General features: G+C 40.5%; 1 long non-coding RNA gene and 1 pseudogene across 1 annotated transcript; one reads left to right on the plus strand and one right to left on the minus strand.

Annotated features, from left to right (window-relative positions):
- Positions 1 to 30,571: 30,571 nt before the first annotated feature.
- On the minus strand, positions 30,572 to 38,264 carry LOC140912055 (uncharacterized). Its single transcript, XR_012159212.1, has 3 exons — positions 38,196 to 38,264; positions 31,944 to 32,447; positions 30,572 to 30,936 (listed from the first exon to the last, which is right to left on the minus strand). It is a non-coding gene; the product is annotated as an uncharacterized LOC140912055 (long non-coding RNA).
- Positions 38,265 to 45,296: 7,032 nt separating this feature from the next.
- Positions 45,297 to 47,252, plus strand: LOC140912056 (uncharacterized; annotated as a pseudogene).
- The last annotated feature ends 24,837 nt before the right edge of the window (positions 47,253 to 72,089 follow it).

Consider the following 72,089-nt stretch of genomic DNA (forward strand, 5'->3'; position numbering starts at 1 on the left):
GAAGAATACGTCTAGTGTCTTGCTTATAACACTCCTGCTAATACATACCAAAATGATGAGGGTTTTTTTTGTTTGTTTGTTTTTGCAACAGTGTTACACTGTTGACTCATATTTAGTTTGTGGTACACTACATATCTCCTTCTGCAGTACTCCTTCCTAGGCAGTCATTTCTCATTTTGTATGTTCGCAGTTGATTGTTCCTTCCTAAGTGCAGTGCTTTGCATTTGTCCTCATTGAATTCATCCTATTTACTTTGGACTATTTCTCCAGTTTGTCCAGATCATTTTGAATTTTAATCCTACCTTCCAATGCATTTGCAACCCCTTCCAACATGATATAATCTGCAAACTTTAAGTGTACTCTCTATGCCATTATCTAAATCATTGATGAAGATATTGAACACTACCGAACCCAGAACTGATCCCTGTGAGACCCCACTTGATATGCCATTCTATCTTGACTGTGAACCACTGATCACTACTCTCTGGGAATGGTTTTTCAACCAACTATGCACCCATGTTTTAGTAGTCCCATCTAGGTTGTATTGCCCTAGTTTGTTTATGAGAAGGTCGTGTGAGACAGTATCAAAAGCCTTACTTAAGTCAAGATAGTGAAAGGCACAATTTATAGAAACCCCATTTTCTAAAGGGCTCGGTAGCATCCATTTAATAATTTAATTACTTTTTAGTGCAGATTACCTAGAAAATCAGTTTTTTCTTTGCATCTTCCTGCAGTTAAAGCATATGGGGGAATGCAGAAACATCCTTTGATATGACAGGTTTCAGAGTAGCAGCCGTGTTAGTCTGTATTCGCAAAAAGAAAAGGAGTACTTGCGGCACCTTAGAGACTAACAAATTTATCTGAGTATAAGATTTCGTGAGCTACAGCTCACTTCATCGGATTCGTTCAGTGGAAAATCTCCCCACTGTATTTTCCACTAAATGCATCTGATGAAGTGAGCTGTAGCTCACGAAAGCTTATGCTCAAATAAATTTGTTAGTCTCTAAGGTGCTGCAAGTACTCCTATCCTTTGCTATGTATTATATATGATGTAATCCTATATCTATTATACCCATATATGAGATTTTTTTGCTGCCTTTCTAACTGAGCAATAAGACCCAGGCACTGAATGCATTTTTATATCACTTGAGTATATTTACAAGACAGGCGGCTGAGGTCCAAGTGATTTCAGTCATCTGAGTGGTGAAATAATCGCCCAGGAAAAAAATTGCTCAGAGTCTCTGAATGCTATTGTGAAATAGAAATAATAAAAAAGAGAAAAAGTCATACCTATGTATTCAGCAGGAGTTATTGATTTGGATCTGACATCTCTGGCAGTAAATCAGAAAACTCCATTTGTATCTAACATGTTCTTTCTTTTCAGGAAGTTAGTTAATTCTCTATTGACAGTCTCAGGCAGAATGCCTTATTTCTATATTCCACTGGATAATGAAACTACAGTATGCAAATATAGCCCACAAGGATCCAGACAACTTCAACAAAGAAAGGAAGACATAAAGATTATTTGACTGTCACCAGAATTGAAGTAGGGAGATTCAGAAACGCTCTACTTTGACAAAATACATTTTGTTTAAAGTCTTTGTCCCCAGCTGAAGTTCCCTGTGACTAAGCCAAGAAGTTAAAAGTTCACTCTTACCCTGTAGGGAAGAAACAGCCAAGTGATACCATACATTCACTTCAGTGTGATTACAGATAAGGCTAATAGCTGGTCAATATTCTGAGCTGAAACCTCTTCTCTGGACTTAAAAGCATGGAGTGTGAATATTATGCGAATCCAATTATAGTAAAATGACTTTCCCAGTTACAAACTGAGCATACTGCAAATAGTGAATGTGGTAAAATACTTGTGAATGATAAAGGCATCAGACATATTAAAGCATGTGTGTAGCTATTTGAGATCACTTCCCAGTTCTTGGCATAGTCCCATGGAACTGTTAGCCAAGCTAGTAACCCAATAAAATAAGCATGTTCTAGTCAAGCTGATGTCTTAACAAGAGCAAACAGAGCTATTTTATTATTATTTTTTTATTATTTTATTATTAACTGATGTAACTGACAACTTTTGTTACTCAGGACTGTTAGTCTCAGTGAGTGGACTGTGCTGCACTTTTTTACAGTTGATAATTTTCTTGATTAAAAATCAGTCCACAGAACAGGAGATTCTTAGATAATCTTACTTTGTCCTGACCAGAGGCCAAGATTTAAACAACCAAACAAACTTAAGTGGAGGATCCTAAATTTACATGGCCAACAGGCTCAGCACATTTGAAAGGTGTCTAATTATGTATGTATGTATTTTTGAAAACCTTGGCCATTACTCCTGACTGAAGAAGGATTAAGTATACCTAGACCATCGCTAATAAGTGTTTGTATAAATTGTTCTCAGAAACTTCCAATGATAGGAATTTCAGTCTCCCTAAATAACTTGTTCCAGTGCTTAACTATCCTTATAGTTAGAAAGCTTTCTTAAATGTGAAACTTATTTTTCCCGCTATAGTTATTGACCCATAATGAATGAGTGTACCAAACTTCAAAACTGTAGCCAAATGGACACTTGAGAGGTTAAAATCAGATCACAAAGAATGATAACCTTTTGGTGACCTTTAGTTGTAAAGTCAAACGTCAAATTATTTTTTTCTTGTTCTCAGTGGACAACAATCAAGCCATATGACCTATTTCAAGACATTAGCACAACAGAGACATAGAAATTAATTATGTCAATCGGTCAGTCACTCACACATTTAAAAAGTATGAATTTAGACAGGATACTTATATGGAATCATAAATGTGCTAGGTTGCTTAACACATAAATAAAAGATGTGATCCCTACTGCAAATAACTATAACAAGAAGAAACAAATAATTGGGGTGAGGGAAGGGAAAGAGGAGAGTTATACCTGAAGAATATGAAAGAGAAGAGTGTGAAAAAGCTGTATTAATTATGAATGTCTGTCTATACACTGTTTGGTGGTTATTGTGTTGTTGGCTCAAGAGTAAATGAGGGTTAAATCAGTCTGTCTTAGCTTTGGTCTGTAGAAACCACAGTCAGTGGCTTTAGACAGCCCCTATTGCTGATACTTAAGTAGACATTGTATGTGTTATTTGCTTTTAAGTTGACTTCCACCTGTGTAGACAGGATTTGTGATGATTGGACCTACAAATTTACTCCAACTGGGAGTTGAACTTGACCTCACCGTTTACAGTTAATAAAATGTTACAATCACATATATCAAGAAATGTTGATGGGCAGGGCCAGATTTAGGGGCAAGCAATCCATCTGACCACCTGGAGTTCTGGGCTTGGGGGCACCAGGCTTGGGGTGCTGGTTTTTGTTATTAGCGACAAAAGGGAAAATAGAATGTTTGAAGTAAAATGTTTCCAGTATTCTGTGTGTGGATTCATTTTTCACTAACCTCCGAGAATTTTCTGAACCTTTGTAGAATCTCATGGAACCTTCCAGACTTTCTGAAAATTACATTTTCCTCAAACTTCTTAGAATGTTGTCAGTCATGCCATTGCGGGTATATAAGGGGTGACGCATCAGCAGTCAGTCAGTGAAATATAAGAACCAAGTGAAGTGAAGTGAGAGCCCAGCTGCAATAATGTGAACCTTGTTTTATTGTGTAATTGTGAGTGTACTTGTGTTCTAAGACTTGAAGAGAGTAAATAGAGACTAATAAAGGACATATTTAATGAGATGCCAGAGATATCTATCAATGCCCTATCTACTCAACAGTATACAAGAACTATTGTTACAGCGTTTGCCATGTTTAACACATAATATTTGATGACTTTTGAAGACTGCAGAACATAAACTTTTGCTCTCCCTAAGACAATCTGCTTTTCCTCCATAGAAAATAATAGATGCCCCTGAAGAAGCCTTCAGGAGCTCAGTATAGGAAGAGAAAAGCTTAGTTGCAATCTAGTTGAAGCAAGGGGCAAATCTGATGGCAAAGTATCTGAAACTGACCAACACAGACTGGGCTTTAAGCAGTAGCAATCATCCCGGGGCAGAAAAAATTGAGGAGCGAAGTGTAAATGATGGAAGTCCTATTACTAAGGAATTAGCAGATTTATCTAAATATAAAGAATGGAAATATGAAGAAAGTGATGGAGAATTGTTCAGTTTTCCTGGCGGCCTAAAGGAGAGTGATGATAAAGAAGAACGTGGCTCACATGAAAAGGAAAGAAGGCCTAGCACTTTGTATTATCTCAGTCTGACTCCACTAAGACTTCTGGAAATATTTAATTCACACTGGATGTGCTCTGAGGCTTGGCAAAGGCATCAGCATTGCCACGTGATAAGTCGTCTCTGAGCCTGATGAGTCTTTTGAAATAATTACCCGCGAGTCTTAAGGGTCCAGCCAACCTACAAGCAAGGGTCTACCAGGTGACCTCAAGGCAGGTCTATCAGCTCCTAATAAAAGCAGCCACTTCAGTCTGTTCAATATCACTAACTTGTTGGAGATGTTACCTAGTAGGTCTGACAGACTGGCCCTGCTCCAGATGCAGCCTGAGCTTTTGCCTGTTCCAGCTCATGCCTGAACCTGTTCCAGCTCAAGCCAAGGCCAGCCATTCAGCTATCCTGAGAGTTTGAGCAGACTTCTCCTATGGGCTTGAGATGACCTCCCTGGCATGTTCATCACTGAGGTGACAAAGCTGGTCCACAACCTTCACGGTCAACTTGTCCTGCTTCATCTGGAGAATGCCTCTCTTCACTCACAAATCCTGGCAGCTCCAGCACCTCTAGTACTGCCAGATACAGTCCCTCTGGAACATGGCCTCAAGATTCCACTGCTGGAAAGATTTGATGGGAACTGCCAGAAGTTCTGTGGTTTTCTTAATCAATGCTGCCTTTTGTTCTTGATGCATCTCATGATGTATATTGATGACCAGACCAAGGTGAGGCTTATCAGTTTTATTGACCAGTGAAGTCCCAGACTTGGCCTCTGTTTTAGAACAAGCAAGCCCAATTCTTACTAATATTGATAAATTAGTCCACATCTTTTCAGTAATATTCAGTTATCCTAACAGCATTCATACTGTTAATGCCATTGTGGAGTTCCTCAGGCAAGGCCATCAGACCATCTTGGCATATGCTGCTAATTTTCAGCATCTGGTTGCCAATATGGCATGGAACAAGGCAGCCCAGGTTGCAATTTCTGGCAGGGTCTGAACAATTATGTAAAATATGAATTGGTTTGGGTAGAAGCACCCACTATTCTGAACTTGTATCAAATTGTGCATCCAGATTGACAGTCTGTCTCAGAGACACCAAGAAAAGAGGAGGACATACCTGCAACCATAGCCTAGCCCTGCTCCATTTTGGTCATCTCTATGGGCTGTTCTAAAGCCAGATCCTATGGAGACGGATGCAACATGAAGGCACATCATGAATCAAGAAAAGGATCATCTGCAGCAGAATGGCCTTTGCCTACATTGTGGTAGACAAGGCCATTTGGCTACTGATTGTCCCCTTAAATCCAGGCCCTCTGCAAATCCAGGAAGGCATTTCAAGGCATTCTGGCTTAATGCAACCATGGAACTGAGTCCTACACACAACCCCCCACTTCTTCCAAGGTGTATCTTTGCAGCCGTGAACAGTCACCCTCCCCATATTCAGGTCTTGCTCCTCCTCTGCATCCCAATTGCATCTCAGGTGAGCTGCACCCAGCTTGTGGAGTCTGGTTCTTCTAGTAATTTTATGAATGTAGGGTCACCAAAGCTAACCAATTGCAACGTGGAAGAAGCTCACTCAAGACCTAGTGGAGTTGATTGATGGTAGCATGCTGTTCTAGGGACTAGTCTCCCTTGAAAACACACTGCTCCAGGTCAAACTAGAAGACCATGAGGAAACTCTGCCATTTAGTGTAATAAACTCGCTACGGTTCTCATTCATACAGTATTCCCTGGCTCTCAGTGCAAATATCTCTCGGAAGACACAAGGGAGATGATTTGAGTTGAGCTACTGCTGACAACTGTGGTTGGCTGACTCAGGTTCCCAGAAAATGAGAAGAGGCATGGTAAAGGTCACTGCTATCAGAGATCAGCAGCTTCAAGGGAGGCAACGGCTCGTTAATCCCTGCAAGATTTTGGTGATGTATTTGACAAAAGAAACACTGACATCTTATCCCCATGTAGACCCTGTGATTACACCACAGACCTCTAGCCAGGGGCCAAAATTCAATTCAGATGGATTTATTCTTTATTAGAAATAGAATTCCAGGTTTTAAGAGAATAACTTGACAAGAATTTGCAAAAAATTTCATTTGTCCATCCATATCTGCTGGAGCCCTGATTTTGTTCATTAAAGAGAAAGGTGGTTCCTTGTATCTTTTTGTAGACTGTCATTATGCGCTGAACAAAATCACTACAGAAAACAATAACCCTAGCCTTTGACAATGGGCTGTTAGACAGGGTCAGTTCTGCCAAGGCATTCACCAATTCAGTCTTACAATCTTGCTTGCAATAGGGAGGGAGACAAATGGAAAACCATATTTTGCACCTGTTATGGCCATTTTGAGTACACAGTTGTGCATTTCTGTCTCTCTCCACTGCTCCTGCCATGCCCCAGCACTTTGCCAGTGATATTCTTAGGGATGTTTTAGACCAGTGTGTGGTAATCTAGCTGGTTGACATCCTCAGCTTCTCAGAAAATCAACTCCTCAAGACCAGCACATCTGCCTAGTATTAAAACACCTCCAAGCAAATGTCCTGAATGAAAACCCAAAAAGAGTGAGTTTGACCACCATTTTGTCAAATTCTTAGTTATGTCATTTTCCCTGACAGGATAGATAAGTTACCGGGGTTTTCTCATCTTTTATTGGCAAAAAAAAAAGGAGTACTTGTGGCACCTTAGAGACTAACCAATTTATTTGAGCATAAGCTTTTGTGAGCTACAGCTCACTTCATCGGATGCATACTGTGAAAAGTATAGAAGATTTTTTTATACTCACAAAGCATGAAAAAATGGGTGTTTACCACTACAAAAGGTTTTCTCTCCCCCCACCCCACTCTCCTGCTGGTAACAGCTTATCTAAAGTGATCACTCTCCTTACAATGTGTATGATAATCAAGGTGGGCCATTTCCAGCACAAATCCAGGTTTTCTCCCCATCCCCCACACAGAACCACTCTCCTGTTGGTAATAGCTTATCTAAAGTGATCACTCTCCTTACAAAGTGTATGATAATCAAGGTGGGCCATTTCCAGCAAAAATCTGGGGTTTAACAAGAACGCCTGTGGGGTGGCGGGGTCAGAGAAAACAAGGGGAAATAGGTTACCTTGCATAATGACTTAGCCATTCCCAGTCTCTATTCAAGCCTAAGTTAATTGTATCCAATTTACAAATGAATTCCAATTCTTGTTAAAACCCTGGATTTGCGCTGGAAATGGCCCACCTTGATTATCATACACATTGTAAGGAGAGTGATCACTTTAGATAAGCTATTACCAGCAGGAGAGTGGGGTAGGGGGAGAGAAAACCTTTTGTAGTGGTAAACACCCATTTTTTCATGCTTTGTGTGTATAAAAAGATCTTCTATACTTTCCACAGTATACATCCGATGAAGTGAGCTGTAGCTCACGAAAGCTTATGCTCAAATAAATTGGTTAGTCTCTAAGGTGCCACAAGTACTCATTTTCTTTTTACGAATACAGACTAACACGGCTGTTACTCTGAAACCTGTCATCTTTTATTGGAAACTCTTCAAAAGTGGTGACCCCAATTACCCAGATTCTGCAGAAGAATACCAGAATCCCAGTCCACTTCTGATCAATATAAGGAAGCTTTTAAACAGTGCCCATCCTGGTACATCTGTGCTGGCAATACCCTTTTTTGTCAAAGCAGATGCCTCTGATTATATGATCAGAGCAGTTTTGTCCCCATGGCAAGGGCCCTAGGGTTTGTTCCATCCTAATGCATTTTATTCTTGGAAACTGATGTCCATGCAACAAAACTATGAAATCGGTGACAAAGAACTGCTAGCCATCAAGGCCACTTTTCAAAAATGTTGACATCAATGGGAAGGCATACTTTTCCCAGTCCAAGTGTATAAGGATCACAAGAATCTAGAGTCCTTCTCTTTCCCTCCCCATCCCCCACCGAGGTTTGACTTAACCCCGATTTATAGCCCAGTACCAGGAATGGTAAACCTCACACTTAGTCCCAAAGGAGTGAGTACCAGGACAAAGAAGATGGGACTCCAGGACCTGTCAGTCTTGAAACCCTGTCATTTCACTAACCTAGTGGTGAACAACTTGCTGTCTCTCAAGAAGTCCCTCCTACCCCTTGATCCATTTACAGCAAAACTTATGTCAGCTGGTACAGACTTAGCCCCATCTTGAAATTCTCACTCAAGAATGAGATCCTCCTGTTTAAAGATGGACTCTCTGTCCCTGACAGTCAACCAGACTTAGCCATACTCTAAGTGAGAGTTGGCCATTTCAGTCACTGGAAAACATTGAAGCTGGTCTCAAAATTTCAAGTAGTCAAAACAGAATTTGTTCATATAGAGACCTACATAAACTCCTGTGACCCGTGTGCTCAAACAAAGACTGCCCATATGAAACCCCTGGGCACTTGGATGACCAGAGTTGAGATGGAGTTGGTAGTGGAAAAAATGTCCATGGACTTTAACAGTGACCTTCTGAATTCCAAGGGCCACAAGAATGTACTAGTCATTGTCAACCTAATTACAAAAATGTTCCATTTGTGCCATGTCTTCAAATTCCCCCAGTGGAGGTAACAGAGGAGGAGGCAGAAAGGTCCAGGACAGTATAGGGGCAACAGACATGTTTCAGGCTGTCCCACTAATCACAACTAAGCGACTGAGGCACACTTCCAGACTCCGTCAAAGTTCAGCATCAAAGAACCACCCTTACCAGGAGCAAACTAAGAGGGTCCCAGCGGGGGCAGCAATGATCCTCCATGGGACCCAGAATCTGTGACAACATGGTACCAGAAGTTGGGTTTGTGTGCAGAAAAGGGAAGCTAGGAGAAAAATAAAACCTCCTCTTTTCTTTTCCTTCTACGTACACCAGAGAACTATGGAAGTGAATCAGCTCCTGCAATAGCTGGCAGACTCATGAGAGGGTAGCCACAGCTTCACGCTGGTCCCCAGCCCAGTGGGCAATCTGTCTCACCCCACTCCTCATCAGAGAAGCCAATGCAGCATATCGGGGACTGGATGACATGGCAGCCATATTAGACAGGCTAGGTCTAGATGAAGAGTCCTACCATCAATGTTTCTGCCATACACAACCTCAAGCAGTTGCCCAGAGGCAGAAGGACTGCTGCTGGTGATGGTTAAAACCAGAATCTCAAACAGAGCCCCAGGGAGCTGAACTCATAGTCCTAGAACAGTTCATACATATTCTTCCACCTGCTGATTGAGACCGGCTTTGCAGACACTATCTGGTAAACCTTGCTGAGGCTACCTGCCTCATAGAGGACTATTTTCAGAGTAGCAGCCGTGTTAGTCTGTATCCACAAAAAGAAAAGGAGTACTTGTGGCACCTTAGAGACTAACCATTTTATTTCAGCATAAGCTTTCGTGAGCTACAGCACACTTCATCGGATGCGTTCAGTGGAAAATACAGTGGGGAGATTTATATACACAGGGAACATGAAACAATGGGTGTTACCATACATACTGTAACAAGAGTGATCAGGTAAGGTGAGCTATTACCAGCAGGAGAGCCGGGGGGGGAGGAATCTTTTGAAGTGATCATCAAGGTGGGCCATTTCCAGCAGTAGACAAGAACGTCTGAGAAATAGTGGCCGGGGGGAGGGGTGGGAATAAACATGGGGAAATAGTTTTACTTTGTGTAATGATCCATCCACTCCCAGTCTCTATTCAAGCCTAAGTTAATTGTATCCAGTTTGCAAATTAATTCCAATTCAGCAGTCTCTCGTTGGAGTCTGTTTTTGAAGTTTTTTTGTTGAAGAATTGCAACTTTTAGGTCTGTAATCAAATGACCAAAGAGATTGAAGTGTTCTCCAACTAATTTTTGAATGTTATAATTCTTGATGTCTGATTTGTGTCCATTTATTCTTTTACGTAGAGACTGTCCAGTTTGGCCAATGTACATGGCAGAAGGGCATTGCTGGCACATGATGGCATATATCACTTTGGTAGATGTGCAGGTGAACGAGCCTCTGATAGTGTGGCTGATGTGATTAGGCCCTAGGATGGTGTCCCCTGAATAGATATATGGACACAGTTGGCAACGGGCTTTGTTGCAAAGATAGGTTCCTGGGTTAATGGTTCTGTTGTGTGGTGTGTGGTTGCTGGTTAGTATTTGCTTCAGGTTGGGGGGCTGTCTGTAAGCAAGGACTGGCCTGTCTCCCAAGATCTGTGAGAGTGATGGGTCATCCTTCAGGATAGGTTGTAGATCCTTGATGATGCGGTGGAGAGGTTTTAGTTGGGTGCTGAAGGTGATGGCTCGTGGCGTTCTGTTATTTTCTTTGTTGGCCCTGTCCTGTAGTAGGTGACTTCTAGGTACTCTTCTGGCTCTGTCAATCTGTTTCTTCACTTCAGCAGGTGGGTATTATAGTTGTAAGAACCCTTGATAGAGATCTTGTAGGTGTTTGTCTCTGTCTGAGGGATGGGAGCAAATGTGGTTGTATCGTAGAGCTTGGCTGTAGAGAATGGATCGTGTGGTGTGGTCTGGATGAAAGCTGGAGGCATGTAGGTAGGCATAGTGGTTAGTAGGTTTCTGGTATAGGGTGGTGTTTATACGACCATTGCTTATTAGCACCGTAGTGTCCAGGAAGTGGATCTCTTGTGTGGACTGGTCCAGGCTGAGGTTGATGGTGGGATGGAAATTGTTGAAATCATGGTGGAATTCCTCAAGGGCTTTTTTTCCATGGATCCAGATGATGACGATGTCATCAATGTAGCGCAAGTAGAGTAGGGGCATTAGGGGACGAGAGCTGAGGAAGCGTTGTTCTAAGTCAGCCATAAAAATGTTGGCATACTGTGGGGCCATGCGGGTGCCCATAGCAGTGCCGCTGATTTGAAGGTATACATTGTCCCCAAATGTGAAATAGTTATGAGTGAGGACAAAGTCACAAAGTTCAGCCACCAGGTTTGCTGTGACATTATCGGGGACAGTGTTCCTGACGGCTTGTAGTCCATCTTTGTGTGGAATGTTGGTGTAGAGGGCTTCTATATCCATAGTGGCTAGGATGGTGTTTTCAGGAAGATCACTGATGGATTGTAGTTTCCTCAGGAAGTCAGTGGTGTCTCGAAGATAGCTGGGAGTGCTGGTAGCATAGGGCCTGAGGAGGGAGTCTACATAGCCAGACAATCCTGCTGTCAGGGTGCCAATGCCTGAGATGATGGGGCATCCAGGATATCCAGGTTTATGGATGACTGGTCAAGCCATTTGTGGGCCCTCTATGGAAGCATTTAAGGGGCCTTCTATGCCACATATTTTCTAACAAACCTTAGAACTACACTTGCAGAATAAAGTATTACTCGATGTAAGTAGACCCATTAAAATCAGTGTGTCTACTTGGGACAGTAAGGCCCTAAGGAAAAATACATCAATCCATGTATGTCCCATCATCTTAACCCTTCCCTCCCCAACACAGTTAATTGTTACCCCTGTATTTCTTCCTTTTCCAAAACTTTGTTCAGCTTCCTCTTTGATTGATGAACAATATTTACTTCCGTTGCTAACTCCAGCACTTTTTTCCCATCACATTAATTCAAGGAATAAGAAGCATCAAGGCACATCAGGAATATTATTAATTGAAGGATCTTTCTGCCTAGCTCCTAAACCATTTTAGTAAAGGTATTCAGAGATCTGAATAAAATAGAGGGGGAGCAGGGAAGGAAACCTAATTACTGTCTCACTTTTTTCTGGGTAATTTGGTACATGTAGCCAGCTCACATTTGTATAGAGAAGGATGGATTAAAGCATGTTTATTGGATCATTGAAACATAGGCTTATGGTCAGACGGGTCGCAGCTGGAACTGTGCAGTAGAGACAGAATAACAGTGATAGTGCAATAAATAATTAATGGGTTGGGATACTTTATTGGTACCAGAATCACTGATTCAGGAGTGGGAATGCAGTAAGAACATGCAGGTGGAAGCAAACTCAGCAGGATTCCCAAGTTAAATAGGATTTCAAGTTTATTTGGTGCAACCAAAATGACATTAATGAGATATGACTCTGCACATTCCCTTCATACAGTTTAAAAGTTCAAGCAAAACAAAATGAAAACACTATAAACAGAAAACATCTCATATGTCTCCAGAGCCCATTGTTCTAGCTTCCAATCACTAAATCCTTGTTCGTATCCCTGCAAGAAGCTCATCCCATTTGTATATCTCTGAGCTTAGCAAGGCCCAGTCATCCTGGATTACCACAGGTGCAGTTAGGAAGCTGGTATTTAATCCAAAAAAATCTCATCACCACATTTTAGTTGAGTAGGGACTCTTCTTAGGTATTATTAGTTATGGGGGATACCCATGGCTCCAAGCCCACTTCACAGGGCAGTAAAAGATAGCTACATCCCATTATGAGGAAGGAATAAGACAAGGATCTATCTTGGCATTTTAGAAAGTAGAAATAGGGTCTGGGATAGGGAATGACAAAGGAAAAATTGTTTTTGGAGAGCTCAGATAGTGGCAAAGGATTTGGGGGTATAAGAATTTGATGGATCTGGACCAAATAGCACCCAGATGGATTATTAGCATTATCATTGTATATTAGTGGTAGTCTGTGTAGGAATGTTTATTTTATTAAGACACAAAAGTAGAAATGTTATGCCCAATACTGTGGTTCAGTATATTAAAGATAATAAGACTAATTAGCTAAAGCTATGCTATTCATTCATCTCTGTGTTCAAGCTCTATAAATTATTGTCCATTTAAAAATGGAATGGATGTTTCCAACCTTTCTGCTTGCTTGTGTTCTCTGCAATACATTATTCTGACATTAAGAGCCACAGTGACATCATATAACCACCAGTCATATGTAATGAATATTAGGCCTTGAAATACAGCTTAATTTGTCTGTGCTGTGCTGCTGATAAAAAGGCTTCAAAGGACTGATCCCAACCTACTCATGAAGGGCATCATATTGTATTAAAATGTTAAGTTTCTTATTTTTCATTTTGTACAGTAAAGGAATTAGACATAGCAATTGTTCCCTCTGGGCTCATTGGTTTAAGAATTAATACCAGCAATAAACATAATGGTATTTCACAGGCATTACTATAATTTGTTTTTATGATCACTTCTATTGCCATTTTATAAAAAATAAAAAATATTAGTTTTTACAGAAGAGTTCAGATAATTCATTCTGTTTTCAATAATCATTACAGATGGAGAAACAAAGCTCCATGTATCATAATGATAATAATAACTAGCTCTTCTACAGTTGTTTACATCCATAGATTTCAAAGTGCTTTTTAAAGGATCATTGTTGCCATTTTCCAGGTAGGGCAACTGAGCCACAGAAAGGGGGAAGTGAGTTGCCCAGGATAACCTAGTAGACTGGTGGTCAGCCCAGGGATAGAATCCATTAGGCTCCACTGCCTTCAAGCAGGAAGGGTGCAGAAAGGTCTCACATTAGACTGGATATGTGAGCAAATGAACTAAACTCCCCATGATTCTCTGTACATAAAATCCCCAGGATACTTTGTGCATGAACCAAAATGTTTTTATCCAAAATTCTAGGGATTCTGTACTTTGGTTAAATTTAGCATGTGATCAAATTGTGAAATGTATATAATATTTTACCCTGTTGGCCCCTGGGGAATGTGTCCAGATGTCCAGGAAGGGACCACTTGCAACTGGTAATGAATACATGTTATTGCAAATGCGTTTGATGGTCGATGAGATAACAACCCACTGAGATGTTTTAGCTCGTTAGGAATTAGTTATTGTGCTTTTTCTCTAATAAGGACATGGTTGCAGATATCTTTAGCGTATTGATTAGAGATGCTGAAGCAGAGTTCCGGGGAGTGAGTTAGAAATTAATAGAATTGCTTCTCCAGTCTTCAAATCATTTTGGTAAATCATAGCCTTCCTTTCTGTATTGTGTTATGTTAATCTTTCACTAACTATCTTTGATTGATTAATTAATTGCAAGTGAGCATGATAATTTGACCTATAAAAGCAACAAACCTAAAAAAATATTTGGAATATATATCTTGCTGGAACTTCATACTTCCCCTTATTTGATACCGTTGCCTTATTTGGTGTGATTTTTGTACATGTGCTCAGAGCTTTTTGTATGTAAGTGCATTTTCATCAGTTGAAAAACAAAGTACTCAAAAGTCCAATTCAGGAAAGCAATTATGTGATTAACTACCATTGACTGCAATACATAAAGTTAAGCATGGGCATAAGTGAGCAAATTTTTTCGATCGGAGGCCTAACAAAGTTTGCTGTGTAGACATAGATAACATTCCTACTGAAATGTTGTGTCAGAATATAATTGGAAAACTATAAAATCCTAGCATTCTTCAAATTTTTCTTCAATTATTCTGTTCTATAATGTCGGCACAGTTTTGTAAATATCACACAACAACCGATATGTCTAACTAAGAAGTAACTAGATGAGTCTGATTCTGCAAACTTTTTATTCCAGCTACTCAAGCAAGCAAAGATTATTCACTTGAGGCAGAGTTTGAAGGCTTGGGTCCTTACAAGCATAATTTATGTGTAATTTAGTTTAGTGCTATACAGCTACAATTGAACATATTTTGTTTCCTTTAGCCAAATATGTTATGTACTAATGAGTGAACTTCAAAAAGTGCAGTTAGTTCAATTTAGATTAAGTGTCTAAAAGTTCAGATACTTATCCAATGATCTTCCTAATGATGAGATTTCATTCCATCCATGCTGAGAGTCTCTGGATTAAGTTTAGAAGTGTGAGCAAAAAGGGTGATGTCGTGGTGGGAGTCTGCTATCGACCACCAGACCAGGGGGATGAGGTGGACGAGGCTTTCTTCCAGCAACTAACAGAAGTTACTAGATCACAGGCCCTGGTAATCATGGGGGACTTAAATCACCCTGATATCCTCTGGGAGAGCAATACAGCGGTGCACAGACAATCCAGGAAGTTTTTGGAAAGTGTAGGGGACAATTTTCTGGTGCAAGTGCTGGAGGAACCAACTAGGGGCAGAGCTCTTCTTGACCTGCTGCTCACAAACAGGGAAGAATTAGTAGGGGAAGCAAAAGTGGATGGGAACCTGGGAGGCAGTGACCATGAGATGGTTGAGTTCAGGATCCTGACACGAGGAAGAAAGGAGAGCAGCAGAATACGGACTCTGGACTTCAGAAAGGCAGACTTTGCCTCCCTCAGGGAACTGATGGGTAGGATTCCCTGGGAGAATAACATGAGGGAGAAAGGAGTCCAGGAGAGTTGGCTGTATTTTAGCCTTATTGAGGCTGCAGGAACAAACTATCCTGATGTGTAGAAAGAATAGTAAATATGGCAGGCGACCAGCTTGGCTTAACAGTGAAATCCTTCGCTGATCTTAAACACAAAAAAGAAGCTTACAAGAAGTGGAAGATTGGACAAATGACCAGGGAGGAGTATAAATATATTGCTCAGGCATGCAGGAGTGAAATCAGGAAGGCCAAATCACACCTGGAGTTGCAGCTAGCAAGAGATGTTAAGAGTAACAAGAAGGGTTTCTTCAGGTATGTTAGCAACAAGAAGAAGGTCAAGGAAAGTGTGGGCCCCTTACTGAATGAGGGAGGCAACCTAGTGACAGAGGATGTGGAAAAAGCTAATGTATTCAATGCTTTTTTTGCCTCTGTCTTCACGAACAAGATCAGCTCCCAGACTACTGCACTGGGCAGTACAGCATAGGGAGGAGGTGACCAGCCCTCTGTGGAAAAAGAAGTGGTTCGGGACTATTTAGAAAAGCTGGATGTGCAAAAGTCCATGGGGCCGGATGCAATGCATCCGAGAGTGCTAAAGGAGTTGGCAGATGTGATTGTAGAGCCATTGGCCATTATCTTTGAAAACTCTATGGAACTTTTATCTTAAATTCAGTGTACAGAATACATCCTGAGAGGTGAGGGTGCTTAGCATCTTCAAGGAAATGGTTATCACCCTACAGATGTCACCTCTCCATAACAGCATCTGCCATTCTACAATTCTGAGGGATACTGTAGGTTCAGTCGCAGATACTTTCCTAGCCTGCCTACCTCCAAATTGTTCACTGGCACAATTTGTTTCTTGTCATATGTGGATCTTCTATGTAAGACCATTTTATTAGTTTCAGAAAAGGGCAGTTTGGCTTATGCTACAATATAATTTCTGAAGGTACTCTCTGCTGGAGGCAGCAGTATTTCATCAATGAATAATGCCTGTATTGTCCCTTGAAGCATGGAACTCATGGGACTTGGATGTAATGCCTGTAATAGAACTTTTACTGAGGTTATTGGACACAAATCCTGTATTTTTCTCTGGCTTTGTAGCTCCCAGACTAATTTAACAGAGCTTAAGTTGGTGAGTGAAATCTTATTTGGTCTCCATAAGCAGCCTTGGAAGGGTCCATTGACCAAAATATGATTTTGAAATGTGTTCAAAAGTTGCTTAACTGTTCTTCCATTGTAGTCCATGGCCGAGCGCTTTTGAAAATGCCAACCTACAATGCCAAAACCTACCACTTTTCAATGCAATATGCTCCAAAGCAGAATTCTTAATGCTAGCCTAATATCTTTAGTATTTCTCAGCTCTGAACTATAAATGATCAAGTAGCCTACACCAAAATACCAATTACCAAAAGTTGTAGCTGAAAAAAAGGTTCAGAACTTTTTTAATTTTGGTTTTACAATCTCTCTGAACTTTATCATTGTTATTGTTAATAATGAATAGAAAGCCAGTGCAACATAAACAAGTTATGATGCCAGTGTTTTTATTTAAAAAAAAACTGATTATACCAACACCATTTCAAAATAAGATTTGAAGAATTGAAGAAAATCATTTGTTGCTATACATGGTAAAATTATGAAATAATTCATGGTACAGCAATATAGCCTTTTTACACTCAAGTTATTTTGTTTTATTAACTGGAAAATAGCTTTATAAAATCAAAACCAACTATTTTAATTGGAAATGCTAACATATGGTTAGGCATTAAATGCTGAAGAACTCTGACATTTGCTCAGAGGTAAGTAATCAGAAGCACAGATAGTGCAGGTTCCTCTAAAGGAAAAACAAAATAAGTTTACCTATCCAGTTATTTTTAGGGATGTTAAGTCTGTTCAGTTGTCCTATGTGTCCTTGTGAAAATATGGTGCTCAGAATTTTCAGTACAATATATATCAAGGACAAGTGATAACTCTTACTAATACATTCACACATCTTAGCCATCTAAGGAACTGATCCTGCAATTGACTTTGCATAGGTATCCCCGGTATCTGGGTGAGCTCTTCATATTTCCCAGCAACTGGTTTCTGAATGAGGAAGGAAGCATCTTATGGGAAAGGAAGCAAACTGTGGCCTTAAACTTTCCCTCCCCACCACATATTTTACTCTCCTGTTCACTTATTTGCCACGTTTGGAGGAAGCAAGCCAACCTTCACTGGCCTTCTGAAGATGGTAGCTGGAGAAGGTCAGCATAATCAGGAAAATGAGTGGCACACCTGTTTTCTTCATTCTTTGCCAGGAACCCCAGGACTGAACTGCTGCTGCTGCTGGACTGGGCTTTACTGGTATCTAGGCCTGAAATATCCCAGACTGTACTACACAACCACCATGTTTAATTCTCGTGCTATTACTGAATACTTTCTTAGCACATGAAGATGCTGAGCAGGGGCCCTGGGAGCAGGATGGAACAAGCCTGTATCTTTCAGTGCCCCAAAGTAGCAAAAGGCTTCTGCTGTACTATTGTTGGAGGGAGAGTGACTACTGGCTCTCAAATAACATGGGGAAGGAAAATATATATATATGTCAGGTTGACAACTGTCATCTCTTGTTAGATCCCTGTGGGGACTGGTGGGTTGTTTTTTGTTTTTGTTAGTTTGGTTTATTACTAACAAGAAAAAAAAACAAGAAGAATTAAGTGTTGATCTTGGCTTATTTCTTGTAAGTGTCAAAGCAAAAGACTGTGTCTTGGTCAGTTTTGTATAGGTATCAGGGTAAAGTGGTCCAGTGAACCATCTCAGGAAGCATGGCACAGAAAAAAAATCAACTGGTTGTGGAAGAAGTAGTTGAAGGGGGGCATGAAGACTGATGCCATTGGCAGGACTGACAGCAAGTCCAAGAAGCTTAAACTTGTTATGGTAAAGAAGGGGAAGCCAGTGCAGGGGTTCTAAAAGTGGCACAATGTGGTTAAGAAAGAGGATAATATTAGCTGCATTTTACATATAGATTAAAGGAAGACCAGTGTGAGTGTCACAGAAACCAGAAAGCAAGAGGTCACATTAGTCAAGATAGGAGATGATGAGGGCAAAGTGAGAGTTTTAGCAAGGTGGACAAAAAGGAGATGATCACATATTAGAAATGCTGTGGAAAAAGAAACAGTAGGATTTGACATTAGATTGTCTCGGGTGGGGGAAAAGGGAGGAAGGAATCAAATATGGTCTCTGGACTATGACCTGAGTGACCATTAGGATGGGGTGTTAACTGTGCCAAGAGAAAGGGGGAAATGGAGAGAGGTTTGGAGGAAAGATCAGTTCTGTTTTGGCCATGCAACATTTGAGTCACTCAGAAGGAGAAATCACAAGGACAGGCTGAGGTGCGGATTTGCGGGGATGGAGACAGAACAGGGATGGCACTGTAGAACTGCAAATCAGCTGCACAGGGAGAGCTGAACTCATCTAAGTGGATGATGTCACTGAGTATTGACTATGATAAGAACTGTACCAATAGAGACTGGCAGGATCACATTTTCAGTGAAACACCAGGGTTCATTATGGCTTGATACAATAAATACCAAATTTAATTTACACTGAAAGCATGTCCAGACCAAACTCATCGAGTTTTGTTCTTATTTACATAGACTGTTCAATGAAAAAGGATATCAAGAAGGATCTTTGAACAGAAAGTGGATTATTTATGTTCTGTTGTCATGGAACAAATATTCACCCTGTAAACTGTATACACACAGTCCATTTGGAAAATGATGCTAACACTGAAGCCATCTATGAAGGGCAAACACCTCTGTGACTTAGAATAACTTCTACAAAAAAGGGTATTCCTTGTCATACTAGAAAAGAGTGGTTTGATCCTATTCTGATTGCATGTGTATTCTACCAAATGTAATAAAGGTTCATACAGTAAATCTGGGCTCCCTTGTGGTAAGATTATAACCCTGATTCCCATGCAAAATTAAGTTTATTTGAACATGTTTTGTATCACAACAATTATTTGAATTCAACAATGTGCTTTATGCCACCTTGGTGATACTGTGTAATTGGGTGCACTCCATCCTCATCCTCTAATACTCCAGAAACCTTTGCCTCTCCAGTCAGTGGCAACTTTGGTGATAGGAGTATGAAAAACATTACTCGTCTGCAGTATAAGCTCACACAAAAGTATTTATAGTTGCTGGCCCTTGGGACATTTCCCCAAGAGTCTGGGAGGAACAGAGATCTCCCTTCCTTGGGATCTCAGGACATACTGGATTCAGGTAGGCCTAGTTCTCCCCCTCACTTCCTTCCTGTCTTTTTATACCCCTCAGCTGATGGCTAATTGGTTCCTCAACCATCACAGCCAGATCAGCTAATTAACTGCATATTCCCACTCATCCTTCTCTAGGGCAACGGATTTGTGCCCAAGTGATCAGAATGCTGGCTCACTTGTTACCTTTTAGCACTGTTCATGCTTATGCTCCACACTTTTGTTTCCTGCCCCAACATCAAGTAGAGGGACCTCTTACTACCTGTGGAGTGTGAGGAACCCTAGTGGGCCAGCCTGTATTCCACCTTGATTCCACGGCCCGCCGGGGATATCAGCTGATGGCTTCTTCATGGAGCTGTAAGCACGAGCATGTACCTGGCACAGTTTACCCCTCTCCCCGACACCTGCCCCTTCTGTGACATGAGAAAGACCCTGGCACACATTTATCTCAAGTTTGCCATGTTGAAGCCCCTTTTCTAGCACCTTCATAACGTTCTCTTAAGGTTATGGCTGCACTTTTCCCCACACCTCCTAATTTATGCACACCCTTTCCATGCCCCATGAAGTCATGAGACCTCATCAACCTCTTCTGGTATTCACCAAAGTGGCCATCTATAAAACCAGGAGGAGGATGCTCGACAGGGAAGTACTCTGCGACTGTGGGGCCTATTTCCATTTCTCCCTCCAATCACACGTTTGGGCAGAGTTCCTCTGGGCAGCGTCCACCAGCTCCCTAAACACCTTTGAGGAGCAATCGGTGCTGTCCAGGGTTCTCTGCTTGGTGTCCCCTCTGGATGCCTAATTTTGACCCTGTAATCCTCACACTTTTTCCCATTTTATCATTTGTTGTCCTCCAAATTTATTTGAATCCTTGGTTTAGTAACTCCTCCCCTTCACCTGGGGGAGGGATCTTCAGAGATGGGTGGGCTTGTACCCGCCCACCCCCAGAATGCAATAGGTGTTAGCTTCTAGCATTCTATCACATACTGTCTTTATCTTTAAATAGGTCCAAGTGAGAAAGACATAGTGTAATTTTTTAATGTATTTTAGGAAACAGAAAATGAAAAAAATAGTCTTAGTTAGCTTTAAACTTTGCTCATTTATTCCAACACAGTCTGCTGCTTGACTAAATTAAGCATAATACTCTACAGAAATGTTCCAATCTACCACGTAATTACTTACTTAATATAACATACAATGAATGTATTCTTAATTAGTTTGCATCAAAAACAGTCTTCTGGAATATATTACTATCCTAATAAAAGTGAAGGGCACCATATATTCAAAAAATCTGACATAGTTTGTGTGAAATAGTTTGTAGGTTATAAGCAAACCTTTAAATTATAAAAGCACAAATACTCTCCATTCACATTCTGTCACGTGGTAGCATGAATAGTTTAGCTTTATTCCTGTTGCTAGGATTGGAATCCACTAAACTTTACTTTATTAAAATTCCCTTCTGCATGTACATTTAAAAATTAAGTTGTCTTTTATTAGCATTTTCTTCTTTAAACTGCCTACATGATTCAGTCTAATGCACAAAATGGAGGAGTCTTAAATTAAGTCCAGAGGATTAGCACTTCTGAGTTAGAGCAAAGGCAATTTTAGCCTAGCTTATTCTTCATATCCGCTCAATTAACCTTGTAGAGCTTTAGAACAAAAGTCAGCATGATGAGTGTCATTTAAATTGAACAAATGCCATCTATCTATCAAGGTATTGACTTACATCAACCACTCCAAGCCAAGACCTGGATTTGAAATGAAGTGGACAAACTATGAGGCAGTAGGAGTTAATTTTTTGGCATTTCAGAAACCTTATGTTACAGATTGCATGACGCTTGGCATTTGATAAGTACTTCCCACCCATCTGCAGAGGCAATAACACTTTATAGACTGAATATCATTTGCAAAAATAAGTATTTTATATTTTACTGTGCCCTCGTTTGCTGGAGATAGACACCTTCGTTTAGTGAAGGATGTCACCAACAGTTCCTAACTGAACAGAATGTCGCTGTCATTACATTCAGGGCATTCATTTGTACAGATTGGGAAAAATGTTACCATTAAAGCATGGCACTGTAATTAACTTTCCATTCAAAATTCTAGCTTTCCAAGAGACTTTCCCTATATATCATTGCTGTTTAAACCAAATAAAGGACTTAACACAAATTAACTGAATGCTTTCAGTTTTCCAGATGCCACAATATGTTGCTCCAGCTATGCATGCAAAAACTATTTGCCCGGCTTGGTTGCCATCTGATCGCACTTAGAGGAGATTGAATATACCAAGCATTTTGTTTTGGGTTGTTAAATATATATACAATCAGATGATGAGATGCTGGCTCCACTGAAGTCAAGAGTAAAACTCCAGTTGACTTCAACGGGGCCAGGATTTCAACCTTTCCTTCCCCTTCACAAGCTTCACTCCATTTTGAGAAGGGGGCCCCTAATCCATAAATTGCCTCAGAGCTCCTCCTTTCAAGCCCTTTCTTCTGGGGTACCAAGGAGGAATGGAAATGCCCCGCATTCACAGTATTGCTGAAGATATAGGTATGTTCTGATTGTTCACTGCAGAATAAGAAGATGGGGTGAATGTTTGATTTTGTTGCTAATAGTGTATGATGTAAAAATGGGGTAGCATTTTCTACAGGTTAAAAGACCTCATTGGGAGTCAGGAGACTGGGGTTCTAATCCCACTTCCAACTCTGGCTTTCTCTATGGGTTTGGGCAAGTCATTTAAGTCTAAATCTTTAAGTATTAACTAATTCTATGGTCCATTCTATGTGCCTTAGATTGGGCCCCCAGATTAAGCACCATAAATCAGCTCTTACTTTTAAAATTTAGGCAGCTTGCCCATGTCTGTTTCCCCATCTGTATAATGAAGATAATACCATACCTTCCCAGGTATGGTGATCCAAACAAGTTCAAATCCTTGAATTAAAATATTCTACAAATTATGTTGCACTGATATTTTTCCTGCCCCACTTCAGAATGCAGTCTTTCTTCCCTTAAAAAAAATGTTTATTTGAATTTGATTCTCATCTAAGTTCCAGGTGGCAGTGATAACACTAACTGTTACAGTGAAGACAATTTCTTCTATTTCACAACAGTTCCTCTTGATCGGCCTCATTCCTGACCTATGCAGTGTTGTTGTAGCTGTGCTGGCCCCAGGATATTAGCGAGACAAGGTGGATGAGATAATCTTTTGTTGGACAAGCTTGTTTCACTTACCAACAGAATTTGGTGCAATAAAAGATAGTACCGTATCCTCCTTGTCTCTCATTCCTGACCTGTAATACTAGATATGCAAAACTGCTGTAATAATATATTATCTCAGGTACAGACTCTTGTTGGTCACCATTATTTATGAACGGTTTCAGAGTAACAGCCATGTTAGTCTGTATTCGCAAAAAGAAAAGGAGTACTTGTGGCACCTTAGAGACTAACCAATTTATTTGAGCATGAGCTTTCGTGAGCTACAGCTCACTTCATGCATCTGTAGCTCACGAAAGCTCATGCTCAAATAAATTGGTTAGTCTCTAAGGTGCCACAAGTCCTCCTTTTCTTATTATATATGAAGATATTTTATCCATCCATCAACAGCAACAAAAACACTGGCCCTGGGGCAATTAAATGAATAGAAAACGCTAGTCTAGGTTAACTATTTTTCATGTACCTTTACAGAGAGATTTCATTATTTGAATCTGAACTAAGGACGAAACAACATCAAGTTTCAGAGTAAAATTTTGCAAAAAGTTTCAAAGCTTATCCAGAGCTTATCGAAATTTCTTTAGTCTGGGAATTGAACTGTATCATCCATTTACAAAAATATTCTTTATTGATGATTCCACTATTTCATGATTTGGATCTGGTGGAAATAAAGCCACTATTGTCAGCTTCAAGGGGTTGAAAAATCATGAGACAGACCCACCTCAAAAGCCGGAGAATGGCCCAAACAATCATAAGATTTTTAAAAGATAAGATTATATTGTGGGGTTTTGGACTGTCTTTTGATTTTTGAACTCCCCACCCCATCCTCAGTGTGTGTGAGGGACAATTAGCATTGCCTACTTTCCCATATGTATTGGGAAAGGTGATTTTGGCCCCCTGCTGTAGGAGCTCTAACCCCCCAACAACTGCCCATCACCTGACTGGCAATTAATTCTGCCCTTAACCTCAAAATCAATTTTGTCCTCTAATCCCAGTATTAGATCAGCCCTGTCACCCCTCCTGCACCAGTTTTTCCTGGTTCTTCACTTCCCTCTCCCAGGCCTAGTGGGGGAGGTCCCCTCTCCCTCTTTCACGTTGCGGGTGGGAGAGCCCTAGGGGTTCTTCACTCCCCCCACTGCCCTTTCTCTGGCCAGGTGTTGTAGGTGAAAATTGGGGAGGAGCAGAGGTGCAATCCTAACCTGGTTGCTCACAGTAGGGTAGGGGGGCATAAGGGGGCAAAGCTACTCTGAGCTTCTAGGCTCTATAGCTACCATCTCCCCTGTGAGAATGCCTTTGGGTTGCTGAGGGTGGAGGTGTAGGGAAAGAGCTCTTCCTGTATCAATTGGATTAGTTGCTCAGTCACAGGAGAAGTCAAGCTGGTTAGGCAGTCAATAAGAGGGATTTCCCCTTACTAGAGGTCTGAAGTGTCTCACATCACAGTGAGACTTGCCCAGCCCCTTATAAAATCCTGCCAGTCACAAAAACGTGGCAAGTTGGCAATACTGTAAACCATCTTAAGTAAGAATAGCTCCTTTCAGTATTTTCACTTCCAATCGCAGATGAAATTAGTAAATATAGAAACTGATTTTAACCTTTCCACATTTCAAAAAAAGATTAGACTAGATAGTGAGGGAGGACAGTTTGGGCTAGCGTTTAACTTATGTGAAGGTTTGCAAGTCTCCAGTCCTAAACAGATCAACAGATTTATAGATCAAGTATACTTGGAATAATTGGAGTTCAGCTAGATAGTGATAACGTGGATACAAAATTTATCATTAATAATATAGATAGCTTTCATCAAGTCCTTCTTGCTTCTTCAGTTTGAAATGATCACTTGTAATAACCATGCCTTTTATTCTGAAAGAAGCATCAATATAATAATGAATATTCATTTTATGATGATGTTTTGACATGAGAACTACTTACATAAAAGCAAACAAGCATGTTTTGTGATTGCCTTATTAACAAAGGAACTGTTGTAAGTGTCTGAGGTACCTCTTTGTGTTTCCTTCATATTTGAAAATATTTGCAAATGTTAGCCGCTTCTTCCCAGAAGCAGCAAAGAAATAACTGAAGGGAGTTTCTGTTGACATGAAGTTCTTAGTTTTTTTAAGCAGGTAACTAATGGTTAGAAAAGAAGCACTTATTTACAGTAGCAAATTAAGGAGGTTCACTTTTGTCAGAACATATCTAAGAAAGCATTAAAAAGTGGGAGGTAACATCTAAATCATAAGTAATAGGTCACAAGAGTAATACTCCCCATCATCAATGCTTTTGTTTTTAAGACTGTATGGCTCCTAATTTTATTTTCTTCCAACCAATTTGTGTTCCGACATGCTATTTTCAGATGCTGTGCTTCAGCATCGGCACTATACCCAGCCTTGGTAAAAACTTCACACGTGTTCTTACCTATTATCAGACTTCTTTATCGTAACTAACTTAAACTCACACTGAAACAGCAATAATGACAAAAAACCAAGAAAACTATGTAAACAGTCTGAGAAACATTACGGTCAGGTAAATCTGAACACAGCAGACGGATACCTGGCAGTGGATGGTAGAGACAAATTATGATATTCAGTGCATGGAACTGCTATGTAAACATTCCCATGAACCCAGTTTATGAGATTTGTACTAATTTACTAATTCATTTGGTATGATTGATAACTTTAAGCTGTCTCTAAAACGAGCACTACCAACATGTTTCCTTGTGTGTTCATTTTTTCAGTTATATTTTTGAAGAAAATTTTTATCTCTTCAAACTAGGGCTTCAAATATTGTAGGCACTGCACTAAAATGGAGACACCCCTGGGAGAACTGTAAGCTATTGGTTAAACAAGATTCATAACTTTAACCTGAGGCAAAGAGTGAGAGTGTTCAAAACAGTGAGTTCCAAGTTTTATAGGAGCAACTGAAGTTGAACCTGATAAGCAGCTTATTACTGATGAGAACAGGAGATTGGAACATTCTCCAGAGATGCAGCCAGCTGTTCGCTTAAGATTCAGACTCTGCAAATGAGCCTCTCAATGCTTTTTAGCTTTAGCAGGTGAGCTTGCTGTCTTCTACCCATTATGCTCACCTTTCAAGCTAGAAAAACAAGTCATTCAGACTTTACTCTTGAAACGAAGAGTCTAAAAATCTGTGCCTTCAAGCCTTTGGGGAAATTTATACTTCTGCCAAGGTGGGAGCAAACATAACCGCTGAGACTACTGTAAAAACTAACATGGGAATATGGGACTTGGCCTCATTCGGAATAGGATATTTTTATTTTACTTTTCAGTGTGGGTCCCTGCATCGGCTGAATGCCACAGAATGAAAGAGACAAGAAAAGGGAGTTATGTGCAATTAGATTACCAAAAGGGCTTTCTTCTTGAAAATAAAAGACAATAAGGGTCAAATTTTCAGAAGTGGCTGTTAATTCTGTGGTCACTGATTTGCTTGACCTGGGCATTTTCACTCCTAACTTCCAGATCTGCTCACATGCACATATGGGGTTTATGCTTCTGACTGGTTGTCTGCACAGAGGGTAATTTGGAGCTAGGTGGAAATTTGGCCCCTGAGAAAGAGGAAAGAACTTTGAACAGTCTACAGAAAGCAGAATAATGAAAATGAGATGAAAAAAATGATTCAGGCATCTAATGGTAAACACTAAGGACTTTCTAATCCATAAATAAGATGCATTATGTAATACAGTAGTTGTGATTTTATTACAAAATTAAATCAAAAGTAATATGTAAAATTTTTAATTAAGATTTAAAATGCAAAGTTAGAACCCCCATGGACAACAGAAGGTCATTGGGTATGTAAAACTCTCTCTCGGTATTTATTATTCCATTGTTTCCCCAGCAAAATCTCACTCCCAGCCCTCCCTTCCCCTGGATTGTTAAGGTCATAACCTTGGTATAAGTAAGTCTCTTCCTTCTAATGTCTTACTGTAGACCCTGGTTCTCTTACAAAGGCAAAAATGGCAGACCCATAAAATGAAGAATGCTTTGTCCCTGAAGGTAAGCTTCCAGTGTAGTTCAGAATGGGGATGATTGATCAAACAGATACAAACTGCTGTGCTAAATATGCCTATATTAACGCATCTGCTGTGCAAAAAAAAAAAAAGTCCACAAAGCAATAGCTTTACTTAACACAAGTTAGACCAGGACTCATTGGAGTGTCACACTATGGGATTCCCCTTTAAGTGAGTTGGCTTAACCCCACCTGTGACTAATTAGTGCCTCCCAGGTGAGCTGATCAAGGCCAGGGATCAGGTGATATCACCTGATCCATGGATAAAAGATCAACATGGCACTCAGTTAGGGACAGACAGTCCTGTAGGGAAAAGATAGGATCCTGCAGATGACCCTGAGTCAGGGGAAGAGGAGTGGCAATGCTGGGGAAGAGCAGAAGCCTAAAGAGGTTTGAGAACAGTTGTGTTTTGAAAATACTGTTGAGCCCAGTAAGGGTCTGAACAACCTGTATACTTGGGAGAAAATTTAATTTAAGTTAATATCTGAACTATGATACCTGATATTTGAACTATGATAAAACAGCCCCTCAGAAGGGTGGTGTTTGGATTACTGAAGAATGCATGCAAGATCTCTGGACTCTGTATCCAGTATATTTAAACCAAGTAAATGTAACCAAGAGGAATGAATCCTAGTCAAAGTTAAACATAAAGAAAAGCATTTTCATAACAGCCTTTTGAAAAACTGTCTGGGTCAAGATAGCTGAGAGGAAAGAAACAGGAGTTTGCTCACAGGCGCCAAACAGATTTCTGAAAGGACAATACATGGAAAATTATTACTAAAACACAGATGCTGTTTTTCATCTCGCTCTCAGCCTTGAGAGACTCATCTCTGAAAAGCTTTTGTGAGATACATAAGTACTAATAACCTGGAGTTATTTTTATATGTATTTAAGTTATGCTAAAGATGCCCCCCTGCCCCACTTTCAGCTTAACTAAATATCCAAATTAAAATATAACCCAGATAATGCACGGAGACCCTCACTTCTTCTGTAAAGCTATGGGAGATGGGGTGATGTCAGTCACCTCCAGGGCATCATTCTTCTAATTTCTTTCTCAGATGCATGGCTGTCTCCTTGTGGATCTGTGAGTCAAATCAAGGGAGGTGATCGCAAATGGATGGGTCAGGAGGGAGGAGGTGAGTTGACAGCAGGACTGGGAGGTGCAAGTGATTATACAAATTGTGGTTATTTAGAAATGGTAATGTGGGTACAAGTTACATTACCTTATCTGTGGCCCCCAACTCCCCTTTTAAGGTGGATTCTGGGGCCAGCAGTGACCAGGGGAACCAAGATCTCAAAGCTAATACAGTCTTCCATGGTGATGACCCCCTATTTAAGATCTTGGGGACCTGTGGTTTTGGATGTAGGTCCTTCTCCCCCTGTTCATTCTAAAGAGAGGTACAAGTCTTGCACCCCTGAATCCCTTCTCCATTGATAGAATGATTAGAGAAAACTTCTGCAAGGAGATCCTGAGAGTTTTCAACCTTAACTCACCACACTCAAGTTCCTTTCTTCAGAGATTTCTACACGTGGAGATACTCTGTGCCAGTGTTAGCCTTTTTTCATTCAATATTAAGACAGTTGTTCCTACATATACCACTTTCTGGATCGATACACAGAACTGGAAGGGGGGTTGTTTTTCCTTTTTAGGATTTTCTGATAATATAGGTCAATCCTCCAAAAATATCAGATACTTTCTACCACTGGTTTCACATAGAAATCTTAAAACAATTTTACAATATGACTTGCATCCACATATTGTAAAGAAAAAAATAAATTAGTGTTCGAATCCCATGGAACATTCTCCTAGTGGAAACTCATCTATGATGATTTAGAATAGAAGCCCCAAATTGTCTAAGTAGGAGGAAATTTGAATTCCACATATAACAAGCCTTTGCTTAGAGTGAGACTCTTTCGTGAAATAAATTATTTATCTGTAACGGGGGTCCACTGTAATTAAATTTAAGTATATATTCTTAATGTATTTGTACTTGTAAGTTTTAAATCAAATGAACATTACATTAAAGTGTAATGACTTTTTAAGGTACAATAAAGAGTTATACAGGTGTATTATTGTATTTTCTCCCTTTTTCATGGTTTAATCTCTTTACAGGTTTGGTTCAGAGGAGTAGATACTATACCTAGAAAGAAGATTTAGTCTGAATGGAAATTGTTAGGTAAAGAATACACAATTGTAGTCACCTCTTGCTATTTTCACCTGGGATAATTATTTTTGAAGACTCTTTTCAGTACAGCTAGATGTACTGTACCAAAACTTAATGTCATGAAGGACAGCTCCTTGGTGGAGCTTTCTCTGTTGATTTCATTTATTTTTTCAATAAAGTCAGTGTCATTTTATGTTTTTTTCCCCTTAGAATAAAATTCTATTGTTGCTTAGCTGATTTCTTAGCCCAGTATTTAGGATGATCACTTAACATCCCAGTGAAGTGGAAGTGCAACTGAATAATAACTTAGCACCATGAATGTTTGGGTTTCTCTCTCAGAAAAAATGAAAAATAAAATTTAAAGAAATCACAACCACAACTCCCACAGTGGGGGAAAAAGCAGACTTTTAGAGCCAAATATGTAAAGGGGCTGATTATGGCACCTAAACTTATGCAGGTACAAAAAATGAAATCAACAAATTGTAGCTACAAATAATAACATGTAAGATAAGTAAGCATCTGATTTATATATTGTGATGGGAATTTTGTAGCTGCAGTTGATGCCTGTCTCAGATATGTGGGTATGAAATTGGATGATAGGTTTAAAAATCTGGCCCATAATTTTTGCTGACTGTTATCCGTTATACAGTTTTACATCTCATATGGTAGTAATTGTTCCACCACTGTGACAAAAACATTGTGTCTTTCAATACCCTTTTACTAACTGTACAGTAAGTACCAATTCTGAAATAATATCCAATTAAAATATTGGATCTCTGTGGGTGATTGGTGGCACTGTATTTTTAAAAATGTAAGCAAACAATATATTTCAAATGACAATATATGACTATCTAAATAAGCTGGTTGAAAAAAGTTTAAAATATATTGCAAAATTTCATCAGTTTTTTCCCCTTATTATTTTATTAAAGCCTAAATGCAAAGGGCTGAATTACTTTTTCTGTCCCTGTACATGGGCAACAAATTGTGAATCAGAGTCACATCAGCCTCCCAATATCAGCTTGATGTGAGAAGGAATGTATCCTGTGCTGACCATATACCCTGGTGCAAATTATGTCCCTGTGAAGGGATCAGCTCACTGCTTGGCACCTCCTTGTTGTTGAGCATAGTATGGCAGCTGTCTCTCAGGGGGCTGCAGCTGTTTCTCATGGTTACTTGAACCCAAAGCTTTGGTAACTATTTTGTTTTTGTTTTTTAGGCAGTGTCAGGAAATAAATTAGTGGGGGACACACTATCTCCATCTGATAAATGATTGTTACACACAAGAGTGCTTTCACTCAAAAATCCTTGTTTTTATTGAGTGCAAAGCACACATTTAAAATAGCAATAGTCTAGAGCACTTCAAAATATAGTTACTCAGAGCCTGAGGTGGTTTCAAATGGTGGCAGCAGCAGGTTTTTGGTGGCTAGCCTTTCTTCTAGCTGCAGGGTTTTTTTTTGCTTATAGAAAATTTAAAGGTTTTTAAAGTGTGTGTATGTATGTATATATATAGGTAACTTAAGACAGAGCATAATTTAAAGTAATTTTTAATAGGCTGGGTTTTTTTAGCATCTGCAAATAATTTATAATTTTTATTTATTAGCACAGCAGCTTCTAGAAAGAAACTTACAAACACAGAGACTTAGACCAAGGTCAGCGATTTACATTCCTCCCCCGCTTTTATGAATTTGTCCTTGTTGCAGTGCAGCAAGTTTTGTCTACCTAAGCAAGGCCAAATTCTGTGTGGTGTTTTTGCTTCCAACTTATGGTGGCCAAGTACACAAAATGACTGTGGTTGTGTCAAGTCCAGTTTTCTTGTAACAGCCACCAGCTGCTCTGCTTGTGTAGTGGCATGTCACCTCCTCCAGTGACTTGACCCTCCAGCCAGGTCACTTCCAAGTCTCTCTCCTTCCAGAGTAGTCCCTAAACAAAAACCAGGGGTATTAATACAAACAAACTGACTCCGTGAGAGAGGGAGGGACCTTCAGATCAGTGTTATTGGGAAAGATCCTTCCTTCCATCAGCTCTTTCCCCAGGAACTGCAAATTAAAGGTCTGACAATGTCCCTTGTCTGCCCAAAAGTGATCTGTTCTGCTCTCCTTTTAACTCCTCCTCCAACCTGTGCATATCTTGCAGCTGTGGAAGGGCAGGACTGACTGAACCCAGAGCAGCTCCCTAGCCCCTGGTTGCCCAATGTGGGGTTTGTATACCCCATCACAGTCCCCGAGCATGCTGATGCACCTGCATTGACCATCTTATTGGGAGGTGGAACCAAAGCTCCATCCTGTCCCCATCCCTTCCCTCTAACTCTCTGCCTACACATATGGGGATGTTGCAGTAGAACTGTAGAACCTGCTTTCACAAAACCATGCTATTTTCCATAGGCTGGGTAGCTGGTGCAGAGAGTAAAAGGGCTTACTTTTCTGAATGTGGATGTAGGCCAGGCCAGTATCCAGTTACATTTTTGACAAGAAGTGGTATGAAAAATCAAATTCTGGAATATTTTCACAAACTATTTAGTCTTTTATTCATGGGCTTTCAAAGTGAATCTGGTGATCATGAAAAATTACCAAATTAACAACAGCACCAAAAAAGTTGTATTCATCCCCTGAAAGCATTCCTTATGGATAGTGGCAGTGTAGGCTTCCACACACAGTCCTACTAAACCACCTCAATCCTGACCTGAATGTACCATATACTGGATTTAAAAAAAAAAAAAGTGTATTTCTATCTCCAGGGTCCATTCAGTATTTAGCCCATCTGCTAAATTTGCCAAGAAAGATCCACTGTGATGGTGGACTGGAGGACGTCCCAAAAGCATTCTCCCAACCAAGCTCAGATTTGAAGGAATTATAATTTGACCATTTAAAATATTAACAGATTGAAAACTGGTACACTAGTTCCCCACCCTGATGCAATAAGTGACTTACATGTAATTGTAAATGGCCAACTCTCAGCCTGGGATCAGCCATGGCCTCTGAGTCTCTTGCCTCTGTGTCCCTATTGGAGCCCCCACCCCTGGGAAATCTCTCACAGGAGTTAAGATCATTCCCAGGTTTCTTTCTGAGTCCAGTTGCTTCTAGTCCCTGGCAACACTCCCCAGTTCCAACACAGGTCAGTGGCTGGGAGTGCCCTTCCAGGGCCCCTTACTGTATCAGGCTTGTAGTGTCAGTCTGTCCCCCAAATGTTGGGAGAAGCTAGCCTGCAGCCTCTACTCCTAGGCAAACTTGTGCCCTTCTTCTGTCATGCGTTTCACCTTTTTAAGCTTCCCTTCTCCAGGTGGCACATGTTCTGAAGGTGAGCCTAATTGGCACTGCCTCTGTGCAGGGATGCTCATTAGCCTATCAGTGGGGTGGGTGCATGTCCCATCACATTCCTCTCCTGCCAAGACCAGAAAGGTTTCTTGCTTGAGGGTCTCCCCAGTCCCAATCTTCCTGGAAAAAAAATATTTGCATTTGTATGTTCTTTCCCTGTATTTGTATGCTCTTGTCCAGAAGATATAGGGCAGGAGTGGTATACACCAACACACAAACTGGGGCTTTGAGTTCTTCATGGAATTTACCCACCCAGAGTATGCATTCTCTGTGACTAGGAACTACCCAGCAGGCTGTGGACTCCCTCAGGTACTGATAGTCAGACCTTCTTTCTCAATAATAAGTATGCTCTTTCCCTGGGGAATAACTTTCTGCTTAAATATAGGATAGGGTGCTCTCTGCCCTCAAAGTCCTGGGAAAGCACCATTCTCAATCTGACATCAGAGGCATCCATGTAGGGTTGCTAGGTGTCCAGTTTTTAAACAGAATGCATGGTCGAAAAGGAACCCTGGTGGCTCTGGTCAGCACCTCTCATCCCCAGTCCCACCCCATAGCCTACACTCTCAGCTGGAGCCCTCACCTCTTCACGCACCCCAACCCCCTGCCCCAACCTGGTGAAAATGAGTGAGGGTGGGGGAGAGCGAGTGACAGAGGGATGGAACAAGTGGGGGCGGGGCCCTAGGAAGGGGTGGGGCAGGGTGTTCAGTTTTGTGCAATTAGAAAGTTGTCAACCCTGCATCCATGTAGAGAATGAACTCCGAGATGACGTCTGGGCTAGTGAGGACCAGCGCCTGGCCCAGTCGTGGCTTCAGGATATTTAAAAATTTATCCCACCATTCATCCCAGCAGACTTTTTTGGTGTCTTTGCCTCCTAGTAGATCATTCAGAGACCTTCAATCAATGTAAAGCTGTGGATGAACAAGTGATAATATCATGCCAGGCCCAGGAAGTAGTATATCTGCCTTCTGATCTGGGGTGTGGGGCAGGAATTTGATCTGTTGACTTTATCTAACACTGGTTTCATGAGGACTCCTCCAACCCAATACTCTAACTAGTAGTCCTGGTGCTGTCTTCAGATAATTTTATGTCAAGTGTGTTCAGCCAGGGCTTCTGGAGAACAGTGTGTGAAGTCTCAGATCAACTGTCCCAACTGGCTCTTCTGTTTTGATGAAAAGATCTGATTTAACAGTACAGGCCCCATTTCCAGACAAGCCACAACCTCAGATCCTAGCTCAGGGGTCATTGGCTGGGGATCTATCAGGAGGACTTCCAGAGTCTTCCAGGACTTGTGCAAATTTACATGGTAAATCTTTTCCTCCTTCCTCTTTCCAGGTAGCTTGATCTCAGAATCTAACAGGCCCATTTGCCTAAGCATCTTGAATGAGTCCTGCCAGAAGGCCATCAGTTTCAACTCAGAAGATGGAAATAGTAACAGAACCCTGTCTCCAGGGTGCAAAGTTCATAAGCGGGCTCCTCAGTTATACCCTGTCATAAATATAAAGGGAAGGGTGGACCCCTTTGAAATCCCTCCTGGCCAGGGGAAAGCTCCTCTCACCTGTAAGGGGTTAAGAAGCTAAGGGTAACGTCACTGGCACCTGACCAAGATAACCAATGAGGAGACAAGATACTTTCAAAAGCTGGGAGGAGGGAGAGAAACAGAGGGTCTGTGTCTGTCTATATGCTGGTCTTTGTAGAGGATAGACCAGGAATGGAGTCTTAGAACTTTTAGTAAGTAATCTAGCTAGGTATGTGTTAGATTATGATTTCTTTAAATGGCTGAGAAAAGAATTGTGCTGAATAGAATAACTATTTCTGTCTGTGTATCTTTTTTGTAATTTAAGGTTTTGCCTAGAGGGGTTCTCTATGTTTTTGAATCTAATTACCCTGTAAGATATCTACCATCCTGATTTTACAGGGGGGATTTCTTCATTTCTATTTACTTCTATTTTTATTAAAAGTCTTCTTGTAAGAAACTGAATGCTTTTTCATTGTTCTCAGATCCAAGGGTTTGGGTCTGTGGTCACCTATGCAAATTGGTGAGGCTTTTTATCCAACATTTCCCAGGAAAGGGGGGGTGCAAGTGTTGGGAGGATTGTTCATTGTTCTTAAGATCCAAGGGTCTGGGTCTGTAGTCACCTAGGCAAATTGGTGAGGCTTTTTACCAAACCTTGTCCAGGAAGTGGGGTGCAAGGTTTTGGGAAGTATTTTGGGGGGAAGGACGCGTCCAAACAGCTCTTCCCCAGTAACCAGTATTAGTTTGGTGGTGGTAGCGGCCAGTCCAAGGACAACGGGTGGAATATTTTGTACCTTGGGGAAGTTTTGACCTAAGCTGGTAAAGATAAGCTTAGGAGGTTTTTCATGCAGGTCCCCACATCTGTACCCTAGAGTTCAGAGTGGGGGAGGAACCTTGACATACCCCTGTTCTTAATTCTGTTGAGCCTGGATGAGGTTCTTTTTTCCAAAAGTGCTCAAATTCTTAAGATGCTTTAGTAGGCAGATGATGAATTGGGTTATACTGAGCATGTTTGCATCTTGCTCCTCCCAACCTTCTCCCAGCACATCCAAGATTCCCCAGGGCTGACATCCATAGAGCAGTTTGAAGGGCAAGAATCCTATGGAGGCTTGGGGTACCTGTCACACAGCAAACAGCAGCAGTGGGAGGAGTTGGTTCCAGAGTGTAGGCTCAGTCCAAAAAAAACCCCACTTTCAACATCTTGTTAAATCTTTCCAAGGCTATCTGTTTGTGGATGAAACACTGATGTTCTCAAGGCCTTGATTTTCAGAGGGGAGCATGCATTATCTAAAAGATAAAACTGGGGCCCTGATCAATCTGTATTTCCCGCAGGAACCCTATCTGGGCCGAGTCTTACAAGCTTGGGAGCAATCGCTGTCACCTTAGCCAAATGCAAGAGGATGGCTTAGGGGTAGTGAGTTACATAGTCCACCACTATGAGTATATACCAGTTTTACCAGGAGTTCTTTTTCTGAAGGCCCCACCTTGTCTATCCCTATTCTCTCAAGTCGGGTTTCTACTAATGGCATTGGATCAAGGGAGCCTTCAGGACATTCTTTGCTGCCACATAATGACACTCAGGACAGGACGAGCAATACTCACACCTCATGATACACCTCTGTCCAGAAAAAGCAAGCCAATGCCCCATCCAGAATCTTCTCACAGCCTAGATGTCTTACACAGGGAACACACTGTATACTGGAGTAAGGCTTTAAGTCTCCATGTATACACTGCAATGTATACACGTTGTCTGTTCTGGGTTGATCATCTCGCCCGCTAGGGAGACTTGCATCACCTGAATCTACAAGCCCCAGTACCTCCATTTCTTGAACTTCTAGCAGGACCATCAATGTAGGGGGAATCCTCCTACATGACCTCTCTTCTGCCATCTAACCCTCTTTGTATTCATATTCCATGAATGGACACTCTTTCTTACAATGTCCCTGTTGCCCACAAGAGTAGAAGGATATCAATTTCACCCTTGGGAGACAAGGGACATATTAAAAGATTTAATATATATTGGTATATGCACATTTGCCTATCAATGTGTTCAGAGGATTGGAACATATTTAAATATGTATGTATTACCGTCTACTGATCATATTTATAGCTCTGTGTTTCTTATATTTCATCGATGGTTCTAGTGGGTCAGCAGTCAGCATGTTACTCTTCGCGAATGTCAGCTATTCCTGAAATACTTTGCTTTCATCAGCTTTGGGCTCTGCAACACTGCTTTCTACTAAACCATACAAAGAAATTCATTTAAAAAGATTTATAGAGAAAGCACCATATAACAATAGTTAATATCAAGCGAAAAATATCTTAATTGTCTTTCACTTTCCTTACCTCACTGCACATCTTACTGGAAAACAGTGAATTTCAGTGCCAGGAAGTCTAATTTGATTGCGACATTACCTGGCAATTCAGCATTACAACATGTCCTTGGTTAAAGTAACAGATTTGTAAAACCAGTCCAGAAACTTTATTATCACAACAGAGCATCAACCTTTTCCCTGCACATTTATCACAAAAGGAATGTTCAGAAACACTGGCGCATGAATCATTCTAGATTACCTATCTAGTACTTGAAAGCCTTGGCACAGAATAGCTGCAGTAGAGATTAGCTTGCTCTGGTCTCTGCTGAATTTACAAAGGCTATTCTACAAGAGAAAAGGAATTACATTCAATAGATCCCTAGCTGTGAAAGGTGTCTTAAATCTGAGGGGGTCTCATACAGGCATATTTTATTAACATGCATTATAGGTCAAGTTAAATTTTGTAGTATTTTTTCACATATTTTTTGGTATTTTGAACCTGTGAATTTATATACATTTATAAATTCTTCTGCCTACATATTCTGTCATTTTGAGACTACCAGCTAAATTAACATTTGGAAGGTTTCAGAGTAGCAGCCGTGTTAGTCTGTATTCGCAAAAAGAAAAGGAGTACTTGTGGCACCTTAGAAACTAACAAATGTATTTGAGCATAAGCTTTCGTGAGCTACAGCTCACTTCATCAGATGCATTCAGTGGAAAATACAGTGGGGAAATTTATATACACCCATTGTTTCATGTTCTCTGTGTATATAAATCTCCCCACTGTATTTTCCACTGAATGCATCCAATGAAGTGAGCTGTAACTCACGAAAGCTTATGCTCAAATACATTTGTTAGTCTCTAAGGTGCCACAAGTACTCCTTTTCTATTCAGAAGGTGTGAATGTTTGTCTTATATGTCTGTGTGAATGTGTTTATACACACTCACACAGAAATACATATACTAGATATGGCATTATATATATACATGCCACATATGCCTATGTACTTAATGGTAGCACATGTTTCTACACAATCACATTGTGTGTTTATATATATACTTACCTCCATATCTACCTCCATATATAAATTTATATATATATTTGATATCTACCTCCATATTAGTATTCATATATATAGTATTACTCCTGAGGGAATTCTGCACCAAAAATTAAAAATTATGTGCACAATATTTTAAAATTCTGCAAATTTTATTTGTCAGTAAATAAATGTGGCTCCAGCATGGCAGTGGGGAGCACAGGCCACTGGCTGCACTGAGATGGGAGATCATCCTGAAGCCTCCATCTCTCCTGGTACAGGGATTCGGCAGTGAGGCTGCACCTGACCCTGACATAGTGCAAGGACTGGGCCTGCCCCAGAAACACCCCTCTGTGCCAGGTGCACCAGGTGTGGGTGGGCAGGATCAGCCCAGCAGTATCCAAGTGTGGAGGGGCTTAGTGTGGGGGGGATCCAGGTATGGGGTGAAAGGTTTCTGTGGGAGCAATCTGGGAGGTTTCTGTGTGGGTCAGCTCAGTGGGAGATCTGGATGCACAGAGGCTTGTTGGGGGGGTTCCAGGTGCAGGGGCAATGGGACTCTGCAGGGGATCCAGGTGAAGGTGGTTGGGGCTCAGCGGGTGTGTGGGGGGGAGATATGGGGCTCGGCAGTGGGGTCTGGGTGTGGGGGGAGTGGGTCTTGATGAGGTAGGGGTCCAGGTGAAGCTGGTTGAGGATCAGTGGGATGGGGATCTGGGTGTGGGGAGCTCAGCAGAGGGGTCCAGGTTTATGGGGGTAGGACTTCATAGGGCTTGCTTAACTGGGGAGCCCCAAGTGCTGCAGAAGGGATGCTGCATGCTGGGATCCTGCTTCCCCCCCCAATTCCCCTATCCCCTTTTCTTCTCCATCCCCCTGCCTTCATTCCCACATTCCCCTCCCCCACCCTATCCCCACCCTTCCTTCCCCACTGCCTCTTCCCCCCAACCCTCACCCCCCTTCCCTCATTTTCCCCACCCCCTCCTTACCCAGCCCCAACACGGGCACTCACCGTTGCACAGAAAACAGGAAGACTTCCAGCATACAGAAGGGTAGAATGCCTGGCACTAGGACACACGAGGTGACATTCAGCTGCAGAGTCAGCAGAGCCCAGATACAGCCTCCTTCAGCTGGGCAGCTCTGCATTTGCAGAAACGAGCTCTGCGCTTGCAGAGCAATCCCCCCCACCAAGAACTATGCCCAGGGTTGTCCCCCTCACTCCCCCATGCAACTTCCTTTTGCTTCCCTGCCATTTTCTGCACAGAAGCACAGGAATTCTACGGGGAGGGTGCTGTTTTATGTGGGCGCACAGTCCTGCAGAATTCCGCCAGGAGTCATATAGGCATATCTATCAAAGTAGAAATAGGCATATATGCAAAATAAATATGAAACGGTATATGTATGTTTCTGTGTGACTGTGTATAAATACATGTGCTCTTAAATATGTAGGCGTATGTGATATACAATACAGGTATAAAGTGGAAGCCTTGAAATTAATACCTGAGTTTTAAGAGCTAATATTTTAAACTCACATAATGGCATTTAAATATGTGTATATATTAAAGGCTGGCTTCTTTATTTTTGCCGTTGTTTAATATTTTCTTTTGATTTTTACACTGTGTTAGCTGCACTCTATCAGCAGGTATTTTCCCCTTGAATTTTATTGCATTGTATTTTTTTAGATAGTTGAGTTATTTTTAATGTATTTATTTTTAAAAATACATCTCTTTAGAGAGAGTTAATGACTTATCTTTCTGTTTTAGTTGCTGCTTTAATATTATCCTCCTGTATACCTACCTGTGAAGACAATTGCAGTGATAAACTAGATTTTAAGTTTTTATAACTTTAAGCAGTTCCTGCTTAAATAATATGCTGCTGTGATTTTATTTATTCTGACTTATTAACAAAAAGAAAAGGAGTACTTGTGGCACCTTAGAGACTAACCAATTTATTTGAGCATGAGCTTTCGTGAGCTACAGCTCACTTCATCAGATGTTTACCGTGGAAACTGCAGCAGACTTTATATACACACAGAAATCATGAAACAATACCTCCTCCCACCCCACTGTCCTGCTGGTAATAGCTTATCTAAAGTGATCAACAGGTGGGCCATTTCCAGCACAAATCCAGGTTTTCTCACCCTCCACCCCCCCACACAAATTCACTCTCCTGCTGGTGCTAGCCCATCCAAAGTGACAACTCTTTACATAATCAAGTCGGGCTATTTCCTGCATAGATCAAGGTTTTCTCACATCCCCCCCACCCCCATACACACACAAACTCACTCTCCTGCTGGTAATAGCTCATCTAAACTGACCATTCTCCAGGTTTAAATCCAAGTTAAACCAGAACATCTGGGGGGGGGGGTAGGAAAAAACAAGAGGAAACAGGCTACCTTGCATAATGACTTAGCCACTCCCAGTCTCTATTTAAGCCTAAATTAATAGTATCCAATTTGCAAATGAATTCCAATTCAGCAGTTTCTCGCTGGAGTCTGGATTTGAAGTTTTTTTGTTTTAAGATAGCGACCTTCATGTCTGTGATTGCGTGACCAGAGAGATTGAAGTGTTCTCCGACTGGTTTATGAATGTTATAATTCTTGACATCTGATTTGTGTCCATTTATTCTTTTACGTAGAGACTGTCCAGTTTGACCAATGTACATGGCAGAGGGGCATTGCTGGCACATGATGGCATAGATCACATTGGTGGATGTGCAGGTGAACGAGCCTCTGATAGTGTGGCTGATGTTATTAGGCCCTGTGATGGTGTTCCCTGAATAGATATGTGGGCACAATTGGCAACGGGCTTTGTTGCAAGGATAAGTTCCTGGGTTAGTGGTTCTGTTGTGTGGTATGTGGTTGTTGGTGAGTATTTGCTTCAGGTTGCGGGGCTGTCTGTAGGCAAGGACTGGCCTGTCTCCCAAGACTTGTGAGAGTGTTGGGTCATCCTTTAGGATAGGTTGTAGATCCTTAATAATGCGTTGCGTAAAAGAATAAATGGACACAAATCAGATGTCAAGAATTATAACATTCATAAACCAGTCGGAGAACACTTCAATCTCTCTGGTCACGCAATCACAGACATGAAGGTCGCTATCTTAAAACAAAAAAACTTCAAATCCAGACTCCAGCGAGAAACTGCTGAATTGGAATTCATTTGCAAATTGGATACTATTAATTTAGGCTTAAATAGAGACTGGGAGTGGCTAAGTCATTATGCAAGGTAGCCTGTTTCCTCTTGTTTTTTCCTACCCCCCCCCCCAGATGTTCTGGTTTAACTTGGATTTAAACCTGGAGAATGGTCAGTTTAGATGAGCTATTACCAGCAGGAGAGTGAGTTTGTGTGTGTATGGGGGTGGGGGGGATGTGAGAAAACCTTGATCTATGCAGGAAATAGCCCGACTTGATTATGTAAAGAGTTGTCACTTTGGATGGGCTAGCACCAGCAGGAGAGTGAATTTGTGTGGGGGGGTGGAGGGTGAGAAAACCTGGATTTGTGCTGGAAATGGCCCACCTGTTGATCACTTTAGATAAGCTATTACCAGCAGGACAGTGGGGTGGGAGGAGGTATTGTTTCATGATTTCTGTGTGTATATAAAGTCTGCTGCAGTTTCCACGGTAAACATCTGATGAAGTGAGCTGTAGCTCACGAAAGCTCATGCTCAAATAAATTGGTTAGTCTCTAAGGTGCCACAAGTACTCCTTTTCTTTTTGCGAATACAGACTAACATGGCTGTTCCTCTGAAACCTGACTTATTAACATGCACCCAAATGCTCTTGGCACATGTACAATATGATCTAAGGTATGCAGTAAGAAATGTGGTCAGTGTACAGCTCAAACTTTTCAAATGCCTTTTGTCTTCGTTCCATCTTTCCCTTTCTCACACCACTCTTGTCCACAAAAATGTGCAAATGCAAGTTAGTTTTTTTGAGGTTCTGCTGTTTATCACACATTTCTCTAGTTATAAATCGCCTTTGTAATATTTCTATAATTGTTTATTTTAACCAAATTCCTATTTAGAATTAGGAACAAATTTCTTCTAAAAATGCAACCAAGAATATATCAGACTTTGTTCTTTGTTCTTGGAGTTGGATAAAATTTGGAAAGATTATTTTATTCTACAACAGAAGGTTAATTTACTCAAGTTCTTTATCCCCGCAAGTGTCCCCTTCCTTTAACTTGCCTACCCTCCCAGTCTATAGAAAGTTGGCTCACTTGTCTTTTCGGAAGACAGGGGAAATTTATTGCCTAAGGAAAAAATATGTTTAGTTTGCTACTCTGCAGACCCTGTCTCTCCCTCCATCTCATCAGAGGATTAGCTTTTTACTGCTTTCAAGCTCTTTGTTTTGGATTTCCCAGCTGGATTTCCCTGAGATTACAAACTGGGATCTACCCCTCACCCTCTTGTAGTATCAGCCAGACTCTATTGTATTTAGCTGGAAAAGAGGGCCAAAGGTGTTAACATAACCCAATCATTGTCTAACATTAAACAGTTTCAGACAAGGTTCAGGCTTAATACCATGGCAAACACATCATTAATAACATTTAAACCTTTTATTAAAGGTATAGAAAAAAAAAAGAAAAACCATTAAAGCATTTGTAATGTAAGGTATTAAGTAAAGCTGTCATTTTAACCTTGTTCCCTTTCCTTTTAGTTGAAGAGAGATTTTAGAAGGAAAAAAAACCTTTTCTGGCAGTCTTTTAGATGGCATTAACGATGGTAATAACTGACTCTGAGGAAAACAGATGTTAGTTAAGATGGTCTGGAGCTGTTGTTGTAAACATCCAGTCGTGTTTCATAAGAAGACAAAACAAGACAAACACACACAAAAGCGGAAAAGAAAAGAACAGCAAAGACAGAAAATGCAGCTTCTGTCTTTAGTGTTGAGTCTCAACTGCAACCTCACTGCTGGAGAAAGACAGGCACAGCACACAGTGTGATCAGCACACAGTGTGACTGAGACCTGGCATATTTGTACCAGCATTAGTCTGTTTAGCACATTGCTTTTAGTTGCCTCTTTCTGGTCACAGGCTTAGAGCAGTTTTGCAAAAGATGCAGTTTTGGCCAGCTAAAACAGACTTATTGAACAGAAGGAAAAAAAAGGAGATAGATAGGAAAGAGGTGAAGTAAGGTAGGGAAAGAAAAGACACATGGGGGGCAGAGGGGGAAGGTGAAAGAGAGAATGAGAGAGTGAGTCTCACATTCCTGGTTGTATATGGGATTCAGCTGGTGAAGCTGGAGGTATCAGGTGTCATCTGGCTTCCTCTCTCTGGCCCAGTCCAGTCAGGACATATCTCAGGATTAGGATGAACAATTAGGAGATGGTGGCGGTGACAGCCCTGGTGGTGCAGTTTGCTCCAATAGCCAGTTTTTCCTCCCAAAAGTCTTTCTCTAAGGACCCCAAAAGGGAGTGGCGGATGGAATAGCCCATCTCCTCATTATGTTGTCTACCAATTGACAAACCAATTTTGGTTCCCTGATTTTTGGTTCCACACTTTTCTTGTTTACCAAACCTGGTCTTAACACAGTCCTTGAGTTATATCAGTAGCTCCTTTTGCTTAGACGTACTCTGTCTGACTTCCTTTCATACCTTTTCCCATCAACAGGGCTGGCCCTAAATCAAATGACATTCCAGGTGATTTGTTAAACTTTTGAATACCTTATTTTTTATTGCATTTGTAGCTCATTTCACAAATTTGGTGCACAGTTTGCATTCATGATTCATCCCTGTCATATAAGATGATAAATTTGCATGCTAGGACCTGTAAATCTGTATTTATTCATGTCATAGATAAGCAAATTAAAAAAATCATTTCCTCTAACCTTACAGAAACTCTGAAACCTTAATTTTAAGAATAACTGAAATGTAATAACATCAAGAAATTGAACTGTGCACCAACATTGGGTGGACCTATATTAAATAGGGTTACAGTAGATGACAGCTTTAGAATGTTAACCCGGAGTCCTTTAGTTCAAAAGGTCGCTTTTCTCACCTTTGCCCTCGAGCACTGAAGCACAGCGTCAGAGAGATCCAAAGACTGGCCAATGGCATTTTCAAGTAATAAACTAGCAAGCAATGTCAGTGTCTCATCAGCCATCATCAATCCAAGATATGCTTTAAAGATCCTGAGCTTTGAAAAGCTGCGCTAACCACTCGCAACTTTGACCAGCAGCATGAGCAAAACCCTCAAAGCTATCCACACATTCAGATAAGTGTCCTTCAGCACTGCATCATGAATTAATTGGAAAACTTGGAATGGAGAGTGGTTCCTGTGTTGCAAAATTTAACAGATATTTTCCAATTTGACATAGATGCCATTATCATTGATGTCCAAACATTCCCCATGTGTCAGTGTCCAGTGAAGGTCCATACAATTGTTCAAGAATGTTTCTCTGTCTGCCAGCATAAAGTCATACAAAAATTCTCAGGTCGTTTTGTGGTGCTTCATTTGTCCAAACCTTCCTTCAATGGAAACTTGAGCAGTGTCAACAAGCAAGCAAAAAAACCTCCCTCAGTTTTGCCCAGTCTGTTCAAAATTGTACGATCAATATCAGAAAACTTTAGGATCACCAACCATAAAGCAGGAGCTGATGTATTAATTTGTGGTGTGCAATTTTTCCCATTGCTGTTTCTGTCATCATACGAGGCTGATTCTTCTTTATCATCACTCTCCTTTATGCCACCAGGAAAACTAGATAATTCTATATCACTTTCCTCCTTTTTCCATTTCTTATCTTCAGGTAAATCTGCTAATTCCTTAGTAGTAAGACTTCAATCATTTATACTTCACTCCTCAATTTCTTCTGCACGGGTACAATTGCTGCTGCCTAAAGCCCAGGCTATGTTGTTCTGTTTCTGATATTTCCCCATAAAATTTTCCCCTCGCTGCAAACTAGATTGCAATTGAGTTTTTCACTTCCTATATTGAGCTCCTGAAGGCTTCTTCAGGGGCATCTTTTATTTTCTATGGGGGGAAACAGACAGTAACAGGGAGAGCAAAAGTCTATGTTCTGCAGTCTTAGAAAGTCATTAAGCATTACATGTCAAGCATGGCAAAAGAAGTAACAGTATTTCTTTTATATTGTTGCGTAGACAGTGGTTCGATAGATATCCCTGGCATCTCATTAAATGTGTCCTTTATTAGTAGCTACTTACACTTTTCAAGTCTTAAAACACAAGTACACTTTCACAATTACTGTATAAAACAAGGTTCACACTATTGCAGCTGGGATCTCACTTCACTTCACATCATTGTTATATTTCACCAAATGGCAATGCCCTGCCATACCTACAAGGGCATACAAGGTTCAAGGAAAATGAAGTTCTCAGGAAGCCTGAAGGTTCCACAAGATTCTAAAAAGGTCCAGAGCATTCTAGGAAGTTAGTGAAAAATTAATCCACATTCGGAATACCTGAAACATTTTTTTTCAAGCATTCTATTTTCCCTTTTGCCCCCCCCTCCGTCCCACAACTCTGGCACCCCAGGATGGGTTGCATGCCCCTAAATCCAGTCCTGACTCAATGATATTTGATACCATTCACTGTGGCATACTACTATTCCTCTTCAAGGTTTTCAAATGCCAGTAGTACACAGATGAAATTCAGTTCTACCTTTCATTCATCTCCAATGCTAACTGTACTGTTTTTGAACTGTTTCAATTATAAGTGGACTCCTTGGAACACAAATGTACTACAAGGACCATGTTTTACTGAAATCACTGTATACCAGAAGTCTTTACAGTTATTTACTTGAGCCTGGTCTACACTATGAGTTTATGTTGGATTTAGCAGCGTTAACTCAAATTAACCCTGAACCCGTCCACACAACAAAGCCATTTTTTTTGTCATAAAGGGCTCTTAAAACCAATTTCTGTACTCCTTCCCGGCGAGGGGATTAGCGCTGAAATCGACATCGCCGTTTCGAATTATGGCTAGTGTGGACACAATTCAAAGATATTGGCCTCCGGGAGCTATCCCACAGTGCACCATTGTGACTGCTCTGGATAGCACTCTGAACTTGGATGCACTGCCAGGTGTACAGGAAAAGTCCCGGGAAATTTTGAATCTCATTTCCTGTTTGTCCAGGAGAGCTCATCAGCACAGGTGACCATGCAGTCCCAGAATTGAAAAAGAGCTCCAGTGTGGACCGAACAGGAGGTATTGGATCTGATCACTGTATGGGGAGAGGAATCCGTGCTATCAGAACTACGTTCCAAAAGATGAAATGCCAAAACATTTCAAAAAATCTCAGAGGCCATGAGAGACAGAGGGTACAGCAGAGATGCAACACAGTGCCTCTTGAAACTTAAGGAGCACAGACAAGCATACCAGAAAACCAAAGAATCAAACGGACGCTCTGGGACAGAGCCCCAGACATGCCACCTCTATGCTGAGCTGCATGGAATTCTAGGGGGGGGCGCCCCACCCCTGTCCGTGGACTCTGATGATGGGGTACTCTCCGCCATGCCTGAGGATTTTGTGGACGGGGAAGATGAGGAGGAGGACGACGAGCTTGAGGAGAGCACACAGCACACCGTTCTCCCCGACAGCCAGGATCTTTTTCTCACCCTGACTGAAATACTGTCCCAACCCAACGAAGCTGGAGAAGGGACCTCTGGTGAGTGTCTCTTTTAAAATATAATATATATTATAAAAGCAAGCGTTTTTTTAATGATTGAGTAGCCCTGAGGACTTGGGATGCATTCGTGGCCAGTACAGCTACTGGAAAAGTCTGTTAACATGTTTGGGGATGGAGCAGAAATCCTCCAGGGACATCTCCATGAAGCTCTCCTTGAGATACTCTAAAAGCCTTTGCAGAAGGTTTCTGGGGAGAGCAGCCTTATTTCGTCCTCCATGGTAGGACACTTTACCACGCCATGCTAGTAGCAAGTAATCCGGTATCATTGCATGACAAATGATACCAGATTGCAGCATATGGTCCCGATGTTTGCTGGCATTCAAGCAACATCTGTTCTTTATCTCTCTGTGTTATGCTCAGGAGAGTGATATTGGTCAGGGTAACCTGGTTGAAACAGGGGAATTTAATTAAGGGGACATTCTGAGGTGGCTGTTCCTACAGGGCTGTTTGCCTGTGGCTGAAAAGAAATCCTCCCCACAGTTAGCCACGTGGTGGGAGGCAGGGGGGCATTGGCGCTGAGCTGTTCACATTTGGCTAGCAGGGATTTTCCCTGATACCACCCACGTGGTGGTGGGAGGGCTAAAGCAATCATCCCAAGGAATTGGATGGCAGGGGGGTTAGTTTGGTTTCTGCTGCTGCATGTTAACAGGAAAACCACAGCACTAAATGGCCAACTCAATGTGCTTTGCTTGGTATGGGAGAGGACGGCGCTGCTGTTATGAAGGTCACAGAAGCCGAAAGACTATGGCTTACCATGGCCTCCTGCAAGCCAAATTCTGTTGCCTCGCACTGCGTGTGTGATCGAACACCAAAGCAGCAGGCACTCAATATAAGATGCAGAACGCGACCTTGTACCAAAATCACATGTGCTATGTAATGTGAATAGTGTTGTTCACCATGAAAGAGTATAGCCATTGTTCTGTAAAATGTATCTTTTAAAATACTTCACTCCCTTTTTTTCCCTCCAGCAGCTGCAAAAGTTTCAAGCCTCCCTTCTCCATCCCAAAGGCTATCTCAGATAAGTCAGTGAAAAAAACGCATGTGCGATGAAATGTTCTCTGAGCTCATGCAGTCGTCCGACACTGACAGAGCTCAGCAGAATGTGTGGAGGGACACAATAGCAGAGTCCAGGAAAGTGGCCAATGAACGTGAGGAGAGGTGGTGGCAGGAAGATCAGAGGAGGCATGAGGCAATGCTGGGGCTACTGCAGGATCAAACAGACATGCTCTGGCGTCAGGTGGAGGTTCATGAACGGCAGCAAGATCACAGACTGCCATTGCAGCCCCTGTTTAACCACCCTCCCTCCTCCCCAAGTTCCATAGCCTCCTCACCCAGACGCCCAAGAACACGGGGAAAGGGGTGGGAAGGCTCCAGGCACCCCAGTGGACAGCCCAAGCAACAGAAAGCTGGCATTCAACAAGTTTTAAAGTGGCCTTTTCCTTCCCTCCTACCCTCCTAACACACCCCACCCTGGCTACCTTGTGAGTAATCTCCCTATTTTTATAATAAATTAATCAAGAATGCATGTTTTTTTAAATGATAGTGACTTTATTTCCTTTGCAAGCAAGCTGTGATCGAACGGGGGAGGGCAGGTGGCTTACAGGGAATTTAGAGGCAACCAACGAGGCAGGTTTTCATCAAGGAGAAACAAACAGAAATGTCACACAGTACCTTGGCCAGTCATGCAACTGGTTTTCAAAGTTTCTCTGGTGTTCAAAGAAACAAGATGCTCAGCGCTTCCTGCTGTGCTCTTCTAACCGCCCTGGTGTCTGGCTGCGCGTATTCAGTGGCCAGGCAATTTGCCTCAACCTCCCACCCTGCCATAAACGTGTCCCCCTTACTCTCACAGAGATTTTGGAGCACACAGCAAGCAGCAATAACAATGGGAATATTGGTTTCGCTGAGGTCTGAGTGAGTCAGTAAACTGTGCCAGCGACCCTTTAAACATCCAAATGCACCACCATTCTGCACTTGCTCAGCCTATAGTTGAACTGTTCCTTACTACTGTCCAGGGTGCTGTGTACAGCTTCATGAGCCAGGGCATTAAAGGGTAGGCTGCGTCCCCAAGGATAACTATAGGCATTTCAACATCCCCAACAGTTATTTTCTGGTCTGGGAAGTAAATCCCTTCCTGCGGCCATTTAAACAGACCAGAGTTCCTGAAGACGCGAGTGTCATGAGCTTTTCCTGGCCATCCCACGTTGATGTTGGTGAAACATCCCTTGTGATCCACCAGTGTTTGCAGCACCATTGAAAAGTACCCCTTGCGGTTTATGTACTGGCTGCCCTGGTGGTCTGGTCCCATGAGAGGGATATGCGTTCTGTCTATAGCCCCACCACAGTTAGGGAATCCCATTGCAGCAAAGCCATCTACTATGACCTGCACATTTCCCAGAGTCACTACCTTTGATAGCAGCAGCTCAATGATTGTGTTGGCTACTTGCATCACAGCAACCCCCACAGTAGATTTGCCCACTCCAAATTGATTCCCAACTGACTGGTAGCTGTCTGGCATTGCAAGCTTCCACAGGGCTATTGCCACTCGCTTGTGAACTGTGAGGGCTGCTCTCATCTTGGTATTCTTGTGCTTCAGGGCAGGGGAAAGCAAATCACAAAGTTCCATGAAAGTGCTCTTACGCATACAAAAGTTTCAGAGCCACTGGGAATCATCCCAAACCTGCAACACTATGTGGTCCCACAAGTCTGTGCTTGTTTCCCGGGCCCAGAATGGGCATTCCACAGCATGAGCCTGCCGCAGTAACACCATGATCTCCAAATTGCTGGGGACCATGGTTTTAAAGAAATCTGTGTTCATGTCCTCATCACTGTGCTGCCGTCACCTCCTCACCTGGTTTTTCAGGTGCTGGTTCTGCATAAACTGCACAATGATGTGTGAGGTGTTTACAATGGTCATAAGTGCTGCGGTGAGCTGAATGGGCTCCACGCTTGCTGTGCTATGGCATCTGCTCAGGCAATCCAGGGAAAAGGGTGCAAAATGATTGTCTGCTGTTGCTTTCAGGGTGCGAGGGAGGGACGGTTGACTGGTGACATTTACCATAACCACCTGTGACAAATTTTTGGTGCCTATCAGGCATTGGGAGCTCAGCCCAGAATTCCAAGGGGCAGCGGGGACTGCGGGAACTGTGGGATAGCTACCCACAGTGCACCACTTGGAATGTCGATGCTTGCCACAGTACTGTGGTTGCACACTGCCAAATTAATGTGCTTCGTGTGGATGCATGCACTCGACTTTATACAATCTGTTCCCAAAAATCAACTTCTGTAAAATCGGAGTACTTTTGCAGCATAGACACGGCCCTGAAGAGGAGACAAAATGAAGACAGGATGACAAGAAAAAGAAAATTAAAGGAATAGACGGTACTGGTCAAAGGATTTTACCCGGTCTTTCTTGGTAACCGATGATCACCCATGCTATCTCTTCCAAACAAGAAATAATATTTCCATTACAAGGCAATTATTTGGTTACAACCTGAAACAAAACTACAGCTCATCTTATCTTATTTCCATTCATATGGCTACAAATTATGGGATATTAAAAAGCTTCAGTCTACTTAGTCCTGATACTTGCTTTAGACTCTTTAACCTCTCTGGCCACTCAGTAAAAGATTTAAGGCTGGCAATTTTGCAACAGAAAAGCTTCAAAAACAGGCTCCAAGGAGAAACTGCTGAGCTTGAATTAATATGCAAACTAGATACCATTAACTTGGGTTTGAATAGAGACTGGGAGTGGCTGGGTCATTACACGTATTGAATCTATTTCCTTAAGTTAAGTATCCTCAAACCTTCTTGTCAACTGTCTAAATGGGCCATCTTGATTATCACTACAAAAGTTTTTTTCTCCTGCTGATAATAGCTCATCTTAATTAATTAGCCTCTCACAGTTGGTATGGTAATTTCCAACTTATCTTTATGTATATATATATCTTACTATATGTTCCATTCTATGCATCAGATGAAGTGGACTGTAGCTCTAATAAATTTGTTAGTTTCTAAGGTGTCACAAGTACTCCTGTTCTTTTTGCAGATACAGATTACCATGGCTGCTACTCTGGAACTTGCTTTAGACAGTTAGCCTTCCACAAAAAAATATGTCTATAAAATATTGTATTAAAGTTCTCACACTTTTATTTTTAATTTCATTTCACAGTAATGATGCACGGTTTAGGAAACAAACCAGATTTCATTCACTTTATAGATCTAGCTGAAACATGAACTATAGACATTTATTATCTTGAATATGAAAGGTGTCAGTGTTATTTAGAGATTTTTAAATAAAGAGATTAGAAGAGTGTATTATCTGCCAATATGTGTTATGAAGTGTATTAGCCAACTGGTCCTAGGAGGGACAGGACAAAGACTAGGCTAGAAAAACTAGGGGTGAAATTGTGGCAGCATTTCAGCCAATGACAAAACTCCCCTTGACTTCAATGGGGGCCAGCTTGGATTTCTTCCCTGATGCTTCTGACACAGTTGTGTGTGGGGAGATAAGGGTTAACCAGCAAGACTTCAAAACAGGTGAAGATCATTAGCCTCCCTGGGAAGGCAGCTTTGAGCATATTAGAGTAAATGGAAGCTAAGAGCATGGAGTTGGGAGTGGCTGGGGAACTGGATAAGAAAAGCTTTGCTTTGCAGGAAGGTAACTCTACTGAAGTCAGTATAAGGCTTTGTTATTTAGACTAGAGATTTCCAGCAATGCCTTGTGATTCTGAGTGTTCAACTAGGACACATACCCATCCTTCCTCTTTCTGAAAAAAATCAAGCTCTATTAAGGTATGTTAAGTGAGTACTTACAAATGGAAACTCCCAATGTCACTAATTATTTTTGAAACTCAGGGCCTTAAGTGTTTTGAGACTGATGTTTGCTGCCTTTTAAATGTTTTTGGTTGGCTCTGACTACAAGAGGGGTTTAAAGACTGTGTCTGTCTGTGCCTTTTTTAAAGGTTTTACAACCACTCTGTCCCAAAGAGAGAAGTAGAGGGGTGAGGAAATAGGCTTGGGAAGCCAGGTGAGTTTGGAGCGTAGTATTGTTGCCATGAATTCAAGGCCTGAGTGTGAAACACCAAAATGCAGCATGGTTGGAGTTCCCCTCTTCCCTTAGCACTGAAGGAAAGATGAGAGACAACGTGTTTGATATTTAAAAATAAATAAGAAAATCCTGTAAAAATGTGAAGTTTGAAGAAATCCCCTGTTTAGGATGTGAATAAAGAATTGATATATCAAGGAAATGTTATGAATTTCCTAAATGCCACCATGCTACTGTAGCTTTCTCCTGGTCAAAAGGGGCAAGAGTGAAAATCTGTGACTTGGAGGGCCATTCAGTCTATCATTAAATACAACAGAGAGCTCCCATTCCAGAGATTTTTCCTTACCATAGAACAAATAGTGCTATTTCTACTCTTCCCCTATTCCCCCCCCCCCCCCGGGGTATGCAACACGTTTCAAAATCGCATGGTTGCAGGAGGCACAGTGAATGATAGGAAAATGTAGTCCTGAAAAAAAGAAAAGTTAGGGTATTTTTATTCTGTTTATACTGCTCAATAGGTGTTAAGAATATGTTGTATACCTTTCTCTATTGATCCTTAAAGCTGACAGTGAAAAAAATCCACTATCTACACACAGATCTTGTCTGTCTCCCCTAATTCACCCCATTAGCCAATATAGCAAAATAATTATTTTGTGGCTTTTGAGTTAGGGTGCTTAAGTAGGCATGGCTTATCACAATTTAAATAACAAAAATCAGTCATTTAGTGAATCTTGATTTGCTGAGTAATCATGTTAGTGATTACATCGTTACTGATATAGGGTATTGTCCCTCACCAGGTTTGTGGCATCTAAAGGTCAATGCACAGTTATTGGGGTTACTAATTGACTTTAATTTTTTATTGGTCTGCCAGAAAGTTGTAGTACATATACAGCATGCATGTCCTGTAAAAATGATTTAACTGTTGGCTCTATTTCAAAGGCTTTAAAGAAAACATTGTCTAGACAAAGAACTGCAGTAGAGTATAAAATGTTCCCGCAAGGTTACAGTTTCAGCTTAGGCTGTAATGAGAAACTTTCCATATAGTGTTACAAGCATGTCATAAAATAAATAGAAAGCAGAGTCAGAACATGTGATGCTGTCACCTGTGAAAAAGGTTGTGCAATTTTATTTTATTTGTACCATTTGTCTGTCTCTATATAAATTGAGAATGTACGAAGGAAACCTTCCACTGAAACTCACTATACTGTACTGCATTGATTCAAATATGTATGTAAAATATAAGCTGATATAACTATATCAGTCTCAAAGCTAGTTTTATATAATTATCAGATTTTCCTTCCGCTTTTATTCTCAATACTTATTTACGTTGCCATCAATAGAAGGAGAAAGCAGCTCTATTTGCAGCCAATAACAGTTCTTCTCTTTGATTCAACTGGTAAAGTATGTTATATACTGATACATGCAACTACTGAATAAGTGCTACCATGGCTTAACACGTGTGTCTTTCTGCTTTGACGACAGTAAAATAGGATGGAATCACAAGTGGGCAGATCCGGATACTTCTATTTACACAGAATAAAAGTATATTTTATTTCAAAGGAAACATCAGTAACCAGAATTTAGTTCAATGTCAAGAACAATGTTTGTTCTTATCAGGGAGTGTTCTAAAATGGAATGATCAGAAGTCTGTCGAGTTATATCAGCAATGCTGCTTGCCCAATTCACTTTTCATGCTTCTGTGTTATATTCAACATTGTTTCAGTATAGCAATTAGTTTGAAAAGGAAAATTACAAAATTGGTAATGGAAATTTTAGGCTTTCAGAGGAATCATACTTTCATACCTAGAATAATTTAATAATGGGGATACCACTATAGTAAGTGTAAACTCACATTTGGAGATGGAGTCCTAGATTTTATAGACGTAAAGGTTGAGATTTTCAAAGTAGTGCATGGAATTTAGCCACACATTTTCTATTTATTAAAGCAGAAGTTGTGAGATAAATCTCTGCTCTAGAGTCTAAGAAACAGTATAGACGCCTAATACTGCAGTATGGTTTTTATAAGCGTCTGCGTTTTATTTTACTAAGTCTTTTTATCCAAGATTACAGTTCAAAAATAGGAGACTTATATTAGCAAGTATTTTAGTGTGAGTCTTGTATAATTATAATACAGAGCTGTCAAAGCAGAACAAAATTGTACTTGGTAAACTTGGACCTAGCTTCAGGCAGTGAAGAAGCGTTGCAAAAGAATCTTTAATTGAAAATGAGGTTTATTGCAGGGACCAAATTCTTAGTAAAAGGATGCATGTGGACCATCAATATTTATGGGGATTTAAAGATGCTTTTCCCATTCAGTCAAAAAGGTAATGGAAAAACAACACAAATGGAAATCCATTCATTTTTCTATTATTATTTTTAATATCTACTCAATACTAATTCCTATATAGTCTACAGAGGCAGATATTACTCATCCTTCGTGGCCACTTCTGTTGTTCTGTTCCTGTTTATGATGACATAAAAAGGTCCTTGGCAGTCAGTTATGTCACAGTCATAGACTCTTGTAACTAGCAGGTACTGTATATGGACACTGTAGTCTGACATTGCTTAGTCTTTTGACCTCCTGTGACTGAGACCATTGTAACTGTGCATATGCATCTCTCTCTAAAGTTACCTTGTGCTCCTTCTCTCACATTTTTCTGTTAATTCACCTGTGGTGTATTGTCTAAACCCTAGATTCTGACTGCTCTAACATAGGGAGTATCTTACTATGACTTCTTCTGTTTTGTACAGTGTTTAGACAGTAGGGCTGTAATGCACATTTGGATCCCTGAAGTGGCATCATCATAATAACTTTCAGATGAGGAACCTATGTTGTGTCCAGGTAAATCAGCACCTACCTGTTGAGTGTACACACTCTGGATTTGTTCATGCAAATCCTGTTATGTTGCAGTATGTGTACACATTTTGCCATTGAATTCAGGCAAAATTTGGCCAGCCATACTTCTGTCTGTTTTTTCATCCCAAAGTAGTGTCCAGTACCACGTTACACACAGGAATTAATTGTTATTAATTGGCATGCAAAATCAGACCAATGATCCATCCATTTTAAAGGACTGTGCAAGAAACCCTGCAGAAGGGTACTATAACCTTCCTATAAGTAAAGTTTCTTCTAACCCTTATAGATATTGACTTCTGCCCTAATAATATGTACTTTGTATATGCCACATGTTACAGAAAAGCTATTTTTGAAATGTTCAAGATCATTTTGAAAAGCTGATGGTACTGTGCTTTCATATTCTTCTGCCTGTAGAGCCCAATGCCTTAGTTATCATGGGTAATTAAAAAAAAATTGTAAAAGCACCTAAGTGACTTAGGAGCCTGTCTCATTTTCAAAAATTACTTAAGCTTTTAAGAGTTAGACTTAGATGCCTACTTCTCTTTGTGGATCTAACATTTAGGTGCCACTGAGATCTTCAAAACCTCTGCTCAGCTGCAGTCTAACCTTGTAGCACCTCTGTTTCCACTGATAAAGTCCCCTACCTGTTTATGCTTCTGCGGGTGGGCATACATAAAGCCACCTAAATCTTGAGACCTCCAAGCTGCTTGTCACCTAAGCCCCAGCAGGGTTAATAAACTAGGTGTTCTCATGCCAATCTTGCTGGCCTGGCCTGATCCGGTAGGCTCTCTCAGAGCACACGCACTTGCACAATAGCCCAGTGGTTAGAGTACTCTCCGGGGATGGGGAAGACCTATGTTTGAATTGCTGTTCTGGTGGATTTGAACCCAGGTCTTCCATGTGCGTGTACTAACAACTGAACTATAGAGTGTCTCTCTCTTGTTGATGTATAGTTAGTGTTTCATACAAAGTGGAACTATGACAGGAGAGGTTGAGAGACACCACAATGCCTGTAACCTGCTGGTTAGAATATTCAAATACATCATGGAATCTCTCTTTTCTAATAGTACAAAGCTCCCATTTCTGGCCTTGTAGTTTCACAAGGTATTGGACCTTATAGATGTCACTAGTCCAAGATTGATGATATCTGTTCTGTGCCTTAGTGCAATTTAATTTTCCTGGAGGAGAAAATGGATTTCTGCCTCTGGTGAGGAAATAAGGCAAAGCAACTGTTGTGACTGGTAGATTTTAAAATGTGTCAGGTCTTTTGAAGCTGTTTGGACATTCGGAATATCATCATAGTCCAAGCATAGATGGATTAATGAACATCAGGTGGGTCAAACATGCATGATAAATACAATTGATCACAGTTTTAACTCTTATCACATGGATATAACTTCCACATATATGTGTGGGCATGTGTATATCAGCAGATATAATATAATAAATGCATACAATACGTTACATCCATAGCCAACTAATTAGGACCAGCAGTTCAAGACTAGTTACAAATATCTAAAATTCAAGCCCAGCTCTGCATAAATAGTTTTTAATCATAGAATTTCAGGGTTGGAAGGGACCTCAGGAGGTCATCTAGTCCAACCCCCTGGCTCAAAGCAGGACCAATCCCCAATTTTTGCCCCAGATCCCTAAATGGCCCCTTCAAGGATTGAACTCTCAATCCTTGGTTTAGCAGGCCAATGCTCAAACCACTTTGCTATCCCTCCACCCAACAAAGACCCCCCCTCTTAAGTTCAACTTTAAAATGTTACATTTTGACATAGCAATTTCCTGCTGCCTTTTCATATATCTAGCTCTGCTGTACCACTATACTTGATATTACACCATTACTGTAGCAGAATATGAACTCATAATAAGTTATAATTGGTTGAGGAGAAAGCCATGAAAATGAAGCTTGAAGCCATAATACTACTATATCATCTTCTAGGCTAACTTAGTAATGAACAGGTTAGATATTATTTTCCAGAATGGAACTAGATAGAAAAGACCACAGGATGTTCAAATGTAAACTTACTGCTTGTTAGCATTTCTATGAGTTTTCCCTAGAGAAGGAAAATCCTCAAAAGTTCCAGTGTTTGGAACTCGCTGAAGTAGTATCCATGTTTCAGATGTTTCTCAAAGATTTTCTGAATTATCAAAACATATTTTGTGGGAAATCTAATAATAAAGGCTTTCTCACAAGATTTCTGGCAATTCTACTTTTGTTCCTGGCTGAAAATACTTCAAGGACATTTTTTATCATGGTGCTTCAAGCACTTCCAGCTCTTTCTGAGAAGTGCAGAGGAGCATGAAAATAGGGGAAAAGCTGGCTATGTGAGTACTAAATACTTTAGGAAATTCTGAATTCATAAATAAAATATGATGATGCGGGTGGGGATGTGGATGCTTGAAGTTTTATATCTTTCTGCCAATTCACCTAGGCCACCAGCTGGAATCTGTGTGGAACTAAACTCTGGATTTTCAGTTGTTTCAACATTCAGACTTTGTGTTTGAGTTATGTTGCCCTCTACAGACTTGCCCACAGAGGGTCAGGCAAATAAAGCCAGGTAAAAGGGGTATAGGATAGGAATATCAGCATGTAGGGGGTGTGTGTGTGTACATTTTTAAGCAAACAGGTGCAATACTTACTGAACATTTGAGTTGGTCAAAGTTTAGTTGTGTGAAGTAGTACTGCCTTTGGTTTATTTTAAACCTGCTGCCTGTTAATTTCATTGGGTGACCCCTGTTTCTTGTGTTATCTGAAGGGGTAAATAACACTTTCTCTACACCTTTCATGATTTCATCAACCTTTATCATATCCCCGTCTAGCCATCTCTTAAGAAGTAGTCTGCAGAGTGGGGGGAAAAAAAGAGAGAACCTCTGTCATATGATAAATACAATCTTTTCAGGGTAGTCCAGCAGGCAAGATACATTATTTCCATGAAAGAAGAAGATATAGATGTAAATTTCAAGGAAGATACAATGGAGTCAAAAAAGAGAAATGATATCTGAAATTTCTTTATGCACTACAGTGTCAAGGAACGTCATATTTAGGACTTAATAAAATATTGCCAGCACCTTCAGTTTATAACAGCATGACAATTTTCTGATCCATTTAAGATCAACTCCAATGTTTGGAATTGCTTATTATTTGTAAATATGTTCACCTTTTATCCATTTTAGATTTAAGTGTATAATTCTTTTTAAATGTTCATGATTATTTAGGAGATAAGTGTAGATTTTCAAAAGTGAAGTAAAGAAAGGAAATGGTGACTTTATTGCTATGCTCAATAGCTTTTTGAACTGTGGATCCAATTTCAGGGGATCTTATGCTAATTTTATTTCCCTGAAATTACAAATTAGTAGTTTCTTGGCTGATTAGGCATAAGATTTTCAAAGGGTAGGCTAAGGTGTGTATGGGATTTTTTTTGGTATACACATAACTCTCTCACATTAGCAGGAGTTACAGATGTTCAGCAAGAAATAATAGATTTACAAATTCCCCATGCATTATTTGTTAATTCTTAGCCTTACTGAAATATTTTTTTCCCTCAAAAGGACAAATACAATGCAGATTCTATTCTGCTTGGGCCATATTTTGAAATTCTCACTGAGCTGTTGGTTAGAAAAAACTCTACTGCTTTCAGAAGAAATGGAGCTATGATGCCAGGGAGCTGGGGAGCACAGAAAGATACATGCTGATCTTAAGGAAACAAATGGTTTTTAAGGCTGTCACCTCTCCAGTTCATTGCATGATAGCAGCAGCAAATCCTTCTCTTACCTCTCCCCCTGAATAAAGAATCCAGTGGACACTACTCAAAGACAAGGTACCCTATGATGTTTCTTGCCATCTCACAGGTTGTTCCTACATAGATGATCTGGGGCATAGTTATTGTACTTCATCCAAAACACAGGGCTTACATTTGCTAGGTGAATGGCAAATATGAAACTGGAACAATGGTTGGTTCATATCAATGTATGTGAACAGCTACTTAGCTTTTCATTTTAGTAATGTTTCAGCATTAGTATGTATGAGTAACAGAGACATGGATGTATACCTTTCTGTCTGTTCATGGTCTGTTGGGGTAAAAATATTGGCTCACTCAGGACAATACATAGTGCTAAGTACAATACCAGTGAGCAGGATACAATACTGTACATAGAATTATAATAGAACATGTTAGACAATAGGTGTGATGTGCACATGAAAATCACAAAAATACAGTGTATGTAACCACAGGAATGCAAGAGGTGGGATGGTAGGAGAATTCCCCTATGGGTCACTAGAATGATCTTCTTTCCCTATATGTGGGTAGCAAATTGGTCATCTGCCAGAAGAGGTAAGGCTAGTTTAAAAAAAAAAAAAATTGAAACTATTTTCAATGAAAAATCTCAAATGAAGAGAAACCGAACTGGGAAAAGTGGGGAAGGGAAGGAAGGAAAAAAAAAATAAACCAGACAAAATTGTTTCAATTTGAATTTTACATTGATTAATTACAAATAGAAAAAAAGGTGAAAATGTTGATATAATTCAAAAAGCTATTTTTTGTCAAAAACAAAGACATTTTAATGGAACATTTCAATCAGACTTGCGTGAAAGGCATTCTCCCTCCTTACAACAGTTGAGCTTTCTCACCCTTACTTTTAATTGGGTTTATAACATTTGTTTATTCTATGGTAACACTTAAAGGCCCCAATTAGGGTTTGAGGACTGATTCTGCTAGGCACATTACACGTGTGTAAACAAACAAAAAAGATGGCCTGTGCCCTATAGATCCTATTTAACTCATTCCGTTAAACTGAAGTTGTCAGTTGTCTAGGTTTCTGTAATGCATCCGTGCATGCTCCTAGAAGAAGCTGATTGCAATTTGGGGTAAGGAAGGAAATTTTCCCAAGAAGCCAAGATTAGCCTTTCTCTTCCTCCTCCTTCCCCTTCTCTCCCCGCAGCTGGGCTTTGCTGTAGCCAGGGCTGACTAGTCAGTTACCTATTACAATTTTTTTTTAAGTTATTTGGACTTCATTACAGTAACTGTTTTTGAACACAAGTCCTTTGTGGTAACAACCTATTGTTTAACCCCTTTTCGTGCACAGAATCAAGAGGAGAAGTAGCCTGTGAGAAGCAGTGAATTATAGTGGGAGGGTGTCTGAGTTCACATACAGAATAAAAATACCTTTCATTCAATTACAGTTCTTCACACAATGAAACGAGTGCTTGGGATCTTTGGCTTAGGGCTGAATTTTTGTGTTTGGGGCTCATAGCAGTCTTTGGCTTCTTGGGGCCTTATATAGCCAATTGATAAAGAATGTGTGTATAGTAGAACCTCAAAGATATGAACACCAGAGTTACGGACTGACCAGTCAACCAGACATCATGTGAAACTAGAAGTAACCAATCAGGTAGCATCGGAGGTGGGGGGGGGAGGGAGAAGCAAATACTGTACTGTGCCTGTATTGCATCCTAAAGGTAGGCACATCTGGGCTGCCTGTCCTCACCCCACCTCCATGCGCAGGGCACCCACTTACAGCTACAATAAGAGGTCTGAGTGTTACCAGACCAAGGCAGCAGGAGCCAGAAGAGCAGGAGCAGCGCTGGGGTCTGTGTTGCTTTCACCCTCTTTCCCCTCAGGAGGGGGAGTGCCAGGGGGGAGGGAGGGCACTGTTTACACACGCACACACAGCTGGGAAGGGGACAAGCTTGCAATCTGACCCAGGGAAAGAAGCTGCCTGCTGGAGCCGAGGAGGGAGATCAGCTGCTGCAGAAGCCTGGCCTGAAGTGTCACTGCTGGATCTGGAGCCTGAACTGTGCTTTGTTCAGAGTTACAAATATTTCAGAGTTATGGACTATCTCCATTCCCAAGGTGTCCATAACTCTGAGGTTCTATTGTACTTAGATCTTCATTTTGCTATCAGGTAACAGATGAAGGAATTATTAATTCTGAATATTTTAATATAGTTATTCACATAAGACCTAATCCTGCAAAAAACAACTAGTTCTAGCATCTGAAGTGGTTATTGCAAGTAGTCCCTTTTGAAATCAAAGGGTCTATTTATGTTTTCAAGAATGGACCCTTAATCCATAACCAACTGCATGAAGTCTCCCCTGGTCTCTCAATTTTTCAGTAGTCACAGGAATCATTTTATACCAATAAGATGGAAAATGAAAAACTAAAATGCTGAAGCTTTTCAGGCTGACCAAACTTGTAATTTTGTCAAGGTTGCAGCTGAAGAGATGAAATATATAATGTATGATTCATTTAAAATATTGAGTGTGTTTCAACTAGACTCTTGATTTTTTTCATTCATGGCTTATTCTTGTAATCTTGTAATCTAACATTTGACATTTTAAAAGTCTACTGGGTCCAATAAACAGAAAATCAATACACGGTTTAGTGCTTTTCCCCATATTAGAGATGGATTTCAGCTGTTTAATTTATAATATTAATGAGACCATTTTTATCAGATTGCAAGAGAAAGGGATGATCTGCATTTTTATTTACTAAACAAATGAGTCCGAAATACCACTAGTCCTATTCAGATGAGCTGTCTGCTTCAGGAGAACAGTCCTATACTAAATATCTAGCTGATCACAACGACAGTATAACATACACTCACTGGTCATTGAAATGGGAAAGGGGAACTCCATATACAATACTCCTGGGGGGGGGACCCCATATACAATACTCAAAGAAAATAATTCTGAGTAATAGTTTGTGTTACAATCTGTCTGATTAAGATTCCATTAAGACAGGGGTGGGCAAACTAAGGTCCGCGGGCTGCTTCCAGCCTATCAGATGTTTTTATCCGGCCCTTGAGCTCAGGCCGGGGAGCGGTGTCGGGGGCTTGCCCAGCTCCGGTGCTCCTCTGGCCAGGAGGGATTTTAAAAGTGCTTACCCTTCCCTTTATATTTATGACAATCCCTTATAGAGTCCCCCCATGCTACACTCCATAGAGTCTCCCTCCCCCACCAGGCATTCATGGCCTGCCATACAATTTCCATGCCCAAATGTGGCCTGCAGGCTAAAAAGTTTGCCCACCTCTGGATTAAGAGAACACTTAAGCAAATCTAAGAGTTCATTTAAAGATTCTTTTCCCAAGTCTCAAAAAATATGATAGTTAAACATTAATTGCTATTTAAACATCCTGAAAGGGTCAAGACCCATTTGCAAGTGAGTATCATTTTATATTATTTTTTCACAAAGAGACATAGACCATGACCTCATGAGTTGCTCAAGAAATCGCATGGTTGATTGCCTGCCTGCAGCAATATTACACTGTAATCAAGTTGGTTAATATTTCTGTTGATAATACTGGAAGTCTTAGGAGTTCAGGTGTATCCCTGTCTTTTATTTTTAAGGTGCAAGTCTGTCCTTTGAAAATGGATCATCCTTGAACTTTTCTAATATTTCCTGGGGAATACTACAATTTTCAGTTGTAAACAGGTGGCTTAGGAAGATAATAATGAAGACATTTTAAGGGTAACTCCAGCAATGAGTGGATTTAGAATGAGAAGTGAACTCTCATTTTATATATTTATTTAAAGGGGGGAGGGAGAGATTATCTCAATTTCAAGATACATATTATGGGATAGACTCTGGCTGTAAGATGGAATTTTCAAGTGTGACTAAAGTAATTGAAACACACATTCTGTTGTGGTTAGAGATTGTACAGTAGTCGAATACCTTGAAGAATTTTGGCTATTTATCAAATCTAATATTTGATTGCAATATTTTCATATTTGTTCTGTAGCCATCAATGTTCAGGTTTCTCTAAGTGATGGACTGAGTAGACACGTCATTTGTGTTACCATTTTTTCCCCTCTAAACACATGGGAAAAGGGTAATTACTTTGTTTTAAGTGAATCATCTGTTTACTTGAATTCTCCAAATAACTGTCACAGGCTTCTGCCTTAGGTGGCTATTGTGGGGTAGTGTATTCTTAAATAGGTTGAACACAATTTTATAAAATAGTATGAGATGTGTATACCTCTCCAACAAACATGTCTTTCACTCTCCCTCAGCCATCTTCATTCTAGTGTGTAGATAGAGGCTTTAGAACTGATCAGGCTCTAGAATAAGCAGATAAACCTCTACTTGAAATGGCCCAGATTCACTAGTGACATAAGTGTTGCTGTAAATTATGGGTTTGGAATGAGCTGTTCAGAAAGTGGGTGAAAGTGGCACAGAAGTGTAACTCGGACTGGTGTGCCATTGGCTGATGTAAAACCTACAATGATTTGGTGTTCCCTAAGGGTATATGAGATGGATACGATGTACAGCATCCACTTAGTTGCTTTTCTTGCTACGCACTTTTGTGACTCAACCTACCATCAACCTCAACCTGGACCAGTCCACTCAAGAGGTCCACTTCCTAGACACTACACCACTAATAAGCGATGGTCACATAAACACCACCCTATACCGGAAACCTACTAACTGCTATACTTACCTGCATGCCTCCAGCTTTCATCCAGACCACACCACACGACCCATTGTCTACAGCCAAGCTCTAAGATACAACCACATTTGCTCTGATCCCTCAGACAGAGACAAACACCTACAGAATCTCTATCAAACCTTCTTAAAACTGCTATACCCACCTGGTGAACTGAAGAAATAGATTGACAGAGCCAGAAGGGTACCAAGAAGTCACCTACTACAAGACAGGCCCAACAAAGAAAATAACAGAACACTACTAGCTGTCACCTACAGCCCCCAACTAAAACCTCTCCAGCGCATCATCAAGGATCTACAACCTATCCTGAAGGATGACCCATCACTCTCACAGACCTTGGGAGACAGGCCAGTCCTCGCTTACAGACAGCCCCCCAACCTGAAGCAAATACTCACCAGCAACTACACACCACACAACAAAAACACCAATCCAGGAACCAAGCCTGCTACAAATCCTGGTGCCAACTCTGTCCACATATCTATTCAAGGGACACCATCATAGGACCTAACCACATCAGCCACACCATCAAGGGCTCATTCACCTGTACATTTACCAATGTGATATATGCCATCATGTGTCAGCAATGCCCCTCTGCCACGTACATTGGCCAAACCGGACAGTCTCTACCTAAAAGAATAAATGGACACACATCTGACATCAGGAATCATAACATTCAAAAACCAGTAGGAGAACACTTCAATCTCTCTGGTCACTCAATAACAGACCTGAAAGTGGCAATTCTTCAACTCAAAACTTCAAAAACAAACTCCAGTGTGAAGCTGCAGAACTGGAATTAATTTTGAAACTTGATACCCTCAAATTAGGCCTGAATAGAGACTGGGAGTGGTTTGGTCATTACAAAACCTAAACTTAATTTCCCCAATACTAATTTCTTCCTACTGTTGTTCACACCTTCTTTTCAACTGTCTGTAATGGGCCACTCTCTTACCACTTCAAAAGTTATTTTTCCTCCCTTGGTATCCTGCTGTTAATTGATTTATCTCATTAGACTGACCTTGCAGTGGTAAAGCAACCCCCATCCTTTCATGTATGTCCTGCTCCTGTATTTTCACTCCATGCATCTGATGAATTGGGTTCTAACCCACGAAAGCTTATGCCCAAATAAATTTGCCACAAGAACTCCTCATTATTTTTATGTAAATTAAAATGGCACTGGTTGAAAAATGGAGTGATGGGGTGTGTATCCCAAACAGGTAATACATGGCTCAGTGTGGGTCTGAGAGGCCAGTTATACTACCTGGCTGCATCTGGGACAGTCTTAATTAAAAGATGAAGCTCAGCTTGTGAAGGAGCTGTGGTGACTATAAACAAGGGAAGTGCAAAGTAGGGACTGCAGGGAGAGAGGGAAGAACTCTGTGGTCACTCTCTTGGTAGTAGAGAGACCAAAGAGAACAGGATGACTCCTGCAGAGTGAAGAGGAAGCCAAGAGATGGGAGTGGGCGGGAGATACCTGGAACACCCAGGATTGGAGCAAAGTTCTGTTGGTGATCCTGACACAAGGGCAGGAACTGTATCTCTGGAGCAGCCCTGGGAGGCTTTGATAGTAACAAACAGCCTATAAGAGGCTGCAGAAAAGGCTTGAAGAAAGGCTAATATTAAGGAGGAGTACAGGGAGACAGTGGGAAGATGTCTGATAGAACAAACCTTGGCATCTCATTCTAGGGTCCCTGGACTAGACCCATGTGTGAAGAGTGAGCCTGGATTCCCCTACCAGCCACTAGAAAGGTGGTGTGAAGCCCCCTGATACATGGGGCTAAGGATTATTTAAAACCCTGACAGCAGTTTGGAGTTAGTGATTTTTACATTTGAATTTGGTTAAAGGATTCCTGGGAGAAGCCCTGGGGCTGCTACTCTCAGAGGAGTGAAACAGAAAAGGTGCTCTGGAGCGGTAGAAAACATCCTATTGTAGAGAAGTGACATGTGGGAAGCTGGTGGGAGGAGTGGCTACTTGGAAGAAAAGCTACGTGGAAAGTCACCAGACTGGGAGGGCTGAGTTGCAAAAAGAGGCAGACCAATGTGGGACCAAAGCAACCATTGGCAGAGGGCGCTAGAGAAGAAGGCACTACTATTCCATGCCCAGGCATGAGGGGGCGCTCCAGCAGTGAGGTAACCCTTTTATAAATGGGGAAACATTTTTTGTAAAAACTTCTGAATGAAATGAAAAATCTCATTTGATTTTTTTATTTCTTTAAATAAATAACTTCATTTTGATTCAAATCAAATGGATTCAAATAATTTTTGTTTTGTTTTTATTCCCCTTCCCAACTGTAACAATATTTTTCTTTCTATTCCATTTGAATCCAAGTAAACACTTTTCATTTCAAATCATTTCATGGGGGAAAAAAATCTGGCAAGTCCACACAAATATTTCCATTTTGTTCTAAACTCTTTTTGCAGGAAAGTTTTCCTATTTTACAACTGGAAGGAAGGAAGTATAGTGTAGCAAGCATGATGTAAGAAAAAATCCTTCCCAACATATATACACACCATACCATATATTCCCAGGAATATCAAATTAAAATAGGGAAAGAAAGTGTAGGGAGTTCCCAAGCCTCAAAAACCCAAACCCCTGTTTTTTTTTTCCCTTTCCATTTGAATCAAAATGATTTTTTTTGTATTTATAAACAATTCACATTTTTTCAACCATTCAAAACAATTTTTCCCCAACACTTTTGCCAAAAAAATTGACAACTTCTACCAGTACAACATTTTTTGCAGAATTCATAGGCATTTTTTGTTGCAGGTGGGGGGTGAAAAATGTTGTACCAGCATTAGAAATGACTCATTTGGGCAGTTAATGTCAAATTTGTACACATTACACTACTCTGCCACTTATGCCAGTTTCAAGACCAGATAGTACCTGATGTGTAGCTTCCACTATAATTTGTCACCATTTAATTTGCCTGAACGACTGTCATGGAGCTTCTGAAGTGAATCTAGATCAATGAGAAACAAGCCCACTTATGTGAGGGATAAATTTGGTCTTTGGTCTAGAGGCTGCTAAAAGTGTCAGGCTTTAAATAGACAATGTGAGAGAGGTAATATCTTTTTCTGGACCAACTTGCATGGTGAGAGAGACAAGCTTTCGAGCTACACAGAGCTCTTCTTCAGGTTTTGAATACTTGTTTCTACAAACTCTTACTTAAAGGTTTAAGTGACAAAGTTTGCATTTAAATTAAAAATAAAAGAATTGCAGTAACGGGCTGGATTGCTCGAGGCAAATCAAGTGAAGAGTGTAAAAAGGAGAAACAGAGAGCTAAAGGCTTTTGTTCCACTGAAAGCATCTTGGAAACTTTTAGTTAGTTTTGGAATACATGTACAATACTAAGATTTTCCTTATACTTCCACTAAATCAGAACATACTGAGGTTTTCATAGTTTACTAGAAAGTCTATTAAAATACACACAAATGAAAAGATCAATCCTAAAAAAAATTTAATAAAGACACTTCAGCCTTTAACTGTAGCCAAAGAAAGTTTTGGCAAACTGAGTGTGTTTCTTTTCTTAAAAAAAACATCGTTTTTGGGCCAATCTCTTGGTCTTGGGAGGATCTGACTCATGACTTTGAGGTTGGCAGTAGTGGGAGTGTATTTGTGCAATTGTCACACAGGGATTTGTGCCATCCCAGAGCAACTGGATCTGATTGTTAGCAATTGATTACTACCGGATCTGTTAATTGTGTTTAGGTCTGTTTATTTAATTCTGGTTTAGCGCAACTTCAGTAAAGTTACGTTCTCAGCCAGATGAGGAGAGACCCAGTATTTCTTATTGTGATCTCAGTGCGCAATCTTTGATGAATTCAAAGTGTTAGATGCATAAGTGGCTCTGAGTGTTGGAAAGTCTACAGCACTTGCTTCCAAAGTTAGTGGTGCTGTTACCATGGCTATCAACTTTGACCAGTTTCCATGTGCCATTGCTCAGAGGAGCTCAGACTTGTGCAGGTGGTGATAATTAAGAACTTTATAATGGATTACAATTAAACTTTAAGTTTATCAAGTGTCATAAATATAAAGGGAAGGGTAAACCCCTTTAAAATCCCTCCTGGCCAGAGGAAAAATCCTCTCACCTGTAAAGGGTTAAGAAGCTAAAGGTAACCTCGCTGGCACCTGACCAAAATGACCAATGAGGAGACAAGATACTTTCAAAAGCTGGAAGGAGGGGGAGAAACAAAGGGTCTGTGTCTGTCTGTATGCTGCTTTTGCTGGGGATAGAACAAAAATGGAGTCTTAGAACTTTTAGTAAGTAAGTAAGCTAGCTAGGTATGTGTTAAATTATGATTTCTTTAAATTGCTGAGAAAAGAATTGTGCTGAATAGAATGACTATTTCTGTCTGTGTGTCTTTTTTGTAACCTAAGGTTTTGCCTAGAGGGATTCTCTATGTTTTGAATCTAATTACCCTGTAAGGTATCTACCATCCTGATTTTACAGGGGTGATTCCTTTACTTCTACTTACTTCTATTTCTATTAAAAGTCTTCTTGTAAGAAAACTGAATGCTTTTTCATTGTTCTCAGATCCAAGGGTTTGGGTCTGTGGTCACCTATGCAAATTGGTGAGGATTTTTACCAAACCTTTCCCAGGAAGTGGGGTGCAAGGGTTGGGAGGATTTTGGGGGGAAAGATGTGTCCAAACTGTTTCCCAGTAAACCCAGTTAGAGTTTGGTGGTGGCAGTGGATATTCCAAGGACAAAGGATTAAAATTAATTTGTACCTTGGGGAAGTTTTAACCTAAGCTGGTAAAAAAGTAAGCTTAGGAGGTTTTCATGCAGGTCCCCACATCTGTACCCTAGAGTTCAGAGTGGGGGAGGAACCTTGACATCAAGTGTTTCCAATTTCCTCCTGTGCAGTATTCCTGCATGAGGCCTATTTACCACTAAACTCCCGCTCATACGCTATTTTGATGGCTTCATGTAAGTGGGATCTCAGTGCTGCATTGGCTTTGTGCAGGACCTTTCTGAATTGTTAAACTGTTCAATCTGACACTTTTAAAATTAAGATTTTTCTTATTTGAGAAGATGACATAGAAATCAATCTTTATTAAGGATTCTGAGTTTGTCACTTGTTTTTATAGATTTTTTTTTTCTTTTGAGGTATAAGAAAAATGAATCTGTCAAAAGTATTTTATTTATGTTTAAACAAATCTGAACTGATTTTTTGTTCCAACCAATTTTGAAAAAAGAAGCCTCCATCTAAGAATTCTATCTGTAGGTGGTAGAGAAGAGATGGGACTTGTAAATAATGCTCTTTATATTCATTATAGCCAAAGGCCACTGAACTCATACAAGATACAGTGATTTGCGCTGGATCTCTAACACACAGATTAACTAAGCAGAGTTTATAGTGCCTAATTTCACCACATAGGGTTTGCCTAAAAAATCCTGGCCTGGATTGCACAGACATGGAAAGGGCTGCTGTATGTACCTCAAATTCCAGTCAGGGAGGATTTTTTTTTTTCAACCACAGTTATAAGCCTTTATAATGGAAACATTCTCCTGTTTAATTACATAACTGTTTGCATTTAGTATAACCTATAATAAATGTTCCAATTTTCCGTGAAATTCTTTAGTTAGCTGTGGTGGATTGTGATGAAAAACCTCCTCTACCCTGGTAATAGTAAATTGGCATGACTGTTCTGCAGAATTCCAGCATCTCTGAATGCACTGTAATGTCTGCAGAAAACTAACCTTAAGCTCAGCTAGCTATACAGATAAACAAGAATTATTGTACTGTAGCCCTAATAGTTCCCTTGAACATAATCTCTTCAAAACTGGAAAGAGCTGATCCCCCACTGAGTGACCTGTCTACTTATGTTTGTGATATCTGACCTATTTTTTACCGCTTAGTTTTCCCTCGGTGCCAGACAACAATCTGAAGTCCTGCAAAACAATCCAAAGCCTTTCCAATAAAACACCTTTAATATAATGTATAAAAAATTCCACCAACACGTTCCTGAAGCTGGATCTATATATTGACCTATAAAATTGAGTCCTAGCAGCACTATAGGAATGTTCTCTCTGATTCAAACTTCCTGAGGGTTTGATGGCAGCACCCAATAAACACCATTTTTTTTTTCACATGCGGCTGTGGTAATCACGCATGTAAATACAATTCCCACTCTTGCACCTGGAAATACTATTTTGCATGGACAAATAATCTGTTTTATAACTACAACTAGTCCATAATTTTTCTAGGACCAACTATTGCACCTTCTTTGGACATATTTACAATAATCTACCTGAAAACAACACCAAACTGAGGCTTTGAAATTATGCTCAGCCCATTCCTCTGGTCTAGCCAAGACCCATTTGGCAGAACTGCCTAGGTGAGATGTGGGGCAGATGGATATGACTAAAGTTGGTTTCCAATCTTGGCTCAGGTTTTGCTCTAATTTACCCTGTTAATCCTCCTCTTAGGGCTGTTATAAGATCTGAGTATTTTTGGAGCATAAGACATTCCAGCCATGGTCTCGCCCAACCTACAATGCCTCAAGATGTCCCCTAAGAGATGATGGTACAGAGCTGGCTCTACACTTTGCTGGGGATTCACTTGTGCTGGGGGAATCTCCATTGGGCTGTTGAAGTTACTTTTGCATGTACAAAGATAATTCTGGAGAATAATAAAGGGATTGAAATGTGGACCAGGTTCTGGCCCACACAACTGTACTCCTGAATTACTGGCATGTTTAAAAAGCAGGAACAGGACAGAGGAACAAAATGTAAAACTTTTAAATGCTTCAATGACAGTTGACCAATTTTCACCAAGATTATTCATAGCCTAGAGCAGTATTTCTCAATGAGCAGTCCCTGAGATCTCCCTGACATAGTTTAGGAAAGCAGCAAGCCAGTCTCTGGTACCAAAAAGTTTGAGGAAACACTGGCCTGGGGTATCCTGTTGCTTCTGTCACTGGTCCTGGGTTCAGGTAGCAGTAGTAAGTCCATAACACCCACCTGTAACTGACAAACAACTTAATCTTTCCTCTCTTGCAGTAGTTAGTTATGGCATTGTCATGTTTAGCTGAGAGTGCTATTCCATCCAGCACACCGTACAGCAACCCTTAATCCTACTTTAATATACAGGTTTTCTTACATTTAATGAAAAACAACAATGAATTATGTCATGAAGGAACTAGGCACAGTTCTCAAATTGTAGTACAGCCTCAGCAACCTCAATAATTACTGCACATTAGCTAAAGGTTATGACATAGCCATTGCTGAAATATAGTAACTATTTAGGAGGAAAATGTTTTCAGATTCAAATACCTTGCTCCTAAGGGCTTTCTTTTTTTTTTTTTTCCCTATAAAAAGTGAAACTCAGAATGAAAGAAAAATGGACTTGGCAATTTTGAATTAGGATACTAGTTGTCATCTCTAATGTCTAGAGCTCTGTAGAACTTTCCAAATTCTATTTGAAAGGACTTTACAACACTTTTCAGGAGAACCAATTCCCATGGGTCTCCAAGCCATAGAGCTTGAAAATACTTGTATGCAGTTGAAACTAGTTTCCCAGGGTCAAATTTTGAAGTCTCTCTCCCAAACATTGCTTATGGGTCCGCAACAGACAAAACATTCAGAAAACAGTGAATTGTTGGGTGTGTCAGCTTGACTTCAATGAAGCTATGACAGTTTACTCTAGCTTAGGATATGGCCCTTCATACCTGATTTGAGGGCATAAGTGGGACTTAAGTTGTGCCTAGGTTTTGAGGTTATATTCTGTGTAGGGGCAAGTTTCATTTGGAGTTTAAAAACAAACAAAATCCCACTGGTGCAATCCAGTTTACTCAGGCTGGTTGATCATCTTGATGCTGACACTTACATGATGCTTGAAAATGTGTTGCTTCCCCCCTCCTCTGCTGGCCACATCCTTGAATAATGAAACAAGGTAGGATATGCTCTGGATTTACACATGTATAAAAAAGATACAGGAACTTCAATAAATATGCGGAGAGTGGGATTTTCCTTGCACTGAAGACAGTAAATACTCCTGTAAAAGGAGAGGAGAAAAACCTGTACCCCTTAAGAAAAATGAAAGACCATTTGTGCCTAATACAAGGAAGAAAATATCTGCAAGTAACTAGTGAATGTTACCTGTGATACTATTTAAAAAACAAAAACAGCATGAGCAATTTTCAGTGTGTGTGACTGTTCCAGCAAGAAATATGAGATTTGTTCAGTGTTATCGGTAATATGATAAGAATCAACATTGTACAGTAGCTGGTAGGATGTGTATGAGTATGTAGTGTTTTTGTCAATACAGCAAAAAATTCTTATTGTGGCAAATTTCTCTACATTGGTGGTTCTCATATTGTATTTGTGGATTTTGTTTAGACTCTAATAAGATAGAGAGAGATGTTAATATGATTCAGCTCTCCTATTGTGCTAGCAATGTTCAAATGACACTAGTAGGGTGCATAAAATTCAGTATTGGGACATGTTCATGCATGTAAAATATATTTGAATAAAGTTAACAACTCCCTGATGCTCTTACAATCACAATTAAATCAGTAGTAATACAATAGCTCCAATAGGGTAGGGGAATTAAAATAAAGCTAAGAATGCATCCCAGTAGTATTTTTCATTGAACTATAGGGGTAACACTCCAGCTCAGCATGTAATCCTTATTCAGGAAAACACATTTTTAAGTCCAACTGAAATAAAAAGTTAAGCATTTCCATTAGAGTCTTCATTTTTAAGCATAGGTTCCAATGCTGAATCCACAAAACATAGCTACTGAAGAGCAGGGTGTAACAAAAGTTGTACAGTACTATGAAGTCTGGTAGAAGGCTCTTGGGTGCTTTTCTCTCTGACCTCCCAGAGACTGGATGAGTAGTTTGAAGATTTTGTCTTCCCTCTGCATTCTAGAATCAAGAGAGACCGCAGTAGGTCTTTCCATCTCTCTGCTATTGCAAGGTCATTCCCTTTTAATTGTCTTCCATTTCAGTTTTAAAAGTACCAAGTGATAGGTTTTCCATTAGTTCCCTTAGGGGATTATCCACAGACTATGGTGTCAGTTCTTGGGAAGGCAAGGAAGGTGGTGGTGAAGGGAAACATTCTGTTTTCAATATTTTATAAGCTATAATGTGCTTTAATTGCTAATATTTCAAAGTACAGAAATTTTAAAGGATTGACTGACTAACCATTTTCCCACACTCAAAAAAACATTCACCACCATCTAATGGGTCACATATAACACAAAGAATGACACTGTGGACTCAGCATAACTGTAGACTCCTACTAAAAGCTTTTGAGTAGAGCATTTCCGCTGAGAGAGTTTTTTCTTTAGCCAGCTCCCATGACTCTCTTTACAGTCCCCACCCTTGCCAGACATTATTTATACAAAAGGCAGCAAATAACCCTCTTTGTTCCATCAGGAATCAGTTCCAGATACTGAAAACAAGATAGTTTGATCTCTTTAGAGGAAACTTTTTTTTTTTAAAGATAAAGTCTAGTTTAGGAAATATTCCCCAACTTCTTCATAAACTGATGAATGAGAGTGCATCTAACACTGTCATGCTGAGGAAGTATTTCCTGTATTCACTTTCATATTCCTTATCTGAATGCCACCCCATTGCTTCTATGTACAGCTTTTTTGATAATCCCACGATACTTCTCTACAAACTATAACTTTCAAATATTTGTAGACTCTGAAACCCTTCTGTTTAGTCATTTATGAGCCCGGTTACATATACGTATGTATGTACCTCTTAGTGTTTCTTCCTGAGCTCCCTGCATGTGGAATAACTTTCTGGTAACCAATCAGGTGCCTAAAAATGAAAACCATACTCCTGGTGTAGTGTTCCCACAACATATAGAGGATACAGTTGTGCTCCCTGTGATAGCAAAGCTACTCTGTCAGCAAAGTATTTGTGATTCTTAGTTATTTAAAGGCTGCATCCTGT

Source organism: Lepidochelys kempii, chromosome 5 (assembly GCF_965140285.1).
Source record: "Lepidochelys kempii isolate rLepKem1 chromosome 5, rLepKem1.hap1, whole genome shotgun sequence".
NCBI lineage: Eukaryota > Metazoa > Chordata > Testudines > Cheloniidae > Lepidochelys > Lepidochelys kempii.